Here is a 72,089-nt window from a genome sequence, read left to right as displayed (position 1 = left end):
CCCCTGGCGAGCCTGTGGTGCCCCTGTTAGAACGCAGGTGCCCTTGACAGGTTTGTGGTGCCCCTGACAATCCTAAAGTGCCAACGACAGGCTTGTGGTGCCCTTGACAGGCCCATGGTGCCCTTGCGAGGCCGGTGGTTCCCCTGCGAAGCCGATAGTACCCCTGGCAGGCCTCTGGTGCCCCTGGCAGGTCTGTGGTGCCCCTGGAAGACCTGTAGTGATTTTGCTAAGCCGATGGTGCTCCTGACAGGCCTGTGGTGCCACTGACAGGGCCGTGGTGCCCCTGCTAAGCCTGTGGTACCCCTGGCGGGCCTGTGGTGCCCCTGTCGGCTGTCAGGCCTGTGGTGCTACTGGCAGGCATGATGGTGACCCCAGGCCCAAAGTCATGACACAGTGACCTCCCCCCTGGGATTCGCCACTGATAATTAGTACTGCGATGGCTTCTTGGTAATTTGATACATGCAGGATTAATGGAATTTATCAAACGAGAATAAGGAAGGTAGGAACGTTTTTCGGCTACTAGTCGTTTATTGTTTTATTTTCGAATTTTCGACCTTCGCATCGAGGTCGTTGTCAAGAAACATATAACAATGACAATAACATGCATCGTGAACACGTTTGAAAAATAGTACGTGTTCCGGAGGATCCCGGATAATACTCTGGTGTTACTCTCGAAAGTAAAACAGCAGAAATAGCATGTGCCTCCATGCGCGAGGAACTAAAGAAATTTGTGCTTAAATAGAGTGTTTTTGATGTCTGAAAGAGAGGAAAAATACAAAACCAGAGAAATGTGAAAACAGTTTGTGAATATAGGTTAAGTTTAATTAAGCTATTAAGAAACAAGAACACAACGCGAGAACACTATCATCAACATCTGGAGCCGTATTGACCCGGATTCGCCGGTGATTAAGATATCTTTGAACGCCTTGTGCAAATTTAAAGAGTAAAGTAATGTGAAGTAACGTAGGTAACTGGTGTCTTGAATTGGCTTAGAGTAATGTAAGTATCTGTTAAGCATTAATTAAGTGCACTCTTTGACAAGATGGCAGGGAAGAAGAAAAGGAGAGCTGACAATACAGAAGCTGCCGATCAAGATAACTCGGAAAGTTCAGATAAATCAGATTCAACGATGCCTCTGAAAAGGGACATTAGCAAGACTATGCGTGAATTTCACCGAACACAAAGACGACTCACTTCACTTGTAGAGAGCGGTGAGATCACAACTGGAAACTCAGCCGATGCCATCGAATCACTAGAGGATTTGATCGAGCATATGCATGGACTGACGGAATCACTTTGTGAAGAAGTAAGTGATCAAGGCGAAAAGGAAGAACTTTGGCAGGAACTGGAGCAGGTTGAGAAAGAATCGCGAGAAACCATTCGGTTGACCAATAAAGCCATTCGCGAGAAGATTAACCCGCAGCCTGCAAACGCACCAAGTTCAACTGATGCGAGCACGTCCGGAACCCAAGCAAACAAAGGAGTGAGAAGAACGCAGATGGACTGGACCACCCATGGTCTAAGAAGTCCTCAACTGCCGGTGTTCTCTGGAGAGGACTATGAAAATTGGAAGATAACATTCGACGCATTTGTGGGAGACGAAGACATCCCGGAAAAATTCAAGATGATACAGCTCAAAGCCTGTCTCGGCGGTGACCCGCTGAAGCTCGTCAGCCGATACAATCCCACGGCAGCCGGGTATACAAAGGCCAGAAGCGAGCTGGAGCGCAAATACGGCGGAACGGGAAGACGGATCAGACGTCAACTTGAAGAGATCCGAGCGATGAAGCCGGTACGAGCCGGAAACTGCAAAGACTTGGATGATCTTGCTGACTGCGTCCAGACCCTAGTGACCAATTTGGAAGACAGTGGATGTGTGGCGGATCTGACCGAAATGTCAGCATACTACATTTTGGTCCAGGAGAAGCTGCCGGCATCATATTTGAAAACCTACAAGCGGTGGCAACAGGATGGGAACAGGACGGACAGTTTGATTCTGTTCGCTGACTGGCTGGCAGATGAAGCTGTATGTGAGCGGGAGGCGCAGGAGATCAGCTTGGCCGGTCAGCAGAGACCTGAAGGCAGAGGCAAGGCGGAGATCGTACCGAAGAAGCCGAAAAGAGTTTTCAGCACGGAGACCGTCGGACAGCCTGAACGAAGAGCAACGTGTCTGTACTGCAACGAGCCGCACAGTCTGGATAACTGCCCGCACTTCACCCGGTGGACTGTCAGCAGTCGCTACCACTACTGCAAAACTAACAGGATATGTTTCCGCTGCCTGTCTGGCCATCATCTGGGGCGTAACTGCCGGCAGTTCAATGGCTGCTCGGTGAATTCATGTGAAGGCACGCACCACACACTGCTGCACGCTACAGCCAAGCCCGCGACTACTGGCCGTGAGGGAGCCATGGGAGGCCGGTCGGTACCTCACGAAGCTGAAGTAGCTGGTGCAGAATACGTCCCATCCACCCAGACACAGAGAAGTTCCAAGCAGTCGTTTCGCACAAAGAAGTCATCTGGAGACGCTCAATCGAACCCCGATCGAGTGGCGTTTCAGACGGTGCCAGTGAAGCTCTCTGCGAATGGGAGATCAGTCATTGTAAGTGCACTTCTGGACCCGTGTTCTGATGCCAGCTACCTGACGGAGGCCGCTGCGAATGAGCTACAGCTGCAGGGAGAAGATGAAGATGTGGACCTGGAGACGGTGAACGGAAGCTCACAAGTGAGGATGAAGAAAACTCAGATTCAACTCAGCTCAGTGGATGAAGGCTACAAGGCCAAGCTCAGCGCATTTGTCATCAAAGATCTGTCCAGCGCATCAACAAAAATCGACTGGAACCTGATGAAAGATCGCTGGGATCATATGAAGAAGATCCCGTTCCCGACCGTATCCAGGAAAGGCAGCATTGATATGCTTATCGGCCTGACGGGCGACACCATGTCCCTGTTTCTACCTGAGGAAACCATCCAGGGGCCTCCCGGTGATCCAGTGGCGGTGAAAACCCCACTGGGCTGGACCGCCTTCGGGCCGGTCAGTGGAGCCGAAATGGAAAGCATCAAGACCCTGAGAACCCATATCCGAAGCAAGCTGAAAGTGGAAAATCAGGAAGAGATTAAGGCCATGCGAGAGATGACAGAGCTAGAAGTGATCGGTGTAAGGGAGCAGAAAGAAAAGATTATGTCAGTTGAAGACAAAGAAGCGATGAAGAAAGTTGAGAAGATGAAGCATGAAGGAGGGCGATATGAAGTGAAAGTCCCCTGGCGAAATGATGAGCCCAATCTGTCCGGAAATTTCGGATATGCGCTCAGCAGGCTGAGAAAAACGGAGGAAAATATGAAGAAACGTAAAGATGAAGCCATGGAGAAAAAGTACGGTGAGATCTTCGAAGATTACGTGAAGAAAGGCTACTTTCTGAAGATAGCCGCCGGTGATGAAAACTGGACAGCCGCCACCTGTGAAGGGTGGTTCTTGCCTCACTTTCCAGTGATAAGACAAGACAGGGCAACAACAAAGATCAGACTGGTCTTCGACGCTGCGGCAAAGTACCAGGGAAGAAGCTTGAACGACGAGCTGTACCCAGGTCCTTCAATCTGCAGCGATCTGATCGAGATTCTACTGGGATTCCGGCGTCATCCCATCGCTCTGACGGGTGATGTCGAGGAGATGTTTCTCCAAGTGAAGCTGGCGACCGCAGACAAGAAGTATCACCGCGTCCTATGGCGCGACGGTGAAGCAGAGAGGGCGCCCGATATATACGAAGCCCAGCGATGGATATTTGGAAACGCGGCTGCACCTTTCGCTGCTCAGTATGTCATGAAGGAAAATGCTCAGATACACGCTGCCGAGTTCCCTCTCGCCGCTCAAGCCGTGGAAAGATCATTCTACATGGATGATGCGCTCTGCTCCTTCAAAACTGAAGAGGAAGCCAAAGAAGCAAGAGAACAGCTCACTGATGTGATGAAGCAGGCAGGCATGCACATATGGAAATGGCGAAGCAGCAGCTCGGATGTAACAGCAAGTATCCCGGAAAAGGAGCGCGCTAAGGAGCCGGAATTCAAGATCGAAGATGGCCCAAATCAGACAAGCAAGACGCTGGGTCTTCTGTGGAATGCTGGTGAAGATACTCTTGGAATCTGCGCTACCACTTCCTCAGACGCCACGCCTGAAAACCGGCCAACAAAAAGACTCTGTCTCAAGAAAATAGCTGCGGTTTTCGACCCGCTGTGTCTGATCTGCCCGCTCACCATCACCGCCAAGATCATCTTTCAAGAGACTTGGGCTCGCGGTCTGGATTGGGACGATCCACTGCCGCCCGACATGGAAGCTGAATGGCTGACCTGGCTTGAAGATATTCAGGAGGTGAGCTCATTGACTGTCCCAAGGTGCGTTCATTCATTTTCCAGTGAAAACGCACAACAACTGCATGTATTCTCAGACGCATCGGAGCAGGCGTACGCCGCTGTGATTTACGTCGTCACTGACTGTGAAGAAGGGATCGTGTCAAGAATAGCTCTGGCTCGAGCTAGGGTCACACCAAGGTCAAGAAAGGTCACCATACCTCGACTCGAGCTTATGGCTGCGCTACTTGGCCTGCGGCTCGTGAAGAAGGTCTGCGCTGCGTTTGAGATTCAGCTGACGGACGTGGTGTTCTGGTCGGACTCGCTCAACGTTATCTGCTGGATAAAAAATGACGTCAAGCGCTTCCAACCGTTTGTCGCCCACCGCGTCTCAGAGATCCGGGAGTTCACGAGTCCTGATCAGTGGAGACACATTCCTGGAACGGAAAATCCAGCAGATCTCCCCAGTAGAGGTGTCAAGCTGGAAGACCTGAAGCACATCAGCCTCTGGTGGGAAGGACCTCCATTCCTTCTGGAGTCACCTGAGAACTGGCCAAAACAGAGAGACATCTCTGAACAGGCATGCGACCCCAGTGAGTTCCGCAAAGAAAAAGTAACTACTCACTCAGCGCGGGCGAAGGAGATGGACACAGACTTCCGGCTACAGCCAGCACGCTACTCGAAGTGGATGAAGCTCATCAGAGTGACAGCATGGGTGCTCCGCTTCGTGAAAAGGCTGAAACAAAGAAGAACCGAGGCTGAATCTGAGAACTCGGATAGCTCCTGTGGTTCTCTCTCGAGTGAAGAACTGACTCAAGCCGAGTATTTCTGGTTCCTGAAAGCTCAGGAGTGCTTCGAGGACGAGCGACGTCATCTGCAAGCACAAGAGGAAGACAATGACGTAGTGCACTCAAGGCACGTGTGCAAAGACAGCAAGATCCGTCGCTTGTGTCCAGCGCTGGATAGCAACGGATTAGTGAGAGTTGGCGGCCGTCTACAGCAGAGTGGACTGTCCTTCGACGCCAAACATCCGGTGCTGCTACCGAAGCATCATGAAGTGACGAAATTGTTCGTGCGATACGTTCATGAAGATGGTGATCACGAGCTGGGAATCGAACACACCGTCTCTGAGCTTCGTCAGAGGGTGTGGATAATCGGCGCCAGAGAGCAAGTGAAAAAATGCATTTGGTCATGCCCAGAATGTGTGAAGAGGCGCCGACTACCCAGAAGCCAGCTCATGGCTCCAAAACGCACCAGTGAAGTAAAGGGGCCCTATCGGGCTTTCTTGAGATGTGCAGTGGATTTTGCTGGGCCGTTTGAAACCAAGCAGGGCCGATGCAAGTCAAGAACCAAGCGCTACTTGTGCCTCTTTCTGTGTCAGCAGACCAGAGCGGTGCATCTCGAGGTCGCCTTTGGCCTTGACACAGACAGCTTTCTCAGAGCTTTCATGCGATTTGTAGCTCGCAGAGGTGTACCTGCTGAAATGACCTCAGACAATGGGAAGAACTTCATCGGAGTGAGCCGTGAACTACAGAAGCTGGCGAGCAGCCTGGACCAGGGCGACATCACAACGAGGACCGCGCACTTGCGTGTCAAGTGGAACTTCACGCCTCCAGGCGCTCCTCACTTCAACGGAGGCTGTGAAGCAATGGTGAAGAGCGCAAAACGTGCGCTTCGGAAGACGCTGGAATCGGCTCATCTCAGCGATGAAGAGCTACAGACAGCGTTCTGCCGCGCTGAAGCTCTGCTTAACTCGAGACCTTTGACGAGTGTCTCATCTGATCCGAATGACCAGCCGCCCATCTCTCCGGCGTCGCTCATGTTGGGCCAAACCAGGCTCGACTTCATGCCTGATGATGATGGAGATGCAGAAACGACAAGAAGACGCTGGCGCCGCCTGCTGCAACTGAGCTCGGAGTTCTGGCGACGCTGGATTCGCGAGTACCTCCCAACTCTGCAAGGGAGGCAAAAATGGACTGAGCAATCTGAAAACCTGCGTGAAGGTGAACTGGTGCTGTTGGTGGATCCGAATGCACCCAGAGGACTGTGGCCGCTAGCCAGGGTCACGAAGACGTTCCCAGGATCAGATGGGCTCGTCCGTGTTGTAGAAGTTAAGACTGCAAAAGGTGTATATAAGAGGCCAGTCACGAAGACTGTTCGACTGGAGCTGGATGTCTGAAGAGGATGACTGTAGACGCCATCGGTGGGTGACTGTCATGATCCAGGGATGCAGCTGATGTGGTCTGAAGTGATTCTGAATGACCGGAGGTTCATTCAGAGTGGGGGGTGATGTTCCGGAGGATCCCGGATAATACTCTGGTGTTACTCTCGAAAGTAAAACAGCAGAAATAGCATGTGCCTCCATGCGCGAGGAACTAAAGAAATTTGTGCTTAAATAGAGTGTTTTTGATGTCTGAAAGAGAGGAAAAATACAAAACCAGAGAAATGTGAAAACAGTTTGTGAATATAGGTTAAGTTTAATTAAGCTATTAAGAAACAAGAACACAACGCGAGAACACTATCATCACCAGTACGGTCATCATATCTAAAAACGTGCAAGTAATCCCTCCAGCTATTTCTGGCCTGAAACTATGTACCCAAAATTAATGAGGAAAAAAGTGTATGAATAGATGAACGAATGAATTAATGGCTAACTGACGGACTGACTGACTGACTGAAGTAAAGAATGAATAAATGAATGAATGAATGAATGAATGAATGAATGAATGAATGAATGAATGAATGAATGAATGAATGAATGAATGAATGAATGAATGCAGTACATGAGACACACAAACAGGCTGTGACACATTAAAAATACATGCTTAAAATCTTTGATTGCTTGATCGTCGGATCTCGTTGCCCTACCAGCACTGATCCCATAAAGGACTGAATGCGGTGCCGTCTACTCGGTTGATCGTGTCGTTTTTCTTGACGTGTATTTGTAGCGCTTCTTTCGTGAGTCGTTTCGTTAGATTGTTTTCGTTTTCGAGGACTGTCGTTTTGTTCCAAAGCGGTGCGTGTTCTCCTGGTTCAAAAAGGTGATCTACGAAGGCGCTTCCGTTGTGATTGCAGTTTTTGACGTCTCTTTGATGTTCTTTTATTCTTGTTTGCAGCTTCCGTCGTGTTTGTCCGATGTAGATTTTGCCGCAGTGACAGGGGCTTTTGTATACACAGGGTTTCTCTTCCGGTAGATGTTTGTCTTTGACTGTTGATAATTTGCTCCTAAGTGTTTGGCTTCTTGAAGAAATGGCACATTCGATGTTGTTCTTTTCCAGGAGGCGCTTCAGGTTGTGAGTTAGTCCCTCGCAGTATGGTAGGACTGCTCGACGTTTCCTGCCGTTTCGTGTCGTTCTGTGATCCGTCGTTTGTTCGTTCTCTCCGTTTTCTGTCGTCTGTAGTTTCGGTTCTGGTGTTCTTCGTTTTCGTGCTATGTATTTGTGTATCGTCTTCGCTGGGCCATTTCTTTTTAAGGCTCAAAGTATGTACAGGAGCTCGTCTTCTAGATGTTCTGGTGAACAAATCTTGAAAGCCCGGTCGACTAGTGACCTCACGACTGCCATCTTCGAGGCTTGTGTGTGCAACGTGTTCACGATGCATGTTATTGTCATTGTTATATGTTTCTTGACAACGACCTCGATGCGAAGGTCGAAAATTCGAAACGAAAACAATAAACGACTAGTAGCCGAAAAACGTTCCTACCTTGTATTAAGATGTCTAGTCGTAAAAGCTTGAAATCATATGAGAATAAGGAAGAGACAAACACATAGGTACCTACTTGAGGATCAGCTTAAAGTTAACCACACATACGGGGGTGAACTGCCATTTTCGTTTAGTAAAAAAAAAATCATCGTGTCAGGGCTGTGACGAAAAATAAGTGGCCTAAATCCGATGAGAAAACAAGATTTGGGGGTACCCTAGGTTTGGCTCCTTGAGCTGGTGCCCCCCTTGTCTCAAATCGTTCCGCCGCCTATGTTAAGGAGCCCATAACGTGCTCTCATAAGCCCTGTGGTGCCCTTCCGAGTTGAAGCGCGGCCACTGCGGACGTTCTGCCACCAATTGGCGCCGCAGGGCCCCTCGGGTTCGAAGGAACCCTAACCCCGAGAACGGGCACGTGCCACGTACCCCCTCGCTCCCTGGCTATGCCACTGAATCCAAATGATCAGGGACCCTTCAAGTAATCAGGGGCCTCTTAGAAGACCAGGGTTTTTCAATTGATCAGGGGCCCACTAGGTGACCAGGGGACCCTCTGATGACCGGGGGCCCCTTAAGTAACCAGGGACCCCTTAAATAACCAAGGCCCTCTCAGTAAACGGGGGCCACTCAGGTAACTGTAGGAGTCCCTCAGATAACCAGGGGGCGGCAAGGTCTCTTAAGTCCGTTTTTGACAAGGCTGTGATTGACGTCAGCTCAATCACAGTGGCCCTTTGCCACCAGTAGAGGGCCCTTTCAAGCCTTTTGAGGGCCGTTTAACGTCTCTTGAGCTCCCTTTGAGGCATTCTAAGGGTCCTTTGAGCAGCCGAAGACCTTTGAGGCCTTTAAGGGCCTCTTGACGTCAGCTGAGGACCGTTGGACGTGGGCTGAGGACCGTTTGGGGCCTTCTGATGGCCATCCATATTACTATTTGAAGAGGGTGCGTCTGTCCGTTACCGAGGTCCCGACTTGGTGGTGCTTTGCGTGGACTACAGGCCAGACCGTTGCACCTAGCGCGCTGAAATTTGCACAACTTATAGATCAAGGATGCGCGACGTGCCTTTGAGGGGTCTCAGCTCGATCGGGTCGACAGTGAGCGCGTGGCGCGTGCACAAAAAGTGCAAATTCGCGTCATAGACTTTACGTGTATAAATCGGCGTGCGAAATCAGGCGAAAACGGCTAATTTTGGCCGACACGGGTCCGGTCCCGGCGCAATATCTTGGTGACCAGGGGTCCGGCCGGCACGGGGAAAACAGCATCGTGTAGATAATTGAATCGGCAATTGAATGGTGTGCGATACAGAGTATAGCACGCGCCACGTGCACCGGGGAGGGCACTTTTTTTTAAATTGCGGTTTTTGACGGATTTTGGAATTGATTTTATCTTTAGGTGACCGTTAAATGGAGCGAGTTGAAACAACGCCTGTTGGCAAGAGAAATGTACCGCCTTTCATGGGAAGATTGTGAATAGCTAATTTATCGACGCCAAGGTGGTACAAATCGCTGGAGAAAATGTTGTTTGTCGATGTTTCGCTACTTTATTATTCACACGGATTTTGCTCAATGATCTGATATCTCTGGCAATTAAAAATGGCACCGTTGGAAAGAGCATTCAATTCTGTCCAAGGTTCTGTCTTAACTTTTGCATGATGATCAAAAGTATTCTTAAAAATGTAAATGTTCCAAACCATTACATTGTCATTTTTAGCGAAATTCATCGATGGCCCTCAAAAGACTTCACGCCAGTTTTCGGCTAATTCTAAAGTGAACGCATGCTAATAATGAACGCATGATAAAGTGAACGCCGCCACCCTGTCTCCATCCGTCCTGGCCCCAAATGGTGCCGGCACCGTTTGCGGCCCCGCAGCTACAGCAGCCGGTCCCGCCTCTGCAACAGCAATCAACGCTGACCTCACCTCCGTCGCTGCACCAGCAGGCTACAGGAGGTGAGTCGTCATGGCAAGAGCGAAACGCAGCCCAGGCGGGTATGTTTCGCACCGAGAGCTGGCCGAGCCTGCCAACCCGAACGGAGTGTTGCCCAAGGGCAGTCTCAACTTCTGCACCCGGCACAGCAGCGCCCGCATCAACCACTGGCCTGCAGCATCAAAGGTACTGGTCGGGCTGTTAACTCGCCCGACACAGACACAGCAGGGTGTTGGGATTCCAGTAGCTCCAAGCCACTTCGCATTGGATGCTATAACTGTGAGGGATTTCTCAGTGCTGCTGCCTACGTAGCTGAGCTCATAGGAGGATTGGATGTTTTATTTCTCTCAGAGACTTGGGTTTCCAGCGCCGAAAGCTCCATGTTAACTGATGTTCTGTTAAGCTTTGAGGTAGACGATGTACAGATATTCCAGACGCACGCGATGGAAATGCCGCCTGGTGCGGGGGAAGGGCGCCGTCACGGGGGTACAGCCATGATATGCAGAGGAGGTGGCTGCTTCTCCTTCTCTCACCTGCAGTCGGAATGCAACCGGCTGCTAGCCATACAGATAAACAGTCACAAAACCCCATGTCTCATCATAGTTGGCTGCTATATGCCTTACTTTTCTGGGAATGTAGATCAGTTAGAAAGCTACAGAGACGCCTGCGCGAGTTTAAAATCACTGTTCTGTGCACACAGGGTCACTGCTCCACTAGTGGTAGTCGGTGATTTTAACTGTCCCCTTCCAAAGCTGTCCCCAGCTAGGAGACCCCACTTTTGGCCCCGGCTGCGTGGTTTTAATGCGTTTAGCGGGGAGTTTCAGCAATTACTAGACGACAATGACATGGCCATTGCTGAGTTTTGTTTTCCTCAGTCGGTAGATTTTACCTATGAGCGCGGTGGCCATAGGACACACATCGATCACATTGCTGTACCTCGTTTGTTTGTAGGTCATCAGCTTCAGGCATGTGCCATAGTCCCACCATCCCCAGATAACCTTAGCCCACACCTGCCCATCCAATGCACACTGGAACTGACAGTTAAGCATCAGGGCAGAAAGTGTAAACAAACACTGGTGAATAACCTCGTTGAAAGCAAGCGCACGGTCCTAGTCTGGAAAGACAGCAGTCGGGTTGAAAAATATCACAGGATCCTTGCTGAGCGCCTCCAGCTGGTTCAGTTGCTTGATCTTGATGCTGATCAGCTGGACAGGCATCTCACATCATGCATCCACGAGGCAGCAGCTGAAGCAGGCTGCTCTCGGCCCCGGAGACCACCGAAGCCCTGGTGGACTCCATCTGTGTCGGCTTCTCGAGATCGCGCCCGCCTGTGGCACCGTATGTGGAACGATGCCGGTCAGCCCCGGAATACAGCTCTACACAACTGTTTCCGGGCCTCTCGAAGGGCTTACAGACGAGCTCGCTCCGACGCAGCCAAATCCCAAGTAGATTCCTTACGCCCACTTTTTGCCAATTCTGCGCCGAAATAAAAACGTTCAGTCATTTTGGCGACGCGTTGATCTAGCTCGGCGAGGCTCACGCGCTTCTTGTTCGTTGCTCACCGCGAGTGATTTTGAACTACATTTCCGCCGTATCTACAGGGATGGCGATAAACTATCCACAGAACAAGAGGAAGTGCGTGAGCGAGTAGCAGGCTTACTGGCCCAGGCCCAGGCGAACCCGGGGCCCGCCAGAGTCGTCTCAGCTAATGAAGTTGATGGCCTCGTTTCCAAGTTGAACCGCAACGCTGCCCCTGGTCTTGACGGAATCACTGTCGAGCACCTGCTTCACGGCTCCTCTCGGATACTGCATGAGGCCATTGCCGGCTTACTGACGGCCTGCTTAACCGAGATGCGAGTCCCTGATAGCTTCACGTACAGTGCGGTGGTGCCAATCATGAAGAAAAGGGGACTGGATTCCAATTGCGCCGATAACTACCGACCAATCTCATTAGTAGGTACATTATCGAAGCTGTTAGAGCTTATTTTGCTGGATGATATCAGCAAATCATTTAGACCTTCAGGGCTGCAATTTGGCTTTCTTGGCCACAGGGGCACACGGGAGGCTTCTATCCTTATTCATGAGACAGCGCAGCATTTTCTGTCGCATAGGGTTCCATTGTTTGTGGCCAATTTAGACGCTCGGAAGTGCTTCGACCGGCTCTGGCACTCAGCTGTTCTGCTCCGTGCACACGAACACTTACCTAAGAGAAGCTGGGCCCTCTTGACTAAATGGTACGCTCATTTAACTTCCCGAGTGCGCTTTGCTGGAGCGTGGTCAGATGCTTTCGCAATTCGTCGTGGGGTAAGACAGGGAGCTCTCTTGTCACCATGCTTAACAAACATGTTCTTCATGCCACTGATTCAGGAGCTTGATGACTCTCGCCTCGGCCCCATCCTGTTCGGTCACCATATCCCAGTAGTGGCATACGCTGACGATATTCTTCTGATGTCCGGTAACACGAGTGATTTGCAAGGCATGCTGAATGTTGTTACTAGCTTCGCGAGCAAGTGGAGGATAGATTTTGTGCACAATTCGCCTGACATGACAAAAAGTCACAGCTTCATTTTCGGCGCAGAGCTCATTACGCAAATACCCCGCTGGCATCTGTGTGGGCAAACTCTCCGATACCAACCAAAGACAGAGCACCTGGGAGTCCAACTGAGCTCGCAGTTAAAGGGCGCCAACCAGGTAGCCGAACGAATCCGTAGGGGCAGAGGTGCATTTTTCGGCCTGTCCCCAGCTGGCATGTTCAGTCCGTTTCTACCGGGGGCAGACAAAGCCTTTCTCTGGCGTGCGATTGTGTCCCCAACCATGCTCTATGGCTGCTCTATTTCCCTTTTGAGTTCCGCGGACATCGAACGCTTAGAACGGTGGCAGGCATCTGCGCTTAAGGCAGCGTTAAGGCTACCGCGAAGTGCTCATCACTCAGCGCTGATGAAAGCACTTAACATCCCCAATGTTCAGGCACTGTTGCGCCGCTCGCAATTTGCTGCCCTCAGGGATGCTTTTGATGGGGACCATCGTCTCCGTGACGTTTTGTTCAGTGCATTAGCGCGAATTTTTCTGAACACAAGTTCTACGAGACATACTGGCTCGATTGTAAACCATGTGCTCGCCTTGTGTGATGGAAGCCTTGGTAGCATTGTCAGGATCGCTGGCGGCCACGTATCGACCGAGTGAGTAACATGTCCTACTGTCCCCTGTGGCTTAACCGACTCACTACGATGGCTGATGGCCCAGAACGATACCTGTGCCTGGAGCCTCGTCAGACTGTTGACATGCGATGCTCTCAATCAAGGCCATTCATAGGCCCCGTCGGCTGAAAAACTGATCGTACTCGTAGTGTATGTAGGTATAGGTGTGTGTAGGTGTATGTGTACATGTATATGTGTTTGTCCGTCAAGGATGTTGTAATAAATTGATGATGATGATGAATACGACACGGGCACCTCGATGCGATGTATCTTTTTTGTTTTATTACAAAATGCTTGGCCGTCAAAAAGCAATCGAAGGAAATGGATACCAACCAAATCGACACAGACCAACCCAATACCCACGGGTAAAACATAACCTTCTTCGCGTTGCGGAGCACGCGGGTAACCCTAGTAAGACACCAACTAAGGGCCCTCTGACACCAGCTAAGGGCCCTTTAACCCTATTAGTGGCAGGCTCCTGGCTACCCCTATTAGTGGCAGGGGGGCTGTTTACGACCCCCCTGATATCTCGAGATCTAACGGGCCGATTTTCAAAATTCAAACGGCATTCGATTTCGCTCAACGTGATCTACATTTCTAAAAAATAAAAAATAAAAATGTCAATAGGGGGGGGTAGAGGGGGGTAAAAACGGGCAAATTGCAGATACATTTTAGACTGTTTATCATGGCCAGGTTTCTGAACCAATCTTAGCGCAACTTTTGCCGATCGATAGAGAATGAACCAGGAATTCACATGGATCCTAAAAATATGCATTTTCAAAAATCATAGGCGGATACAGATCATTGAGATTGGGGGTACACAAAAAGTATAGTAAATAAGGTTTTTGTTGGTACTGTTTCTAAAAAGGGTGGTAATGGTCTTGTTATGTTAGAATTTTCTTATGAGAGAATGACTACAATTGTATTGGTCATGCATAGGCGGTGTCAGGGCACCTATGTTGGGAGGTAAAACATAACCCCCCTTTTTGGACGCCTGGATCCGCCTTTTATAGCAAAAACGTGTCAAAAGAGGATGCACATAACTTTGTATATGTTATCACATGATACCTTTCATTCACTGTTCGTAAAACTGGTGCAGCATCGTGATCTTCGCCCAAATGACTCGCTTCACGAATAGGACCCCCCAATTCCCAGTGCTCTGGAGCCGCCCCTGGTAAAGTTATGAACTTGAAATTTTCAGGGAATGCGCCAAATTTAGTTTTAGGAACAGTCAGAAAATTTGAGCATCGTAGCTTCAGCGGTTTCGGAGATATTCCCGAAAAACCTGAGGGGTGGATGAAAACAAACCCCCCCCCCCCCTGCCACTAATAGGGTTAACCCGCGCCCTGCTGGGGGATGTTTGAACACCCCCCCCCCTTTGTGTTTTTTCGCGAATGTCTCAAAAACGGCGGCGTGGAGCGTCGCCGTTTTTGGTACACCTTATTATACATCAATTCTACACATGTTGTGAAAATTTCAGACCAAGGTCATTCAAGGTCAGGTCACCAGGTCACTTGAAGTGACCTCACCTCATAAAAAGTTTCAATGTCTGTCATAACTACACCGAGTGACCGATCGCTTTGAAACTTTCAGCGATTGCTAGGAGCAATAGCATGTATAAAATGTATATCTCAGAATTTTGATATCGATGACCTAAGGTGAGGTCAATTTTGCGACCTCCCATAAAAAGTCATAGGGAGAAAATTGAAATGCGCCTCTTTTGGACGAAAGATATCATAAACACTCCCAAACACTAAATTACAAGTGGCTTAGACACATTGAACATGAAAATGGTGTCCGTGACCCCTGTTTATGCCATGAGGTCATCTTAGGTCACGAATAGTACCTAACAGTTTTCGCAAATAACTTTTGATAGAGGCATGCTAGAGCGATGAAAACGCCTCAGATGTGTTCAGCTCGACAATACGGATCGACTGATATGCAACATGACCCTTTCCGGTCAGGTCATGACCTTGACCTGAGGTCAAATTTTCAAGTTGACCTTTCAAAGTCAAGTTATAGTTCATTCGATGCGTCTTGACGAGAGGAACACGATGCCGGTAAAAGTAAGCTCGTACAAGGCTTGGGTCAAAAGTTATTGCAGAAAAACTGTTTCCGAAAAAAATCTGCTATTTTTGCAGTTTTTGCCCCCTGCAGGTAAAACCGTTGACGTTAGGCCAAATCTGAGAGAATTACTCAGAAAGGGCGTTAGCAGGGCTGTCGAATGCACTTTTCCGCGGCGCTGTAGCTCTATTGGCTCCCGAGTTATGCGTTGGCTTCTTGGAAATTGTCGACATTCGACCTGGAAATCGGCGAAATTTTGTCTTCAATGACGTTGACTTGACCTTTGACCTGACCAAAAAATTGACTGAGGTGATTTCGTCATTATTTTTTACGCTCTTTCGAACGCCGCCTTCCGCTTCTCGCTACGTGGCCCAGTAGCCGAGTTAGAAGGGGGGGTGTTCAAACACCCCCCCCCCCAGCAGGGCGTGGAAATCCAGGACCCCCAGCCGGGCGCGGGTTAAGGTTGACGCCAGCTCAAGCCCCTCTGACATCAGCTGGGGGCCCTCTGACGCTAGTTCAGGGCCCTTTGGCGCCCTTTAAGACCTTCTGATGAGGGACCTTTGAGGCCTTCTAAGGGCCCCTTGATGCTTTTTGAGGGACGCTAGGCGCCAGCTGAGGACCGTTAGACTCCAGCTGAGGACCGTTTGAGGCCTTCTGATGGCCATTTGGCGCCAGCTGGGGGCCCTCTGACACCAGCTCAGGGCCCTTTGACACCCTTTAGGGCCTTCTGAGGTCCGTTTGACGTTAGCTGAAGGTTCTTAGAGGCCATCTGAGGGCCCTTGAACGCTAACTAAGAGCCCTTTGAGGCCGAGGTTCCTTTGAGGCCATCTGAGGGTCCTTTAACCCGGCAGTTGCTGGGGTATTTTGCCACCCACCGTTTGCTGGGGGGGGGGGGCGTTAAACGCCCCCAGCCGATAACTCGAGAACCAATAAGCGCAGCGAAACGCACGAGGCGGCAAACGAAAGAGCGCGACGAGACGCTTCAGATGAGTACTTTAAAGTTGAATTTTGAGGTCACAGGTCGGGTCAAGGTCAGGTTAAACACCTGAAATCGGGCTTTCAGTAGCATGGACTTCAGGACTTGGCAATGGGCGCCTCTCGTCATAAACTCTGACAAAACGGTGCACAATCCATCATGTAAGGCCTACAAGAGTGTCAGCTCCATGTAGGGGTCAGTCAAGCATAGGTCAGGGTCAAGGTCAGGTCAACCGGGTACGCACATATCCCGAAAATCAAAACTGATATTCGCAGCCTGTGACACATGTTTTATAGGTAATTTGGGGCGTAGAACACGATGGTGCCACATTCATTTTATCATATGTGTACGTGTTTGGCTCAAAAAGTTCAATTTAAGAAATGCATGTATCATGGTCGTGAAGTAGTCACGAAAAATTGCCAAGATTCAGTTCAAGATTATGGAAAATGCGGAACGATAATCAATAATCGAAGATAGCTATTTGATTAATCATGGTTTTGGCAGTCTAATGGCGTTTACGGCATGTCTGTATGTCTATTTTGTGATTTTATATGATTTTTTGAACATATGCCGTTTTTGGTCGAAAACTCAGAAATCATGACGTCACTAAAACCTCGATATCTCAAAAAATTTCCAACCGATTTTTTTGAAACTTTGTCAGATAAAAATTCAATCGATTTCCTACAGGTACCCAAAATTTGGCGCGCCTGCGGCGCCGTTATTATGCTATGGCCCGGCGAAAAAGTGGGGGCGTTTAACGCCCACCCCCCAGCAACTCGCGGGTTAAGGCCATCTAAGGGCCCTTTGAGGCCATCTGAGGCCCCCTTAAGGCCATCTGAGGACCCTTTGAGGCCATCTGATGGCCCTTTGAGGCCATCTAAGGGCCCTTTGAGGCCATCTAAGGGCCCTTTAAGGCCATCTGGGGGCCCGTTGAGGCCATCTCAGGGCCCTTCGACACCAGATGAGGGCCATTTGACGCTGAGGGCCCTTGGAGACCATATGAGGATCCGGTGACGCCATCCGAGGGCCTTTTTTGAGGCCTTTTGAGGGCCATTGAAATTTCACCATCACATGTCCGTGAACTTAGCGACGTATGCGTATACGTATTCAGCGACGAATTCCAAATCACTTCAAATTCATAGCATGGGTTAAGTTGACCATGCTGAACACGAATATGACATTTATTTTAACTTTTGAGCTGATCTTCATGGTTAAAATCCGGTTTAAATGACGGGGAACCGCATAACGTCGCGAAAATAAAAACCCACGAATTCCAAAGTATGTGCAAAATGTAGAGCTCATCCAGATCTAACGTCCGTGGAAGAATCCAAGCTCGTGGCTCTTTTTCATGGTTAATATCCGGTTTAAATAACGGGGTACCGCATAACGCCGCGAAAATAAAAACCCACGAATTCTAAAGTATGTGCAAAATGTAGAGCTCATCCAGATCTAACGTCCGTGGAAGAATCCAAGCTCGTGGCTCAACGCCTTCATGGTTAAAATCCGGTTTAAATGACGGGGAACCGCATAACGTCGCGAAAATAAAAACCCACGAATTCCAAAGTATGTGCAAAATGTAGAGCTCATCCAGATCTAACGTCCGTGTAAGAATTCAAGCTCGTGGCTAAAGGCCTTCATGGTTAAAATCCAGTTTGAATGTCGCGGAACCGCATAACGTCACGAAAATAAAAACCCACGAATCCCAAAGTATGTATGTGCAAAATGTAGAAATCATCCAGATCTAACGTCCGTGGAAAAATCAAAGCTCGTGGCTCAACGCCTTCATGGGTAAAATCCGGTTTAAATGACGGGGAACCGCATAACGTCACGAAAATAAAAACCCACGAATTCATAAGTATGTGCAAAATGTAGAGTTCATCCAGATCTAACGTCCGTGGAAGAATCCAAGCTCGTGGCTCTTTAGTTTCATGGTTAATATCCGGTTTAAATGACGGGGAACCGCATAACGTCACGAAAATAAAAACACACGAATTCCAAAGTATGTATATGCAAAATGTAGAGTTCATCCAGATCTAACGTCCGTGGAAAAATCGAAGCTCGTGGCTCAACGCCTTCGTGGTTAAAATCCGGTTTAAATGACGGGGAACCGCATAACGTCGCGAAAATAAAAACCCACGAATTCCAAAGTATGTGCAAAATATAGAGCATATCCAGATCTAACGTCCGTGGAAGAATCCAAGCTCGTGGCTCAACGCCTTCATGGTTAAAATCCGGTTCAAATGACGGGGAACCGCATAACGTCGCGAAAATAAAAACTAACGAATTCCAAAGCATGTGCAAAATGTAGAGCTCATCCAGATCTAACGTCCGTGGCAGAATCCAAGCTCGTGGCTCTTTAACTTCATGGTTAATATCGGGTTTAAATGACGGGGAACCGCATAACGTCGCGAAAACAAAAACCCACGAATTCCAAAGTATGTGCAAAATGTAGAGCTCATCCAGATTACGTCGGTGGAAGAATCCAAGCTCGTGGCTCTTTAACTTCATGGTTAATATCTGGTTTAAATGACGGGGAACCGCATAACGTCGCGAAAATAAAAACCCACGAATTCCAAGGTATGTGCAAAATGTAGAGCTCATCCAGATCTAATGTCCATGGCAGAATCCAAGCTCGTGGCTCTTTAAATTCATGGTTAATATCTGGTTTAAATGACGGGGAACCGCATAACGTCGCGAAAATAAAAACCCACGAATTCCAAAGTATGTGCGAAATGTAGAGCTCATCCAGATCTAACGTCCGTGGAAGAATCCAAGCTCGTGGCTCAACGCCTTCATGGTTGAAATCCGGTTTAAATGTCGGGGAACCGCATAACGTCACGAAAATAAAAACCCACGAATTCCAAAGTACGTGGTGCACTCCAGAAGTTTTGAGACTTTTTCAGTAGAGACAGTTGTCTGTTTCAGAGAAGCATGAAACTTGTATGACTCTCGAAATGGAACTTCCCGAGTCCAATGCACCTGCTTTAGCGCTCCTGTCACTGCCTGAAGGCCTGCTGATAGGCCTTCAAAGTGAAGGTGCCCAGGGCCTCTGTCACAGCCTCACTCATCTCCTCCACATCCTCCGAAAGACGGCCTCTGAGCTTCCCTGTCAGTCTGGGGAACACCCAGAAGCCAGGGGGCCAGATTAGGACTGTGGAAAGGGTTACGGACGGTTTTGACGCACATCTGTGTCAGATAGTTCGTCTCCATGGTGGACTTGTGGGTGTGTGCGCTGTCCTGGTGCAGGAGCCCATGGCCAGAGTTGAAGAGTTCCGACCTTTTGCGGTGAAATCTCTTTCTCAACTCCCTCAGAACCTTCACGAATCATTCCTTGCTGACAATCTGGCCGTGTAGGGGACCCAGGTTATGAAGTTTTTGCCTTTGTGTTCTAAGTAAGGGATTAATTTGAGCTTCCCAGGGGACCTGCGCTGTCTGTCTTTATTGGGTCTGAAGGAGTCAGTGTGTTTTCATTGGACCTTTTGTCTCTTGGTCTCATGATGGTAAAAATGCATCCAGCTTTCGTCTCAAGTCACTTGAGAGCCAATTTGCTATGTTTCTCGGGCATTTTTGCCAAGCTAATCCCAAAATTTTATTACACAGCGACCCGCCAAGTTGTCTTCACATGAACAACCTGACTGTGCTCTACACTGGTCACTGTGACAAGCCGCGTGCGACTTGCCATGTTCAGGGTGACGCCGTTGCCGTCTTTTGCAACGTAGAAAAACAAAATTATGCAAGTACGTTTATAACAACTGTGGTAAGGACTTGTGAGAACAACAAGTATCTAGCACTGTTCATATGGATTTTACGAGGCCAGTCTCAAAACTTCTGGAGTGGACGACGTATGTGCAAAATGTAGAGCTCATCTTGATCTAACGTCCGTGTAAGAATCCAAGCTCTTGGCTCTTTAACTTAACTTCATGGATAATATCTGGTTTAAATGACGGGGAACCGCATAACGTCGCGAAAATAAAAACCAACGAATTCCAAAGTATGTGCAAAATGTAGACCGCATCCAGATCTAACGTCCGTGGAAGAATCCAAGCTCGTGGCTCAACGCCTTCATGGTTAAAATCCGGTTCAAATTACGGGGAACCGCATAACGTCGCGAAAATAAAATTAACGAATTCCGAAGTATGTGTAAAATGTAGAGCTCATCCAGATCTAACGTCCGTGGCAGAATCCAAGCTCGTGGCTCTTTAAAGGGACTGTCCCACCTTTGCATTAGTTCTGAGTTTATATAGCCAAGTTGGCGGCCAGGTTCAGAAACCACTATATATCCTGGTCGCAATATCCTCAGTTTCGTGGTGTTAAAGAAATTTGTTCTCTTTATTTGAAAAGTGGGCCTTAGCTAAGGCCCTATCTCTTAAAGGGACCCTCCCACCTTCAAAAAAGTTAATGAATTGGCATGAAAGTGATGTCGCTCGGTTCAGAAAGAGCAAAAACAAATATCTACCAAATTTCATCGAAAAATATTCACCGGTTTTCAAGATATTATACTTTTACTTTTGTTTACTTTTGGGGATCTCCGCTGTTCCTAGCGACTTTATTTGAAAGTGCGGCATTTGTTGCGCGCAAAGCAGCGTATACCAATCGTTAGATATCTGCACTGACGTCACACATTCAGAGGGGTATTCCTTTGCATTAGCCCCTCTGAATCAAAATGCTGCAATTTTGAAATTCAATATTTCCGATTTAAGGCATTTCTCGATGTTGTGAGTGCCGAAACCGGTAATTGTGAGCCAGGGACCCCATTTTGGCTATCTCAACTCAAATCTAATGTTAAGGTGGGAGGGTCCCTTTAACTATTAACGGCCATTTGTTGACGTCATTTGCATTTTGAACGCCTGTCATGCATGTGAAGTTTCACTTGATTTACGAATAAGCTAATCAGAGACACTTGTTAGTTGTTATTGTATGAACCGCGTCATATTTGAGAGCAAATACCTATATCTTCTGCCAAATTTCCCCCACATTGACATGAAGTAAATCTTTCATTACGTCACAGATCCGATCTAAATGACGTCACGATGAAACATAAAAGTCGCAATATCTCAAAAGTATACAATGAAAACGCGTAAAAACTTGCAGAATTCGTCACAATATCATGAGTAGCATTTCCGAATCCTAAATGGTACTTTTCTAAAGGTGGGATAGTCCCTTTAACTTCATGGTTAATATCTGGTTCAAATGACGGGGAACCGCATGACGTCGCGAAAATAAAAACCCACGAATTCCAAAGTATGTGCAAAATGTAGAGTTCATCCAGATCTTACGTCCGTGGAAGAATCAAAGCTCGTGGCTCTTTAACTTCATGGTTAATATCTGGTTTAAATGACGGGGAACCGCATAACGTCGCGAAAATAAAAACCAACCAATTCCAAAGTATGCGCAAAATGTAGAGCTCATCCAGATCTAACATCCGTGGCAAAATCCAAGCTCGTGGCTCATCAACTTCATGGTAAATATCTGGTTTAAATGACGGGGAACCGCATAACGTCGCGAAAATAAAAATCCACGAATGCCAAAGTATGTGCGAAATGTAGAGCTCATCCGGATCTAACGTCCGTGGCAGAATCCAAGCTCGTGGCTCTTTAACTTTATGGTTAATAATATAGTTAATAATATAATAATATGGTTTATAATATAACTTAATGGTTAATAGATCTGGATGAACTCTACATTTTTTACATAGGGGAGAGTGGGGCAAAGCGGCCACCCGGGGCAAAGCGGCCATCCATCGTTTTAGCCCTCCACAGCTGGCGTCAGTTCCAATTTATGATTTCCAATTATACTTCTCTTTGCGGTCGTTCGAATGAGCCAGACCGGGGTTTCAGGCCCATCGCCATTGTTCTGTGAAACACGGAAAAGCATTTCTTGCCAGGCTACCAATTATGTTTACAATTTTTAAATGTTATTTTATTCCATAACCATTTGGAATTTTTATAAGCGTTTTTGTCCATGCATTGCGTGGTTATCGTACATGCCTTCTACCAATTTTAATGCTTTTTACCCCACTAATAGCTGAGCTGGAATATTTTTGTCTCGGACGGTATGCGCGGGGCAAAGCGGCCGGGGCAAAGTGGCCAGCCCCCAATTGGCCATAAGTTGTTTCCATCTGGATAAAAACATTATTTATATTCAAATGTGTCGTCATGCATTCATCTTGGCCACTTTTCGGTTACATGAGTTACCAAATTATGCAATTAAATGTTTTTCCAAGAAAATTCTTTCTTTGTTTAGCAATAGGTGGGAAGATAACAAAGTAAACATCCATCTTCCCTTAAACCTTGTCACCATCAAATACCCTAGTCGTGCATGAGGCAACTATTCTGTTTCTCATATCGGGACTTGAGAAGTCGCCAGTGGCCGCTTTGCCTCAGGGATGGGGCAAAGTGGCCAATATGCTATAGGTTTAAAGTTTTGTCAATATGTCCCATAAGCGAACGCCTTTGGAAATGAAACGCAGTTGGAATAAAAGACAATTTAATAGGGATCACATTGGTATAGAAAGAATCTTTCCAAGTTTAAAAATCAAGCGTCGGCATCGTTAGAAACGTTAGGGTGGCCGCTTTGCCCCACTCTCCCCTACTTTGGAATTCGTTGTTTTTTTATTTTCGCGACGTTATGCGGTTCCCCGTCATTTGAACCGGATTTTAACCATGAAGGCGTTGAGCCACGAGCTTGGATATTTCCACGGACGTTAGATCCGGATGAGCTCTACATTTTGCACATACTTTGGAATTCGTGGGTTTTTATTTTCGCGATGTTATGCGGTTCCCCGTCATTTAAACCAGATATTAACCATAAAGTTAAAGAGCCACGAGCTTCGATTCTGCGACGGACGTTAGATCTGGATGACCTCTACATTTTGCACATACTCTGGAATTCGTGGGTTTTTATTTTCGCGACATTAAGCGGTTCCCGTCATTTAAACCAGATATTAACCATGAAGGCGTTGAGCCACGAGCTTGGATTCTTCCACGGACGTTAGATCTGTATGAGCTCTACATTTTGCACATACTTTGGAACTCGTTGGTTTTTATTTTCGCGACGTAATGCGGTTCCCCGTCATTTAAACCGGATTTTAACCATGAAGGCGTTGAGCCACGAGCTTGGATTCTTCCACGGACGTGAGATCTGGATGAGCTCCACATTTTGCACATACTTTGGAATTCGTGGGTTTTTATTTTCGCGACGTTATGCGGTTCCCCGTCATTTAAACCAGATATTAACCATGAAGTTAAAGAGCCACGAGCTTGGATTCTTCCGCGGACGTTAGATCTGGATGAGCTCTACATTTTGCACATACTTTGGAATTCGTTGGTTTTTATTTTCGCGACGTTATGCGGTTCCCTGTCATTTAAACCAGATTTTAACCATGAAGGCGTTGAGCCACGAGCTTAGATTCTCCCACGGACGTTAGATCTGGATGTGTTCTACATTTTGCACATACTTTGGAATTCGTGGGTTTTTATTTTCGCGACGGTATGCGGTTCCCCGTCATTTAAACCGAATTTTAACCATGAAGGCGTTGAGCCACGAGCTTGGATTCTCCACGGACGTTAGATCTGGATGAGCTCTACATTTTGCACATACTTTGGAATTCGTGGGATTTTATTTTCGCGGCGTTATGCGGTTCCCCGTCATTTAAACCGGATTTTAACCCTCGCCCGTAAACGGTGTTTTGCCACCTTCGCCCATGCAGGGGGGTTGGTGCGACCCCCCCTGGCGTTTGAAAACGGAGCGTCGTAGAGCTTAGCGGAAAAGACCAACGGATTGCTCTCAACGAGATCTCGCGATTGGTGGTATATTTTTTGGTCCTATGTCAACATTTGACCTACTTATGACCGGTCAAAGGTCAAATTTTCGGAAAAGTCTAACTTTTTCAGATTTCCGCACCGATTGCGGCAAAACGTTAAGAGATATCGACTTGAAACCTTCACTATCGTGATCCTTGATCAATTCTCTATCGTTTGGTGTGTATTTCGATGTCATAACTAAAAAATGATGCGTTGGGAGCATCGGAAGTCTGCAAGGTCATTTGTTCATTGGGTCACGTCAGGCGTGTGACGTCACTGACCTGACCCTGACCCAAAATGAACTACAAGAAACAACTGACGATGCCTGAAATGGATAGCAAATTCGAATTCAGGCCATCAAAATACCCCGAAAAGGCATACAAGTGCAAGAAGTCATTACAGGTCATCCGAGGTCACTGACCTGACCTTGACCTTTAGTAACCTTGAAAAGGTCAACGGACATTGTGCCAATGTCAAATCAGCCAGTTATGATTCTAAAACAATCCATCAGTGTGTCAGGTCAGTCGGCATTTATACCATTGTGAAGCAATCTCCAATTTAGCGTAAATCTGGCCGGAGGTTGTTCCCTTTATGACGTCATAACTCCGTGACCTGACATGACCTTGACAAAAAAAATTACCAAAAGTTGCGCAAAGGATGCCCCAAAGGGTACTGAAAATTTGAGCAGGCTATCTGAAACGGTTCGGCGTGTAGCTAAGAAAATCCTCAGGGGGGGGGGTTGCACCAACCCCCCCCCCCTACATGGGCGAGGGTTAACCATGAAGGCGTTGAGCCACGAGCTTGGATTCTTCCACGGACGTGAGATCTGGATGAGCTCCACATTTTGCACATACTTTTGAATTCGTCGGTTTTTATTTTCGCGACGTTATGCGGTTCCCCGTCATTTAAACCAGCTTTTAACCATGAATTTAAAGAGCCACGAGCTTGGATTCTTCCGCGGACGTTAGATCTGGATGAGCTCTACATTTTGCACGTACTTTGGAATTCGTTGGTTTTTATTTTCGCGACGTTTTGCGGTTCCCCGTCATTTAAACCAGATTTTAACCATGAAGGCGTTGAGCCATGAGCTTGAATTCTCCCACGGACGTTAGATCTGGATGAGTTCTACATTTTGCACATACTTTGGAATTCGTGGGTTTTTATTTTCGCGACGTTATGCGGTTCCCCGTCATTTAAACTGAATTTTAACCATGAAGGCGTTGAGCCACGAGCTTGGATTCTTCCACGGACGTTAGATCTGGATGAGCTTTACATTTTGCACATAATTTGGAATTCGTGAGTTTTTATTTTCGCGACGTTGTGCGGTTCCCCGTCATTTAAACTGGATTTTAACCATGAAGGCGTTGAGCCACGAGCTTGGATTCTTCCGCGGACGTTAGATCTGGATGAGCTCTACATTTTGCACATACTTTAGAATTCGTGGGTTTTTATTTTCGCGACGTTATGCGGTTCCCCGTCATTTAAACCGGATATTAACCATGAAGTTAAAGAGCCACGAGCTTGGATTCTTCCGCGGACGTTAGATCTGGATGAGCTCTACATTTGGCACATCCTTTGGAATTCGTTGGTTTTTATTTTCGCGACGTTATGCGGTTCCCCGTCATTTAAACCAGATTTTAACCATGAAGGCGTTGAGCCACGAGCTTGGATTCTTCCACGGACGTGAGATCTGGATGAGCTCTACATTTTGCACATACTTTGGAATTCGTGGGTTTTTATTTTTGCGTCGTTATGCGGTTCCCCGTCATTTAAACCAGATATTAACCATGAAGTTAAAGAGCCACGAGCTTGGATTCTTCCGCGGATGTTAGATCTGGATGAGCTCTACATTTTGCACATACTTTGGAATTCGTTGGTTTTTATTTTCGCGACGTTATGCGGTTCCCCGTCTTTTAAACCAGATTTTTACCATGAAGGCGTTGAGCCACGAGCTTGGATTCTCCCACGGACGTTAGATCTGGATGAGTTCTACATTTTGCACATACTTTGAAATTCGTGGGTTTTTATTTTCGCGACGGTATGCGGTTCCCCGTCATTTAAACCGGATTTTAACCATGAAGATCAGCTCAAAAGTTAAAATAAATGTCATATTCGTGTTCAGCATGGTCAATTTAACCCATGCCATGAATTTGAAGTGGTTTGGAATTCGTCGCTGAATACGTATACGTATACGTCGTTAAGTTCACGGACATATCAGGAATAGGGGCCCATTTGAGAGCGGCCGCTATGACTGTGACCCCAAAATGATTTCAGATTTCATGACCCCAAAATAATTAATCATAGATATATTTAGCGCCAAAATCAGTTTAATGTGTTTTACCTGTATTCGCTTACAGGAGCTCCTTCACGGCCTCAAATCCTCCGAAAAATTAGCGCACGTCGCTACGTCGTTCAGAAGCCCCTCTCAGTTCTCACGGTATAAAGAAAGCTGTCCCGTACAGGGCAGGTATATAGAACCTAGAACAACGGGTAGGTACACCAACAACGCGGAAAGCACCCATTTTACCCGGATGAGTTACATGGTAGGTGATATATTTTTTTGAATATGGAAAAATAGAGTGTTCTTTTCCGACGAGTAAAGCCAAATTCATAAAGCAGCTATTTTTAAATTAAATTTACAAGAAATAACATACTAACCATAGTTTAAAACTTAGTGTAAAGATAGTTGAAAAGCGTAAAGTTGATACTAAAATGGCAGGAATCAATGGAAGGCAGAAATGGCGCAGCTGTTTCATTCTTGAAATGTATTCGCAAGCAGGATTTACGTGATGCTAGCGACATCTTTTAATGTAATTGGGGATGCTGATTGTCTGATAGAGTCCGTGAGCAGTATCACTAATTTACGCCAGTACAGGGTTGAGGCAATGTGCGCATGGGCAGGAACTTGTGCTCTCATGGAGGGGCTTTTGGTACCTCGGGCAGCGCCCAATGCTTTTCGGACCTGTTATGGCCTCCGCATTGAAAAACGCTACATAAAAAGGTTGTAGAGGAAGCTTGAGGCTACCTTTCCCCACAATAATATTGGCACTTTATCTTTTAGCTTCCGTATGAGGCTCGCTTGAAAAAGGTCGATTTAACATGGAAACCCTATGGGGTAGTAGTTTTTGAGCGCCCATTTGGCCTAATGCTACCAACTGTTACTGGCTACCCCTGGTCCCGTATCCCTCGCAGCAAGTTCTCTTCACTCCTATCAGCTGTCTCATCCTTATCTCCGTGATGTGTTGTGTGAGACCAGTGACGTCACAGGATTGCGACGTCCTGATTGGGCGACAGCTCCGAATTGCCCGACTGGTGGTCCGCGACTCGACAAGTAAACGTGCGCTGACTGGGGATTTGTAATGGCGTCAACGGCAAAAGTGTGCTGCTACCGCTGCTACAGTACTCTAATCAATAATAGTATTATAATAATAGTAATAATAATAATAATAATAATAGTAATAGTAATAATAGTATAATAGTATTATATGACCGTGACTCTAATTGTGTTTGAATAGTATCTAAGCAGTTAGAATTACGTCAAACATCATTGTCCAGTGAGTGTTCTTGTTTGTGTCATGTGAATTTGAGCTCAAGCCTCACATCAAATCATGTGATAATTTTTTCCTCAGTGTCATGTATGGTAGCAGAAAGGGCCCTATGTTGGGCTATTTTCAATAGGATCGCATTACAGCCGTCCGACCACTCGCACCAGTGACGTCAAGGAAATTGCTGCTTCGGCCTAATGAACATACCTTCTATATACCTACGGCCTTGCACTCCCTTGGCCTTACTCAACTATCCACAAGCGGTAGGTATCCGGACAAATCTTCGTATTACATTTCTGCGTCGCGCAAGTCCACATACATCCGCATTTCTTCGTGCACAAAACTTCGTCCGCACTCTTCGTCTAGTCGCATTTCTTCGTCTGCAAAACTTCGTCCGCACTCTTCGTCTAGTCGCATTTCTTCGTCTGCAAAACTTCGTCCGCGCATTTCGTCGTGTTGCATTTCTTCGTCTCGCAAATCATCGTAAGTAGGTAAACAATTTCGTAGCGCATTTCTTCGTATTTGCATTTCTCCATCTCGACAAATCTTCGTCCTTTGATCTTCGTCTACGCAAACCTAAGGTGGTTAGGTAAGCACTTAGAGGAAAAGGGCCACCTTTAACATGGGGATTGAAACTGAGATAGCCATCTTGTAGCCCGTGTCCGAAAACCTTGCTGTCTACCTCCTTACGGCCGATTTCGGCCTCCATTCGTAGTTATCGGCAATTTTAAAAGAAAATACGCCAGGAATGCGTCCTTATCCCAGGAATGCGTTCTTATCCGACAATACAGCCACCCGCGGCGAGGCTTTGGTTTTTTACCAATCAGCTCCAACCAGCTCAGCTTTAACCAATCAGCTTATCTGACACAATCCGACGAGTCTGTCTTCTGAACGCTGATTGGCTTGAGTGTGACGTCATCGCTATGCCATCATACAGTAGGTGCCGTAGAGAGTATCAACATAGTACCAATATGTTAAATAGTTTTAAATTCTTTTTCGCGAATTGTGCACTTCTGGCACCAGTTTTAAAAAGAAAATGAAAAATAATAATGTCAAAATGAAAAACAACGATATCTTCATATTTCACGAAGGTGGCCCTTTTCCTTTAAGCCTACGCCGGCACAGGGGGCCGGGGGGAGGTTGATACAACCTACAACCCCCTTGGGCTTTTCGCGAATAACTCACGTAAAAAGTGACCGATCGCGACGAAACTTTCAGTACCCTCGCATTGATAAATTTTACACCTACCCTGAAAATTTCATGACCTTGACCCAAATGACCTTTGACCTGTGACCATGGGCGTAGCCAGGATTTCCTCCAGGAGGGGGCCAAACTTACAGGGGCCCAAGGTACACCCCCTAAAAATCCAAAAAGTCATCGGATTTCATCCACTATCTTTTGGAGGGGGCCCAAATAAATTTAAAAAAAAAAATCAAAAAATGAAAACAATGTTAGAACTGAGGGGCAAGCAGTCCATGGGTCCCTGCTAGATAGGCCCACGAATAGCTTCATAGAGTCGCTCAGCCGGTTCTGAAGGCGGTCTTGAGGGCCCCGTGGGTTGGATGAGTGTCCTTCAGACCGTCAAAGGCCCCTACAGCCCATGAGAGCCTCGTAAGCCGTCTGAGGGTCATGTAAGCCGTCTAAGGGCAGGGGCGTAGCCAGGATTTTCTTCAGGGGGGAGGGTGGTAATCAAACCGAAAGGGGCCCATGTGAGCGAAGGGGCCCAACATTTTCTTTATTTCATTAAGTAGTTATTTGCTTAACTACCTTAAAATTACGAAGGGCCCCTGCGAACCCAATGGACAGGGCCCCGAGGGGCCCAGTGGCAAAGCCTCAGGCCGGCCGAAGGGCCCTTTTATAACCAATGAAGAGAGCCCAGAGGGCCCTAGCGGCAAGGTCTCAGGACCGAAGGGCCCCCGCGAACCCAGTGGAGTGCCCCGAGGGGCCCTTACGCTACGTTTATTGTGCCCCTTACCGTACTTATGACACCGCGATGGGGGCCCTTTTGGGCTCCAGGGGGGCCATGGCCCCTATGGCCCCCCTTTGCTACGCCCCTGCCTGTGACCTACTTTCCGAATAGGGTCCAGTTACGTCAGGTTTGGTTGTTTTGTTTTATGTTTGATTATTTGACAGTTCTACTGATCACTAATTTTTGCAGTGCTTTTGTCGTTACAATTATGTTGCTCGAAATACATAATTGGCGCAAGCATAAACGCCACAGCCCAAGGCTATATAAACCAGGTAGAACGCTCCGGGAAAAAAGTTGGAAACAATAAATTAGTTGCGGCATTCCCTGATGACGCGAATGTGGGTCAGCGGCCGGCGGCCGGCGGCCGCTAACACTGTATGAGGATGAATGCACGGAACTTTTGCTTGTTGGAGATTGCGCTAGGCAGTTAAATGTTAATGTTAGGATATGTTTCGAAAGTAAATTGAACGACGCTTCGAACGCCGTCAATGAATTTGCGATACGACGACTATTTGTTTAGTTAAAGCCGGCGAACTTTTACCTTCCGACCGCGCGGGGAGGCGATATGGTGCCACACTGACGGTTTTTACGACAGCTAAAAATTCTTTTGAGCTAAAGAGCTGAAATTTGACATGTCCAATCTTTTGATCAAGCTGGATCTTCTGGTACAAGTTGCATATTTAAGGTACGTAAGGTTGTTGAGCTAAGTTGTCGCTCGTGAGCCTCTACATAGTCCAAAAACAACGCAATTTCTAAGCACTCAGTGCCAAGAAATCCTTCACAGAAAGATGATACTTGGTGGAAAGAATGGCTGTCGGTTTCTTACCGTTCGTATGTATCGTGTTTTCACAAGAGTTTAGTAAGGTCAGGTCCCTCACGTCACCTCCCCTCATAACTCAATAGGACTAGGTGTACTATCATAGAAGCGTTTATCAATCGCCGGAAATCTTAGCCAATCCCACTGGACACCGGATCCATACCCGCATGGGGCCCTCCTGACTGGCCACTCCCTCTGAAATCCACAATAACATTGGGCTGCGGCCATGGTTATGTATTAATGCTTTTCACTAACAGAAATACAACAACTTCAACCAGCACAATGCACGCCGCCACAACAGTCCGACCAACGTCCCTGATATCGACTAGCACTCTGCCGGATGCACATATGCGGAGCCTGTCCTGTCCGAATGTGACCTGCAGCTTACAATTGCTGTGTCGCATGGCGCGTGGCACAGGACGATTCCTAGCAGCTGTCGGCTGGAGTGGAGAAACAGCACGTTGCGATACACCGCGCCGGCGACAGAGCTCAGCAGGGCTGGTTGGAGGCTGGAGACGGAGGTAAGGGCGGACACAGGCACAAACATTGCAGGACAAATAACAGGATGTCAGTTAGGGATATAATTCAAGACGAATGATTCAAGACGGACTGAAATAATGCACATTTTGCTCACTTGGATACCAACTTCAAACTTGACGTTTATAGCACCGCGGAAACAATGGCCACACAGGAAAGAATCAAAAGATGATGTGTTTTTAACTCAAAGTAAATAGAGGTTGCATATGATGGAACAGCCCGAAGTGCAGACAAGCACATATTTTTGGTAATAGCTATCAGCTGTCCTACTCCTCTTCTCCCTTCATCAACTACTGGACACATCTGAGGAAGCACCAATGTCCATAACAAAAGCTTGCAAAGTAGTTTTATGAAGCCAAGGGCCACCTATGCCTACATCATGCATGTAAACTCAAAATTACACATGCATGACAAAGAAAGCTTATGTAAAGAGAAGAGTTGGCAAAAGCATTTCATAGTTAAAATTATTCAAAACTGCACACAGGGCAAACATAAAAAGCAGCAAGTGTGCTGTTCTGTTATGCTAAGAAATAGTCCAAAACAAAATACATCTTTTCATGTTTGAACTGGTTATTCTTCTATGCCACTTCATCCATATCTTGATTACAGATGGGCTGTTGCTGCAGGCTGATGAAGTGACACTTGATTGCCTTTGTGCGAGTTTCAGTTGCAGCCTCCTGGGTACTGCACTGGAAAGCAGACTGAATTGAATGCCTCTGAAAGATAGGAATACAGGCAAAGTTAGCTGTAGTAGTGTCAATGATAATAGACATGACATTTTTGTCCTTTGACATACATTTTGACATACATGAAGTACAAAAAGGTACGAAATAAATTGGTTGGTTTGTTTCAAGACACGCGCACTGCACAAAGCCGCACAGACATTACACAGGGATATGAAATTGGTACACATAAAACTTGCTGATTAAAAAGGTCAAAACTTGCAATAATAATTGAAGTAAAAGTTACAATCACAATCATTTGATTTAAAATGACTTGACAAGTCACAAGACGCAACGCTCCTATTCACTTAAGAAAGGTTTTTATGCTTTCATTATCCTCCACATATCAACCAGCTTGATACCAGGCTGTGCAATAGTGTGTACATAACCCCATGTTGCCATTTTATTAGAGCAAGTGGGGTACAACAACAATGCTGATGTCAAACCCACATCTGCAACCCGTACTGCAGTTTCAATCACCTTACAAGCACACCTTCTGGCAGTTTGATAGGCAGAATGGTCATTACTACTTTCTCCTCATATTCAACACATATTCCCTTTATACAGATATAGTTTAGACCTGGTTATGGCAAGCATTTTCGAGAAAAGATATGATCAAAGTCCAAGACAAAGGTCGAGAGAAACAACACCAACACAAAACACCGACTATGTAGCACTAATACTGTCAAATTCATAAAAATATATACATGAGTCGATCAAAAATTCACTGTAGATTTCGAAAATGGTGTCAAATGCCACTCAAATACCTCCATTCGCATGTACGAAGCAATAAAACACTGACCTTCAATTCCGCGTGCCATTCTCCATAGGCCACTGTGTATTAAATAACGCGTTCACTGATAGCAAAAAATGAGACCCACATATGACGCGTTTGCTACCAGCCAATCAGCGCTCGAGATGCCGAACGCTGATTGGTGGAGAGGGCCGTCGTTAGCAGTCCATTACACGTTGTTTTCCCTGAACATGTGCGTGAGCGCTTATGCTGCTCACGGGCTGTTGCCATTTTTCGTAATGCTGAAGGCACGGGAGCGAACCCCCATGCCAAGGCCCTAAATACGCTAAATACAAGGTTGCACGGACTTATTTCTACTAAACCTACCAGAATTTTTTTTGCCAGAATTTTTTTACCAGAATTACTAAACCTACAGTCATTTTTTCATATATTTTCTCTCTCTAATATCTACCAGAATATAGTTTCACGGTTGATTATTTAAATAATTATTCAATCAAAATTTCTTTATTATTATCTCGTAATCATTATAAGCAATTTATAAATCAACTTTCAATTTGCTTGCCTTTTACTAGCAAAATAACTTTTCTAGTATTGGGTCAACATAGTGGTGTAGCAGTAGGAACCACATCTGGCAAAACCCCAATACCTACATACAGCAGAAAAGCAGCCACCAGGTGTCGCCACAGTCGCCACTTGGTCGCCACACAGATGTCGCGCGCGTCGCCAATCGCCACACTACCGATTTCCATAAGGACGCATATGTACGGATATGTATAGGAAAGTCGCCCTTAAGGATTACGCTTACATCCTTTGCTTATGAGGTCGGTGGTTGGAAATTGGGACTGGCTCAGCTATTTTCGACCACGGATATGCCTTTATCACATGATGAGGAACATGCTGATAAGCGTTTTATGCGTCATAACAGCACAAAAGTATTTTTAATCATTTTTCAAAAATAGCCGTTCTGCCGTATCTTTCAGTGCAAGGTGCCGTCGGTCATCCCCGACGTGACGTCACGCAAGGAATTTGCCAGATTTTCCTACTAGACTTCGACACCCCCTGCCCCCTGCCACAGCCACAGCCATCCCATCAAGGCCATATAACCAGGTATGGTCATCAGGCTTTTTTTTACCGTCCCCCTACCGGGCCCGAATGACGTCACTGGGATGGTAACTCGCCGGCCGCCGTCCGTAGCCATTATGGAGGACGGACGTTTAAATACGTTTTCAGCGGATTTTAGTGCAGTTTTGATGTCCGATGCAAGGCAGAACGGTGTGATGTTTCCTCAGTGAAGCAAATCAGGACCAGCTGTTACTCGAACCAAAGATTTGGCGACATTATTGGGATCGGACCGAGCCAACGTGCGCCCCGCCGGTGATCCGGCCAGCACATCGGCGGCTCTCTCGTAGATGAAAATCGCCATAGTTTTGCGCCAGGCTTCGGAGTCAATGGATTTCTGGTGACTCTGACTCCAACCGCGACTTCCAAAAACCAACTCCGACTCCGACTCCGGGCTGGGTAATCAACTCCGACCGACTCTAACTCCGACTCCGCAGCCCTGCCAGATCTGCGGAGCGGCCAGGGCTGCGGAGTCGGAGTCGGAGTCGGTCGGAGTCGACAGTTGTGACCGGAGTCGGAGTCGGAGTCGACTTTAGAAACCCGAGCCGGAGTCGGAGTCGGAGTCACCGAAAATATGTCGACTCCGCAGCCCTGCTAGATCTGCGGAGTCGGAGTCGGGAGTTGGAGTCGGTCGGAGTCGACAATTCTGCCCGGAGTCGGAGTCGGAGCTGGTTTTTTAAAGCCGGAGTCGGAGTCGGAGTCGGAGTCGCCGAAAATCCATCGACTCCGCAGCCCTGGCGGAGCCGATGGATTTTCGGTGACCCCGACTCCGACTCGGTTTCCAAAATCGACTCCGAGTCCGGTCAGAACTGTCGACCCTGACTCCGACTCCGCAGCCCTGGTTTTGCGTCTATTTCGCCCCATAATTAAGAGAGGTGTGAACTGCACAAACCGAAATTGTACCGTAACACAAGTATATGTACACATTCCAAACTTCTGACTGGAACGAACCAAATGCGTACACAATATACCGGTTTATGTCATACCATAAATCGTAGTTATAAAAAAAACATATTGGACAGATTGGTAGAGGACAAATAAGGCACAAGTCTAATCTCTTGCGACTTGAGTAGGTACAATAAAATGCTCCGAACTGTCGGAAAGTTGTACAAGATGTCGCCTCTCCAAACACAATGTGCCGATTGACTCCGCGACAGCCAGGAACCGGGCAACATAACACGTGAAACAGAGCGGTGGCACCTCAGCACAGGCTCCCCAAGCTCGTCAAGGCGGCGAGAAAGGTCCGGCAAGTCGGTAACAGGTTCACCACGGCAGCGACAGGTCAGGCAGGTCGGCAGCAGATTCACCAGGGCGGTGGCAGGTGCGACAGGTCGGCAGCAGGTTTACCAGGGCGGCGACAGATCCGGCAGGGCGACGGCAGTTTCACCAGGGCGGAAGCGTAGACGCGGCGGCAGGTCCGCCGGGGTGGCAGCAGGTCCAGGGCGGCCGCAGGCTCACCAGGGCGGCGACAGGTTCGGCAGGGCGACGGCAGTTTCACCAGGGCGGCAGCGTAGACACGGCGGCAGGTCCGCCGGGGTGGCAGCAGGTCCAGGGCTGCCGCAGGCTCACCAGGGCGGCGACAGGTCCGGCAGGGCGACGGCAGTTTCACCAGGGCGGCAGCGTAGACACGGCGGCAAGTCCCAGGGCGGCTCAGGCTCACCAGGGCGGCGACAGGTCCGGCAGGTCGTCGGCAGGTCGGCCTCAGCAGCAGGCAGTCAGCACTAGCAGATTCTCGGGGCAGCCCTGGCTGAGGTGGGATGTCATCAGAAACTGCACGTCTGGGTGCCGGTGTCGGATGTCGTACAGACCACGCAGCGAGGCTTTACTGCGCAGCACGCCCTGCTGGCAGCGCAGGAGTGTCGGCAGCCCAGCGGGTGCTTTCGGGTCGCCTTCCTCAACTTCCTTTCGGAAACTGGCGCTCGCCACTCAGGGAGTCGGGCGACGTCTCCAAAGCTGGGAGACAGATGCTGAAGTCGATATGATGTGATTTTATGCCCTCAGCTCGGTGCCAGTCATTGTGTTATGTGCAGGTAGCCACTCCTCGCCGTCCTGCACGCCAGAGGACCAGCCCCGGACCTGCAAAACACATTACCAAGTTTATTAACACAATGCAACATGAAAAAATTCACTAAGCGATGGCAAGCAAAAATAATCAATGCCCAAAGATGCCTTTTCTTCGATTGCCTTTTCTATGTGCTGATATGAAGCCTCAAAACATGTACCATTTTATATTATGTATTGATTGCAGGCCTGACTCAGAATTCAGTTGAAACAAGCAAATAACACAATTTTTCATTATTATTTTGAATTTGGGTCTGGCATTACTGTTCCATGCACAGGTGCATCTGCGTATAAAATCATATGAAGCAAATGCATTAGGTAAATAGTCTCAACAAATAGAAATTAGTAGTAGCACAGGTGGTATAAATAGAAACCAATATATAGACATTAGACAAGGATGAGCTTGTTTAGTTAGCAAATGTCAATGACATAACATTTACATAAACAAGAATGGGATTTTCAGTAATAAGCATGTCAGAAATCCTTTTAAATTCAATTTTGAAAGTTTAGATACAGATTATAAAATCTGGCAACAACTAATATTGAAAAGAAGTAACAATGAGCTTCAACTTTGCACAAAAGATGTGCCAAAATTTTGGTGAGAAATCACTTGCGCTGAATTTTGAGACCCGAAAGCCCCTGGGCCCTGGCGCATCTGACAGTGAGTGAATTTTTTTCCAGTCTGGGAGGTAAGCATAGATTGATTTGTTATTTGATACTATTTAATTTGACAAATAAGTTGTTATTTTCACAAAGCATTAAGATTTATAGAAGCTAACCACTTCCGATCCGAAACAATTTACAACTATTCCATCTCCATTCTCCTTCTCATTATGTTTTAAACAATGCTAAGGTATTTTACAACTTAATATGAGATTATCATGCTCCCTTTGAAAGCCAAAAATGACAAAAAAAGGTTAAACCGGGTTGAACTGAAACGTGGCTGACCTGCCTATGATACTCATGCTTATACAGTTGAATTAATTGAATACCTGAGCTGAACTGCTGAAGCTGGTCATTCTTCATGATCTCTGAGACGACAAGTGTGTGAATGCCACTTATGTATATGCTTTTCCGATCTTCAAACACATAAAAAGTGATATTATTATCAAATAAACAATATTCAAACTCCGTATCTGCGTTCAATAAACATTGATTTTGATAATACATTTCACAAATCAAACTGCTAATAACAATCATACTAAAATCGCACGACAGATAACTAACAATCGTATGAAGAACTTCTTGACTCGCCTCAAATTCGCCTTGACATTTGTCGTCCGAACGAATGTTGTGTGAAGTTACACATTTGTCTTTTCTGCGCAGCATTTGTGTTTGCCATTTACCGCACCAATGTTCGCCAGCGGTGGTGACTTTTCCTTACCTGCTCACGAAACGTCACACACGACATGACGTCACCCGAAGACGTCATCAAAAAGTCCAGCTCTTAGGCGTGTCCCAAATGTCAAGGCGAATTTGAGGCGAGTCAAGAAGTTCTTCATACGATTGTTAGTTATCTGTCGTGCGATTTTAGTATGATTGTTATTAGCAGTTTGATTTGTGAAATGTATTATCAAAATCAATGTTTATTGAACGCAGATTCAGTTTATTTTCAGATGTACCTAGGTACCCTTACACTTCACTCATCTCAAGCTGTTCAAACACCCTTGACAAAGTCGATTAAGATGAAACGTTGGGTATAATTTGTACTGTGTTTTCTCTGCATTATTAACATTCATCATATATACAATATAATGGCCATATGCTTTTTACAGGGAGACATGTCAGACAGCCCAGTAGGATGAGGCTTCGTCAAGCGTCATTTTTAGCAAAGCTTTTCTTGCTTAAAATCCAGTCTGCAAAACATGGCAGGGCTTACACTTTGGCTTACACTTGACTCCCAGCTGTTGTGTCTTTGCTATGCGATGTTAAACATATAAAACATCTTACTATTCATGTATGCGCCATGACTCATGTAATCTTTTCACAGCCAAGACGCTCCTAAGGTACTGGGAATGTGGGGAGTGCAGCAGTATCAGTGCAGCACCGATGGTCGAATGCGACGGCTGCGATAAATGGTACCACTTCCGTGGTGTGGGACTGACTAAGGAGCCAGGTAAGCGCAAATGTTTTCTGTCTCAGTATTTTTGTTGCAGCTATAGTGATCAATGAAATATTTTCCGCACTGTTCAGCCAAACATGTATTTCAAACAATCTGCTTCCCAGCCAAGGGCGTCGCCACGGGGGGGGGGGGGGGACGGAGGGGATCTCGTCCCCTCCACTTTTTAAAATTTTAACATTACGCCTATGGCGTTGCATGGAAAGAATCGACTTGAAATGGTCCCCGTCCCCTCCAAAATGGTCAATGTCCCCTCCAGTCGTCGCACCGTGGCGTCGCCCCTGTTCCCAACTACACAAATTTAGTCAAACAATGTGCCAATGTGGAATTTTCAGGTTCAGTTGAATGAAATAGGAACAATGATAATTGTAGATTACGTATACCTGCAAGAGAGGAAAACAGAATACATTGTATTGCTTGTCCTTCACCGATACTGTTATTTTTCCATTTCTAGAAACACCGACATGGCGATGCAGGTGGTACTGCCTGGTGAGGCCGCGGTCTCTGGAATCGCCTGCAGACGAAGTCACCTGGCGTCCATCTGCACATCACTTGCAGCAGTGAGGCCTGCTGACAGCGTCTGGCAGTGTCGGCAACGTGCCAGACAGCTATCTGGAGTCCTGCTCACCGCAGGTCGCCGACAGGAGGGGCGACGCATCGTCTCCGAGGTCGCCTCAGCAGCAGTGAGACCCCACTGGCCGTCTTCTTAGGCTTCAACTAGATTGCGAACAACCTATGCTGAGACAACGCCCATGACGTGTGATCCGGTACCGCTACCGCACTGCGTGCCTGTGCCCGCCGTGAGCCGCTAGTGCATGGGTTCGACCATGAGAATATGTGTTTATGTTGCTTTTCCTATTGTTTATACGTTGAAGTGACGAATTATTTATTTTTCGCAAGCCTCCGCTGTCCGGTTGCCTGCAGCTCCATGCAACGCCAGCTGTACTGTTGTTTTAATGTTGTCTCTCCGCTCAGCTGTACTGTTGCCTCTCCGCTCATAACAACCTATGCTGAGACAACGCCCATGACGTGTGATCCGGTACCGCTACCGCACTGCGTGCCTGTGCCCGCCGTGAGCCGCTAGTGCATGGGTTCGACCATGAGAATATGTGTTTATGTTGCTTTTACTATTGTTTATACGTTGAAGTGACGAATTGTTTATTTTTCGCAAGCCTCCGCTGTCCGGTTGCCTGCAGCTCCATGCAACGCCAGCTGTACTGTTGTTTTGATGTTGTCTCTCCGCTCAACTGTACTGTTGCCTCTCCGCTCATAACAACCTATGCTGAGACAACGCCCATGACGTGTGATCCGGTACCGCTACCGCACTGCGTGCCTGTGCCCGCCGTGAGCCGCTAGTGCATGGGTTCGACCATTAGAATATGTGTTTATGTTGCTTTTTATACTATTGTTTATACGCTGAAGTGACGAATTGTTTATTTTTCGCAAGCCTCCGCTGTCCGGTTGCCTGCAGCTCCATGCAACGCCAGCCGTACTGTTGTTTTAATGTTGTCTCTCCGCTCAGCTGTACTGTTGCCTCTCCGCTCATATATGACACGCTCTATATGAATGGCACTACTGATTGTCACACCCACTGTCCGTATTGTCCGTAGTGGTGTCTACGCCCATGTTAATACAGCGTGCAGAATCCAGATTCTATTGAGGAGAGTTGAGCCAAGTCACCATAGGCTCGGGAAGAGAGCAACGTGGAGGCCCACTGCCCCTTCCCCGGCCCCCACTGGGGGCGCCAGCCACTCCAACTTTTGACTGGATGTCAAGAGCGTCGCCACGAGGGGAACGAGTCGCCGGCCAGCCAAGGTAGCCAACGGCGTATGAAGGTTGCCTGACCTCGAGGAAACTGAGATGGCACCAACGGAGGTTTTGTTAAGTAGGCGACCAAAATTCGAGCGGCAGCAACCTGGGCACCTTCACAGATAGCAGTGCCGCGTATCAGGGCGCCTTCGACGTTGAGCTGGGCGCCGATCATCGGGACGCCGGGGGAATATGACACAATATCCCCCGTAAATATGTGCCTCGGAAGGGAGACCCAACCATAAAACTGAAAGCTCGCCGTATTTTATCCACTATTTTTCGAGCAGGTCCATAGATTTCCGTCCTCAAAAGTGCGAGGATATTCCCCAGTGTTTGAGTTGGATGGGACTATAGTGGCGTTTACACAGACAGATTCCCATTGCCGGCTGTGGGAAACTACTGTCGGTGTAAACGCCATTCATATTTCCTGCGTCACCCCTGTGGGGACGCCCTTACTCCATGGTGCCGAGCTTATCAATTTGGATATCAATGGAATCAAAATCTCTTATCGATCGATGAAGAACTAAATTACCCCGACCCGGAGAACGTCTTTGGAATCAAAGCAGTAGCACATGACGCAAGACTTCAGGCAAATAAATCCTTCTTGTCTGAAATAAAACATTTGTGTATTGATAAGCACGTTTTATAGGCAATGGTAGCAAGATTCTCCATGTATTTGGTAAAAGTGATAATTTAGTAGCAGATACTTACCGTCGCATTTCGTTTTTTTTAATTAATAATTTATATTGTCAGAACTAGCAACATGTCTCTTCACTCAACAATAATTACAAAAGTGAAAAAGAAATGATAAATTTCTTATATTTTGGTGAAACTAAAAATTAATTCAGCACACATTTTTTTACAGCGTTGAAGTCCAGCTCCAAAGGACAGCTGACGATCAGAGCCGAGCAGGCTGTTTGGTACTTCTTCACTACTTCTTAGAAGTACCCGTTGGTACCGATCATGTCTCACATAATAAGCTATTGGAACAAAAACATCCATGTTTTTCTAATTACTCTCCTTTCACACTTTAAATAAATACTTTTGAAATGCATTTACTAATTAATTTTACAAAAACGGCTTATAATTTTACAACGTCAAAATACTTATTCCAATTTCCACCATCAAACCACCACTATATTACTTGCTTACAGAACCGTGCGCACAGTGCGCGCAGTTTTATGGTGACGTCAGAGGGTGCTTCCTCAGTGGCGCCCCCTGGCGGGGAACGCGTGCAAAAAGTCCAGCTCTTAGGCATGTCCGACATTTGTCGTCCGAACGAATGTTGTGTGAAGTTACACATTTGTCTTTTCTGCGCAGCATTTGTGTTTGCCATTTACCGCACCAATGTTCGCCAGCGGTGGTGACTTTTCCTTACCTGCTCACGAAACGTCACACACGACATGACGTCACCCGAAGACGTCATCAAAAAGTCCAGCTCTTAGGCGTGTCCTATAACAATACACGCAACGGCTGGAAAACACTGCGCCGGTGCGCCAGAATTGACAGCATCGCCTGAATCTCAGCGACCAATCAGCTTTCGACCATCCCAGTGACGTCACATTGGCAGCATTTGGTAGCAATTTTCCTCCTATGGCCCGGTAAAGGGACAGACCCCCCCTGCATCCCATTGCCTTGCCACAGCCCTATACCACAGCCCGAACATCAATTTGAATTTAATGAATTTAACGGTAAGTTTCACTGTCATTTATGTGTAACGAAACTATTTCATACATATTTTTCGAAATTTAAAACAATTTGACGTAAATTCATGGACCTATTCATCCATGCCATTACAATTATAGAGTTCAGTGCAAGTGGCCGTTACACAGCGGTGGACGTTCGGGGAAGGTAAAAATAGAGAGCACGCATCTTGAGACCGTAGCACAAATTGTAGCATATTATATTATTTCAGATTATTGTGGGAGTCAATTCTTGTAGGTTCGGTGCCTTAGCCAGCACTGTGCAGCCATGTAGCTTTTCTCAAGGCCCTATATATACTGATGCCGCCTTGCTGCAGCCCAAAGCCCCAGCAGGCTGCATTTGTCCTATTATTATTCATCTATGTAAATACTCTTCGTGCCAGTAATAAGGTCAATAATGTCAATGCTGTTGGGTATAGCAAGGCGGCTATGGCATATAGTCCTAAGGTCAGTCGGGCAAACTGCAGGGAGGTTATCTAAAGAAAGACTAATCTAATAAAAGATTATGATGTCATGAAAATGGGCTGAGCGATAACCATAAAAGGAGTGATAATATATGTTGTCATTTTTCCAGAGTGTAAGAATATTTATGCACGAGACTTTGGATTTAAGACCACATGGGGAGTTCATTTATAAACAAGTGCTTAAATAATCATTTAAGCACGAGTGGTCTTAAATTGCAAAGTTGAGTGCGTAAATATTCTTGCACGACGGAAAAGTGATGTTAAGTGTATTTAAAACAATTTTATGTCGTGACTTATTATCACGAATGTGCAATACTGCCCATTTCTGTATAGTATTGTGTGTAAAGAGGGTTATTTGTGAGGTAAAGAAAAAAGTTGGGACTTGATTATTGGGGAAGAGGAAAGAGCACATGATCATAAATAATAACCCAACTGCAGCCAGAAATATATATTTATAAACATGAGTCGTTTGTTCGGCTCCTTGCATTAATTCACACTTGCTCTCTTCGTTCAGCTGCAAGTCCTGATGTCTTCTTGATCGGGTTGAAATTCCAATTTCAGAAACTTTAGATAATACACTACGGTTTTAAAGATTATTAGGATTTTTCACCACATGTTTTCATCTATAACCAAGTGAATGCTGCTGCCAAGGCTGCTGCAAGGGCCTGCAAGGGCTGCTACGGCTTGGCTGTGGCGACGACGGCGACGTTTTGCAAAAATGTCAGTTTGTTTTGTCTGCGAGCAGTTTGCACGTGATTTATGCACAGCAACCTCATATTTAAAACACAAAATTAACATGGCGTTTTCCGGGAAATTGTTAATGTTTTAAATCAATATTTACATTATATTTCCGACATATACACATTCAAACCCTCCATATCGGTCGAAGAAATGCTCATATCGGTGATATTTTTTGCCATTTACTTTTGGTGCAATCCCAAGTAAGAAGCAAATTACATGATATCCTTTGGTCTCCTGATTTCATAGCTGATAGTTATTCAATGCACATTAAACAAGTTAAAAAGCACTAATACACTATGGAAAGTAATATCAAATTGTTGTGGCGAAGCAGTGCAGTGCCGAAGGCAATACCTTGGGAGAGATTACAGGCAATGGTAACTGGTAAGTCAAATATCATTGGTCGAATGCACATGAGTGATGAGCCTGAAGAAATATGACCCAAAAATATCAAACAATTATCATTTTACAGCGATTTTGCCAAACATCCCCACTTTAGTTATGTATGCAACGTCGTGGGAGACATAACAGAATACAGGCAATGGTAAATCAAATAGTTGAGTTTAAATGGTGGTGTAGGGCCGAAAGGCTGGCTTATTTATGTATTACGAGCGAGCAAGCGCAGCGAGCGAAGCGAAGTCTTCAATATAACGGAAAAATCTCAGTATGAGCGGCCCGGCCCGGCCTGTAACGCTTTTGAGAGGCTTATATCTCAGCAACCGCTGGACCGAATGGCCTGCGGTCTTTTTTGCTGGGTAGCCCCATCCCTTCTACCCCGTAATTGACTTCTTTTAACACATCTCAGTGACCGTCGTGGCACGTGCCACGTGAAAAGTCAAGGGTGTTCAAGCTGTTTTGCAAATATAGTGATTTTTAGAGGCGCATATCTCAGCAGCCGCTTGGGCGATTGTCTTTTACGGTAATTTTTGTAGGGTAGATGCATCCCTTCCACCAAAGGTCGGATACTCTTGATCTACGTGAGTGACCCCCACTGCACGTGCAATACAAAAAGAGGTGCCATTTTTTTCCCATTTCAATAACTCGGTAATTACTGTGGCGATTTCGCTGAAACTTGGCATACAGGTAGGCACCCACCAGGCAATGCATTCCCATGTGTTGCGGTTAGGGTGCTACTGCACGTGCGCACGTGCAGGGCTCGCTTGCAGATCACGAGAACGGCTGGGCCGATTGCGCTCAAATTTGGTACACGGTAGGGGACTGGTTAGTAGGGTGCCGTGCAAAAGTCAGTTTGGACCCCGTTTGCACGTGTGCACGTGGAGAATGCCGCTTCCAGATCTAAGAAACGGCTAGGCCGATTGCGTTCAAATTTGGCACACCGCTAGCGACCGGTTAGAAGGGTGCTTTGCACAAGCCCGTTGAAAGTACCCTCTTGCCCTTCCGCACGTGCAGGACTCACTATCTCGCTCGCTCGTTCTTCGTCCAAAAGGCGTTTTACTGGTTTATTTATTTATTTATTTGGGCTCAAGGATAACAGGCTGAGGCATACATGGGCCCTTTCAAGTGTCCAAGCACTGAAAATGTGTCAAATGTGACACACAAACACATTGACAGGAGCAATGCAACTACGATACAATTTTAATATGCTTTTATATATGTTGACACATTGGCCCTAAGTGCCCTTAACCCGCGCCCCGTAGGGCTAACGGCGGACCCTACCACCCGTAGGGGGGGGGCGTTTCGGCCCCCCCTAAGATCTCGGAAATTTACCGGCCGATTTTCAAAATTCAAAAGGCGTTCGATAGCCCCACCCGGGAATTACCTTGTGACTAAATTTCATTGACCGAGGTCAAACAGGTGACGTCACAGGTCAGGTCAAAGGTCGGATTTTCACCGTTCACAGGCATTCCAAGAAATGTGTTGTGAAATCGAGTAAATTGGTAAGTTATTGAAAACCATCGATGGTACATTGTTCGTCAAACACATACTTCGCTATCTGAGGTCACTGATACCAGGTCAGGTCACAGAGGTCAGGTCCCTGGCCCCTAGGGGTCACAATATGAAAGTGTCGTGTGATGCGTGTTTTATGGTCCATTTTACATGACAAATGCGATTATGTGGGTCAGGCAGCCTTAACGGCCAGCTTTTGTCACGTTTTGGTGAAGGTCAGGTCAAGGTCAGGTCATATTAGGTCAAATTTCAAAGTTGATATTTTTGCATAAAATGGGTAACGATTCGATGCAGCTCGTCACGGGGAGTCTAATGTTGGTCTTTGTTTTGCTCTACGATGTCTAGAACTGTCAAAAATTGAGTTTGAAAATTTGACGTCATCATTTTGAACAGTTTTTTCGCTATAACTTGGCCAAAAAACGAGATATCGATCTGAAATTTGGTATGTAGATAGAAGACTGTAGGAACTATTACATATATTCCGTTTTTTCGAAACTCAAAAACTTTTTGGATTTTTTTGGCTAATATATCCAAAAATTTTGGCATTTTTGATTTTTGGGGGTCAAAACTCAAAAATTTCACAAATCTGAGATAGCGGTTTTGTAGCCCTGTCCATTCTATGTACACCTTTTTTGTCTTGATCATTTTTCTGTATCTTCAAAGCTGTAGGCCTGACAGCTCTTCTCGCGAAGGTCTTTTTTCGGTCGAAAATGGCAGAATTTGACGTCATTCTGACGTCATTTGTGGCCAACCTATCATAGTCTCTGGCAAAATTTTTGGTCACAATTTGTAAAATTGATGCCCGGAGGGGTCCTGAAAGTTTGGTGGCGATATCTCCAGCCGTTCAGAAGATATCGACGGAAAAGGACAGGGGGGGGCCGTCTCGCCCCCCCCCCCCCTACGGGGCGCGGGTTTAAGAATCATGGAATACGTCAGCATCAGTACACTGAAACAAAAACTTATTAACAAACGATGGTGCTCTAACAAAAAGTTTCGTTTGTACTGCGTCTACTCTCGCAAATGGAACATTAAAGGGACTATCCCACCTTTAACATGGGGTTTGAGTTGAGATAGCCAAGTTTGCGGCGAGGTTCAGAAACCACTATCTATCTAGGTTGCAACCCCCGCGGCCTCTTGGTGTTGAAGAAATTCGTTCCCTTCATTTGAAAATGGGCCTTGCACATTTAGCACAAGGCCCTATCTTCAACATGGAGCGACCGTTAGTGTGACGTCACCTCGTTTAGTCATTCTGATTTAAATGGGTTTGTTCGTTGAAAAATCGCTTTAAACTTGGTCTGAACTTTGTTGTGGTGCCTAAACAGTAAAAAGAATCAGCTTTATGACAGTAATGTGGCCTGGGGAAGGAGGTACTTTTGGGCTGTGACGTCACATATTTGAAAGTTTGTGTTTGGAATATGGGAAGCCTAAGATGTTTAATGAAAAATAAATGCCAGAACCGTGTTCCTGGTCATCCAATCTATAAAGTCGGGCACAATTTAACTGGTTTTAACAACATTTTAGAAGGTGGGATAGTCCCTTTAAGACACCACGTGTTTCTCGTTGCCCTTGGTGCGATAAATACCTAGAGGGAAATGGGCTAAAGGGCTGCACAATCGGTATGATTTCTATACAATTTTGCAACAAACATAATGTCATATCGTCTACGCCTATTCTCTAGACATGCAACGCCAAATAATCGCAGTAAGTCACTGTAATTGATAGCTGTTGATGAGTCTTGACATCGAGTATAACAATATAGCCAAATAATGTTTGGTAAAGGGTAATGGGAATGGTCGATTAGGTTCAACTGTTCAACTATTAAAATTTAACATTAAGTGGCAAATTCAGGTTTTGGTGATATCACACTATAGGGGAGAATGGGGCAGATTCCGTCATGAGACACATCCTGTCAGCTGGGTTTTCTCGAGAACTATCGAGCGCAGGTATGCTTTTGTATTTTGAGATGTTTGTTTTTGCTTGCCAAGGTTCAATACTATCAATACAACACCGTACCTACCTGTATTCATATTTGACAAAATGTGAAAAGTTGATTTTGCAACGCAAATCTGAACTTTTTGACTAGAAGAAGACGCTAGTTCATGACTATTCGGATAGCGTGATGGTGACTGAATACTGTTTCGGGCAGTCATGAGTGTCAGTATTATGCCAAAGATAATTTTGTCCATAAAGTCAAAAAAAGCAAAACATTTTGATTTTCATCGAGTGGGGCCCATTATGTCACTCGATCCGGGGCAGATTCTGTCCCTGGCAGAATCTGCATGCCGCCGTATCGCCCGCTCCGCAGCAGAGCTGGATCACGGATGGCCACCCCTCGCCGCCCCGCCAGGGCTAGCCTGTCTCCCAGGGGCCACGAACTCAGTGAGTGCGCGCTGCTCGTCACGCGGTGTGGGACGTGCAGGTGCGCGCTGCTCGTCACGCGGTGTGGGACGTGCAGGTGCGCGCTGCTCGTCACGCGGTGTGGGACGTGCAGGTGCGCGATGCCGGTTGAGGTTGCACTGGCATTGCAGTGCTGATTTTATATGCCAATTGGATACGACAGGACCCCCTCCCCCCAGCCCCACTCACACCCAAACAGTATGTCATCAGAATTACCATTTTAGACAGAGCATTGCTTTAGTGGACTTGTGCACTCGCAATAACACCTAAAAATACGTATCAACATAGGAAATTTGCAATAGTGGCAGATGAGCATTGAAAAGCACAAGTGCATTCATGAATTGGTTCGAAAATTCGCAAGAGGGTTCACACTTCACCCAACCCTCTCCCCCTGGAGGTGTCTAGAAATAGGCATTCCTGGCGAGTGATAGAAGACGTGAGAAAATTCGGTGTCAGGATCAATTGATATGGCTGTCGGTTTCTAGACATTGTAATTTGTAATGGACGAGGATGAGTGGAACACACTGAAATGAAGCATTCCAGAGACAGTGGATGGTGCGAGATGATAAAACGATGTGCCTCATTGCTGACAGACTGTGCCCCGTATATGGGGTACTTTCTGTCAGATGACGCATCGACAGATAACCGACTCTAGCGTCGAAACCACTTGAGGTATAACCGGAACACCAGCGGCGCATTTGAAGCTCTTGCTGTAGGGAATATGCCAGGGAAGCATCAAACTGCACCTGTTGAAAGTGTGCGCTCGATAGCCATTTTGTAAAAAGTGACAGATGTGCCCCAGTCTCTCCTACGTAAAGGGGGTAATTTAATGTCCCCCCACCCCTCCCCTAGCGGCTCGTGGGTTATAGCTTACCTATAGCAGCCGGGGTGGTTCAGTTTAGGACTGACTCATTGTTGATGCTATCAGGCCGATCCGATGACAGCTTGGACTATATATGAACAATTTTAACATGTTTGGGGTAGCAAGTACTGTGTCATAGCTTTTGAACTATTTTTGTTTTTGGCGAAACAATGATGGCTACGACGCAGTGAGAAAAGTCTTGTACACCACTGTTTCCAGAGTCGGTGAGAGGGTCAGCAGCGAGCGTTTTCGAGTGGCGGCGCTGCAGTGAGCAGTCGTCCTCTCCTGGCAGCACCGGCCAGCCTGACACTGGTCACTGCCATGACTGCTGACCGCCGGCCGCACTCCCCCAGCCGCAGTCTCTCATGGAGTGCCGAAACTGAAATTCATCTGTTTGATGCTATGACTGGCTATAAACCGGTTGGTAAGTGACGAATCTTACGCTAGCATTTCTGGTAGGTACAACTATTGTTACATTGACCAGCTGTTTTTTCATGTAATCGATTAAAAGTTCCTTTGTGCAGTCCACTGTACCTTCAGCTTAACAACCCGCGCCCCGCGGGGGGTCCTGGATTTCCACGCCCTGCTGGGGGGGGGGGTGTTTGAACACCCCCCTTCTAACTTGGCTCCTGGGCCAAGTAGCGATACGCGGAAGGCGGTGTTCGAAAGAGCGCCAAAACTAATGACGAAATCACTTCGGTCACTTTTTTGGTCAGGTCAAAGGTCAGGTCACTAAAGGTCATTGAAGGCAAAATTTCGTCCATTTTCAGGTCAAATGTCGACAAATTCCAAGAAGCCAACGCATAACTCGGGAACCAATAGAGCTACAGCGCCGCGGAAAAGCGCATTCGATAGCCTTATTAACGCCATTTCTGACTAATCCTCACAGATTTGACCTAGCGCCAACGGTTTTGCCTGCAGGGGGCAAAACCTGCCAAAATAGACGTTTTTTTAAAACAGTTTTTCTGCAATAACTGTTGACTCAAGCATTGCACGAGCTTACTTGTACCGGCGTCGTTTTCCTCTCGTCAAGGCGCATCGAATGAACTATTACTTGACCTTGAACGGTCAACTTGAAAATTTGACCTCGGGTCAAGGTCATGACCTGACCGGAAAAGGGTCATGTTGCGTATCAGTCGGTCCGTATCGTCGAGCTGAACACATCAAAGGCATTTTCATCGCTTTAGCATGCCCCTATCAAAAGTTATTCGTGAAAAACTGTTAGATACCATTCGTGACCTGAGATGACCTCAGGGGCATAAACAGGGGTCACGGATACCATTTTCATGTTCAGTGTGCCTTACTGTGGACGTCAAACCGCGTGGGACGCGACTTTTTCGCAATAACTTTTGAATACGTTGCCTCTCAAGAACGAAACTTCGGCAATGGACATTTCAGACCCCGGCCTAATTTTTTATTATTAAGGTTTTTAATGTCAAATAAATATTTAGGGTACTTCCCGTTCACTCGTAATGCTAAGTGAAATATCAGCCCGGATGGCGGCTATCGTCAGGCTGCTCGCGAAGCCCCGCCTACTAACTACGAATTCCCTGCCATCTACCGTTCAGACACGACTGCCATCTGTCGATCGATCCTCACTCAGAACCGGTTCTGCATGCTGTGTGCGTCGGGTCTCAGATGGGCGGACATCTCGAAACCGAGATTGTTCAGTATGGCCTTTTACCAGGTTTTTTAATCCGAGAAAAAAACCGAGATTGTTCAACATGGCCCTTTACCAAATTAACTATACGAATTATTGACTTAGCAGCAGGGATGCAGAGCCTTGAACATTTGAGTTAGCTCCAGCTCCGGCTCCGGCTCCGAGTAAAATGGCAATACGGCTCCGGCTCCGGCTCCCACTCAGGGCAAAATATGACGGCTCCGGCGGATCCGGCTCCCCTCCGGCTATGCGTACCGGTGCATTACGGAAACATTTAAGTTGGGGCATATTGGGGCTTGGCAGGATAACACGAAGTGTACTAACCTTCCTGGCGGTTTGATATCTACAAGATCCTAAAATTAGAATTTTAATTAAGAAAATTAACTTGACTGTGTAAATATATTATATTATTATGTATCTCATTTACGTAATTACGTTGACAAACTTATTAAATAATCATTTAATTATTTTCTGTTATTCTTAAATCATCGTAATATTTGGCGTACGCGTATAGTCTTCCTATCTGGGTGACATTCTTAGCGAGTCGAAGAAAATATTTCATTGATGGAAGTGCGAACAGTCAACACTCGGTCCATTCTAAAGAGAATACTCTATGTAGGTAGATATTTGAGCCATCATTCGCCATGCACGTTATGTCCACAAACACCATCTGAGCATTCATACCCTGTACCAAAACAAGTAGCATGTTTCAAAGAGTATATTTAGTCTACGTCATCATCAGACTCCTGATCAAACGAAAAGTCGTCGTCGTCGTCGTCGTCAGCGGTGATGATGATGCGGTCGATGCTCTCCTGAATGTTGTCCGTGGTCCAGTAGCCGTCTTCGAAGCTCCTGGACCGACGGACTGCTCCGGCCCACACCTCACTACATAGTGACGAGAAGACGAGCCTCTTCTAGCCTGTCCTGGAGGTCGGCTCGGGTGAATCTCCGTAGAGACGACCGTACGTGGCGCTTCATGCACCCCCAGACCTGCTCTATCGCGTTCAGCTCGGGGTGTCCCGGAGGAAGACGGACCACCTCGTGCCCCCACTCGCGGATGATGTTGTCGACGACGAACTGAGGCTCTGGCTTGTTTTGTTGGCATAGCAGCAGCAGCTCAGGTCTGGTGGCGCCGGGCGGTACCGGGATGTCGCGCTGGGTCAGCCAGTTGATGAGGTCGGCCTTCCTGGTGGCGCTCGTCGGACAGCGGCTCTCCTCGGTCAGCACGCTGTGGTAGGGAGCGTTATCCAGCACCAGCGCTGACGGCCGACTCAGCGACGGCAGCAGGTGTGACGTCAGCCATCGAATGAACAGCTCACTGTTCATCTCCCCATGGTAGTCACCACTCCTGTTCTTGGAGACGAAGCTGAGGAACGAGCCGTCGATCGTCCCCTCCTCGGATCCGGCCGCCACCACGATGAAGCGCTCACCGTCTCCCGGTGGGACCTGGCGGCTGTACGTCGCACTGGTGGCAGCCTGGGTGTTGTCCACCCACTCCCGACTGTGGCACATCCTTGTGGTAAACCACGTTTCATCAACGTACACGATTTGATGCCCGTTTTCTCTATGTTGCTTCAGTTTGCGCAGAGCTTGAATGCGGCGGCAGACGATGTCCAACGTCTCCTTTCTGACATACATCTTTCGTTGCGTTGATCGGTAGCGGAACCCCATCCGATGCAGGATTCTACGCAGCGTGCTCTCTGAGGTACCTGGTCGCAGGATCCCATCGGCAGTCAGCCCATCCAGTAGACGCTCGACTGTCAGGAACTCCTTGTTGGCGAAACGTGCGTACACGTGACGTCGGATCGCGCCGATGGTGAAGTTGTCGATGGTGGTCGCTGGTGTCGGCTGCTGTGCTGCTGCGCCAGATGTTCGCTGACGCTTGACGAGCGTCCTCACACCGCTCTCCGTCATGCCCAGAATCTCCGCCGCTCGCGCATAAGGCCTGCAAAAAATCGTCACGAATCAATTGCAGGTAATAAAATGATGCAGCACCGGGAACGGGAAATGGCAAAAACAGTCACACAAAATACATTATGTTTAGGGCTTGTCCCGAAAAACAACAACAATACATTAAGGGCATAACAAGCAAGGTTCCAAAATATGTATATCATAATTAATGACAAATGTTAGCATATGATACGTTTACATATAGCGTATGTATAATGCTATAATTAATTGTGATGTAACGTTTCAAAAAAAAAATAATGCAACTATAGGATTCATTCCGTTATAGAACCCTTCACGAGCAAAATTTTGGAATTGGCTATATTGGCTTCTTGGCATTTTATATTATACTATATTATAATATGTATATTGTTATTATTATATTATATTATATTAAAGGAAAAGGGCCACCTTCGTGAAATATGAAGATATCGTTGTTTTTCATTTTGACATTATTATTTTTCATTTTCTTTTTAAAACTGGTGCCAGAAGTGCACAATTCGCGAAAAAGTATTTAAAACTATTTAACATATTGGTACTATGTTGATACTCTCTACGGCACCTACTGTATGATGGCATAGCGATGACGTCACACTCAAGCCAATCAGCGTTCAGAAGACAGACTCGTCGGATTGTGTCAGATAAGCTGATTGGTTAAAGCTGAGCTGGTTGGAGCTGATTGGTAAAAAGCCAAAGCCTCGCCGCGGGTGGCTGTATTGTCGGATAAGAACGCATTCCTGGGATAAGGACGCATTCCTGGCGTATTTTCTTTTAAAATTGCCGATAACTGCGAATGGAGGCCGAAATCGGCCGTAAGGAGGTAGACAGATAGGTTTTCGGACACGGGCTACAAGATGGCTATCTCAGTTTCAATCCCCATGTTAAAGGTGGCCCTTTTCCTTTAATATATTATATTGACATGGCATATTATATATAAATTGGCTATATTGGCTTTCTGAATGACAATAGGGGAGAGCGGGGCCAGTTGAAACACGGGGTCAGATGAAACATGGTTTTATTTTCAACAGTATGCAACATAGGGCGTTGCCGACACCATTGCGCATCCGCGCTCGACCACTTCCTTTGTCAACGGCGTTTGGGCGGCAAACGGACGGAAGAGTTACGAACGGAAGAGTTACGAACTGAGGAGACTGATCACTTTCTTACCGTTTTAGGCTGATGAGCAGTTTATCGCGGCTTCCTTCACGGTCAAATACCGACAAGAGGCGCATTGCAAATACATTCTTGCAGCCCTTAGGGCAAGCATGAATAACGTACGCCATGCGGCTGGGTGTGTTGGCAGGAAGCACCGCGTACCAACCCCTACGGTACGCGACTGACCGGTCTCGGGTCAGGTAGCGCCTCAGGCAACGGCCAGCCGAGGCGGAGCTTAGCTCCAACGTCACACTATGGCTCCGCCCCTTGTGGAGTAGCCTCTGCTCACCGAGAGTTTCAGGAGCAAAATTTAACATTACGAGTGAACGGGAAGTGCCCTAAATATTGATCGGACATTGAAAAACCTTAGTAATAAAAATTAGGCCGGGGTCTGAAACGTCCATTGCCGAAGTTTCGTTCTTGAGAGGCAACGCATTCAAAAGTTATTGCGAAAAAGTCGCGTCCCACGCGGTTTGACGTTCACAGTAGTTGCTTGTAATTCAGTGTTTGGGAGTGTTTATAATGGCTTTCGTCCAAAAGAGGCGCCTTTCAATTTTCTCCCACTGACTCAACGGGGAGGTCGCAAAATTGAGCCAGGGGCCCGGGAGCGATTTTCAAGTTGGGGGGGGGGGCAAGCCTAAAATACCTAACATGATGCATATGAAGCAGTGACGTAGCTAGGGGTCTAAGGGGACACGTAACCCCCCCCCCCCCCCCACCATCGGTTTCAAAGGGACCCTCGGGTCCGAGAGGGCTTGCGGCGCCATTTGACTGCTGAGGGCTAACAATGGCTATATTTCGACTCAGAAGGGCCCCATGGGCTCGTTAGAGCACCTCATGGGCCCTAAATAACCACACTAAGATAACCATAAGGGCCCCATGCCGACTTCTGAGGGCCTGTTGCAGATTTTAAGGGCCCCTCGGTGGTCTCCAAAGGCCCGTTACTGGCCTCTGAGAGTTCTTACCGGCCTATGAGGGGCCAGTTCTAGGGGCATTTCCCGCCTGTGATGGTCACACATTTATTTTTCTGAGGGCCCCGTAACGACAACTGTGGGGGCCCTAATCGGCGCCTATGAGGGCCCACACCGGTGTCTCAGCGTTTCACACCCCAAACTCTGAGTGTCTACACCAGTGCCTATTAAAGCTCTATGTCGGCGGCTCTGAGGACCCAACAGTCAACACCTGCGAATCTAAAGGCCACCCACTGGTGACTTTTGAGGGCCCCACACCGGTGACTGAGCTCTAAAGGCCCCACACCGGTGACTCTTGAGCCCTGAGGGTCCCACCGGCGTCTGACAGTACCATGCCGGTCTCTAAGGACCCCACAAGACTTCTTCTGCCGGCCTAAGGGCCCCTTGCCGGTCACTGAGAACCCCCTGCCGGCTTGTAGAGGGTTCGCGTCAGCAGCTCTGCCTCTAAAGACCCCACAGGCTACACCCGTCTGTAACGGCTCCACACCAGCCTCTATGAGGGCCCAAAGCACGCCTGTAAGGACCCTCACCGGCGCCTCTGAGAGAATCACACTAGCACCTCTGAGCGCCCACACCGGCAACTGCATGGCGACCCCACGGCCCACCCTCTACAAAAAGGGGCCTTTACTCTGTAAAGGCCCCTTACCGCCGGCTCTGAGGGCCCTACGCCGGTGATTCTGAGGGTGCTACCGATAACCGAAGGCACCACACAAGCCCTTAGTGTCGCTGAGCTTTAATCCCATACCGGCCTTCCGAGGGCGCCACGTCAGTGTACTCATTGCCCCACATCCCTCCCTCACACCCGGAGCGGGTAAACTGTGTTATACCTATAGCAACGAGTTTACCATCGTTTTACGTTATGTATTTCTCAAAGTTGACTCAAAATGGTCCAGTATAAAATCTGGCCTGCCAAACGTATGGCCAAAGCCAGGCCAAACCAAAGCGGGATGACAAAAGCAGATGTTGTCAAATCGATACTGTATCAGCAGAAACCGTTCAGATGGCTAGGAAAATGCCGTGTGTTGATGTTTATAGATGTACAAAGGAAACAAGAAGGAAAGAAGTCCGGAAAAGGGAGGAAAGATCCTTTCACGCTGCCTCAATCAAGGCTATATAACCGCCTCAATGTTGAGGGGGCGCCGCCCCCTCGGCTCTCAAGTTGGGAGGGGGGGGGGGGGCAAGCGCCCCCGCTGCCCCCCTGTTCCCGGGTCTATGAATTGAGCTTACCTTAGGTCATCGATATCAGAATTCTGAGATTTACATTTTGTACACACCATTGCTCTTAGTAATCGCTGAAAGTTTCAAAGCGACCGGTCACTCGGTGTAGCTATGGCAGGCATTGAAACTTTTTATGAGGTGAGGTCACTTAAAGTGACATGGTGACCTGACCTTGAATGACCTTGGTCTGAAATTTTTACTACATGTGTAGAATTGATGTATAATAAGGTGTGCCAGCGCCGCCGTTTTTTTAAGATATTCGCAACAAAAAAAAAAAACACACACACACACTAAGGGGGTATTCCTAACACCTCCCCCCAGCAGGGCGCGGGATAACATGCGCAGTGGAAGGGGGGGGGGCGGATGCTGCTCACCCATCCTGTTTTTCGCCAATAACTCGCGCCGAAAACATGATATTAACGTGGAATTCTGGCTACCTGTGAAGGATTGAATTGCGGATCTTCTCGTGCAAGAAATAAGAAAATCGGCTCACACCTTTTCTAGTAATGCGGTGTAAGCATCCTGCCGCCGCGGCGGCGCGGCTGCCGGCGACGGCCGTTACGCGCCGCCTGAACTGTAGACTGTGCCGGGGCGGGACGGTTCCGTCTTAACATCGCGCTCCTTTATTCGACCCGCGTCAGATTTTGTGATACTTAGTGCTCCCATACTTTGGGGAACAGTCCATTAAAATGCAAAAAGAAGTTCTAGAAGTTCTCAGCAAGTTTTACCCATATTTGAAGTTTGAACCCAGTGGCGTAGACAGGGGGGGCCATGGGGGCCATGGCCCCCTTTCCGCCCAGCCGCCCAGATGGCGCCCCAATTAGCGCCGACTAGGCTGATGCCGTTTTACAGAAGGAACATGAATTAAAAAGCGATGTGCAGGCAGGGATCGAACTCAATATCTCTTTAGGGGTGCCTGGACACCCCAATGTTCTCCAGGGCACCCCCAAATAGGACCTGAGCCCCCCAATGTTTAAGGGCGCCCCTCCGGAAACCAGAATAGGTATTCCGAACCCCCAGGGTCGATGGCGCCCCTGAAAGCCGCTGGCACCCACCTGAACGGAACAGTCGCCCCATTTAAGGTTGATTGCACCCCTCTGAAGTTCACAGCTGCCCCATTCGGCCCCATCCAAGGTCGATGGCGCCCCCTGAAACCACTGGCGCCCCTCTAAAGCACTAGCATTCTTCTCAAGATCACAGTCGCCCTATCTGAGATCAATAGCGCCCTCAAGAGAGCCACTAGCGCCCCCTTGAGACTGAAGTCGTCCCGCTTGAGACTTAAGTCGCCCCATTAAAACCCAATGACGCCCCTCCAGAGCGTCCGGTGCGCTTCTGAAGATCACAGTCGTCCTCAGCCGAGGTCGCTGGCGCCCCTCAAAAGTCACTGGCGCCCATCTAAACGGAGATCACAGCTGTCCCATCTTGAAATCGATGGCAACCCTCTGAAACCAATGGCGCCCTTCTAGAGTACCCGGCGCCCCTCTGAAAATCATATTCGCCCCATCCGAGACAACGCCCCTTAAGACTACAGTCCCCCCCCCCCCCAAGTTCAAGGCGCCCCTCTACATAGAGCGTCCGGCGTCCTGCTGAAGGCAACAGCGGCCCCATCCATGCCCAATGGCGCTCCTCAACGCCCCTCTAAAGATCACATTCGCCCCATCAATCCAAGGTCGCTAGCGCCCCTCAAGAGCCACTGGCGCCCACCTAAACCGGGACTTCAGTCGCCCCATCCTAAATCAATGGCGCCCCTCTGAAACCACTGGTTGGTGCCCCTCTGAAAATAACAGTCGAATCATCCGAGATCAATGGTGCCCCTTCAGAGCGTCCGACGCCCTACTGAAGGCAGCAGTGACCCCATCTAAGCATTATACCCCTCTAGATCACCCGGTGCCCTTCTGAAGATCACATTCGCCCTATCCAAGTTCGTTGCCGCCCTCCAATAGTCACTGACGCCCATCTGATTGGAGACTTCAGTCGCCCCACCCCATTCAAGATCGATAGCGCCCCCCCCCCCCCCGAAACCACTGACGCTAGGTAGGTAATTATTTGACAATGGGGCTGTCTCATCGACACCAAGGACCCTTTTCAAGATGCAGCAGCCAGGCGGCGCCGAGCTGGGCTAGGATGTGCCAAGCGTTTCTTATAAGGCAGCCTCGTTAGTGCCACCCCTCGTTGCGATACCGCCCCTCAATGCGACGCCGCCCATTCACCGTACAATGCCACCCCTCAATGCAAGTGCTGCTCCCCCCCGCGCATTGCCGCCCATTATTGTGATGTCGCCCCCGCCTAGCAGTGCGGTGCCGCCCCAGCGTACGCCACACCGACGGAACGATCACTTTTGAAACTTTCAGAGATTGATAAGACTAACAATATGTATAAAATGTTTATCTCGGACTTTTGATATCTATGACCTAAGGTCAGGTCAATTTTGCGACTTCTCCATTAGGTATAAGTCAATTGGAGAAAATTGAAATGAGCCTCTTTTGGACGAATGTGGTTCAAAACCCTCTCAAACATCGGTTCATAGGTAAACATAACACACTGAATCGATAAAATGCACCTGTGACCCTTCTGTGTGCCCCTGAGGTCATCTCAGGTCATGAACGGTCACCAGCATTTTTTTGGCTATACCTTTTGATAGAGACGTGCTAAAGCGGTGAAAACACGTCAGATGTGTTCAGCTCGACGATACGGATCGGGTGATATGCAGCATGACCCTGTCCGTCAAGGTCATGACCTTGACCTGAGGTCAAATTTTCAAAATGACCTTTCAAGGTCAACGTATAGTTCATTCGACGCGTTTTGAACTTTTGACGAGAGGAATACGATGCTGGCAAAATAAATGTCATCACTGTCTTGAGTCAAAAGTTATTGCAGAAAACGATTTTAATAAAAACTGTTATTTTTGGAGCTGTTTCCCTCTGGAGGCTAGTGGCAGTCAGTTATTGGAGGCAGTCATGCATGTCCACAAGTAGGGGCTGCACGCACTAGACATCGAATTGTTAAGGTGATGTGTGGAGAAAAAATCCAGAACGTATGTCAGCGTTCGGTCGCCTCTGACTGCAGTCACTGCTGGTATGACAATGAGTTGGGATCTCATGGTGGATCTCATGGTCTTAAATGTTCAAGTATTTCCTTGATTCCAATTTAGGCAATAAGTCGCAGCGTGTATCCTACATACGTGCGCTCTGAGATTCTAAACACGGCAACCCCGATCGACTACAGGCTGCAGCCCACAGGTCATTTCGGATCAGAGAGTGAGCCCGTATATTTTTCCTTTTTTTTGCAAAGAATAAAGATTTTGCCTATCGATCAACGTATAGTTATTTTACCGTTTCGAATTCGCATGGATGCGTATTTTGAGAAAAAAAAAATGTCCGTAGCCTGAGCTCGTTTCCTATAGCATGCTAAAAATTCATCTAGATCAAGGCTTTTTGATAAAAAAACACTAGGCTGCAAATTGCATTAATTGGATTTTATGAAAATCAGCGAAAGCTGGTTCTTATGTACTTTGCAACACCTAGTAAATCATGCATGAACATGACGGTACATTTCAGACTGACTGTGACACCCCTGTCACTAGCTGACAATGGCGCCCCTCTCAAGGGAAAAAGTCGCCCCCTCGAGCACCATGGCCCCCCCTTTCGCTGATCTCTGGCTACGCCACTGTTTGAACCAAAAAATAGTATTACGTAACAGATTAACCATAGGATGTATGTTTCGCTACAAGGATAGACTGCCCAAGTCGAGCATCTCTGGTGTGGTTTACAAATATAGTTGCGCCTCATGCCAGGCGTCATACGTTGGCTCCACTTACCAACGCTTGTAGGTACACCAGAGTAGCTCAGCACTTAGGCAAGTCACATCGTACAGGTCAACTACTGTCATCTCCCTCAGCATCATCCATCAGAGACCATGCCTTGTCATGTCAATCATCACTAGGGATAGACGACTTTCAAATTTTGAGTAGAAGCAGTACCTACATTCCCTGATTTAAGAATTCTGGAATCGTTGTATATTCATCGTCTGAGGCCGCAAATCAACGACATGTCCTCGGCGTATCCACTACATATCACTGCTTAGCTGGGTACTTTTATGTAGCTGTTTCGTTGTGTACGTCATTGTACTTTTAATTGCATTAGGCAGTTTTCTAATGCGAAGCTGAACTCGAACTATTGCATGTGCGTGTGCGATATATTTTATGATCAAGGTGTGTTTGAATCATTGACCTATAATAAGTACCTACTTATTATAGGTCAATGGTTTGAATATGTATGTGTCCTGTATCAATTTGAAAAGAGTGTTGTCACTGAAGATGAATCTTGTCACTTGTGATTCGAAACCGGTCTGAATTTAATACATGAATGTCGTGTCATGCCTAACATAAAACTTTATATTACTTTTGATTCCATCAAAAGAAAGACTTTATGAACTCAAAACTAATGTTAGGGTGGGACGGTCACTTTAACGGAAATTTCTGGGTATGAGCGGCCGGCCAGCCATGCGGACGCTTTTGCGAGGCTTATATCTCAGCAACCACTCGACCGATTTCATTGCGGTAATTTTTATAGGGTAACTTCATTCCTTCTACCAAGTATTGGACTATTCTCGATGCATGTGGGTGACCCCTTATGCACGTGCCACGTGCAAAACGAAGAGGTGTCCGTTTTGTAACAATTGCAATATCTCCGTAACTACTGGGCCGATTGCGCTGAGAGTTGGCAGGTAGGTAGGCACCCACGAGGCAATGCATATCCATATGCCACAGTTGGGGTGCTGCTGCACGTGCGCACGTGCAGGGGTCGATTCCAGATCTCGAGAACGGCTGAACCGATTGCGCTGAAATTTGGTACATGGTTAGGGACCGGTTAGTAGGGTGCAGTGCAAAAGTCAGTTATGACTCATTTTGCACGTGCACACGTGCAGGGTGTCGCTTCCAGATCTCGAGAACGGCTGGGCCGATTGCGCTCAAAGTTGGCACATGACTAGGGACCGGTTAATAGGGTGCAGTGCACAAGCTAGTTGGAGGTACCCCTCGCAATTTCGCACGTGCAAGGCTCACCCTCTCGCTCGCTCCGTTGGTCGCCCTAAAAGGCGTTTTACTGGTGTTATATTAACTGTGAAAAGACTGTTGTAACGCTTTTGAGACGTGTCACTTCGTGGGATATTTGATTTGCACCCTTTTGTAATTGCTTGCTCCCAGGGCTATGCGAACCAGGTAGAACGTTCGCGACGTCCTTGCTCCCGACGAAAAAGTGGCGACAAAAATGAAATTATTAGCCGCGACTCTGGTGGCCAAACAACCTCAGGCTGCCTTGGTAACGGGGCAACATTGGTATGAGTATTGAGTACTCATCTAATAGTTCATTTTTTCAACGAATAACTTCAGGAAAAACAAAGAAATTCATTGGATTAGTAGAGGAATGAATGGCAGTTTTCATAAATGAGCCAATTTTTTATCAGACTAGCCTTAATAATAGGGGAGAGTGGGGAAAGATGCCCAGGGTTTGACTATGTCATATATTATTCGAAAATGACGATCGGATAGCCAAAACTTGGAGTTTCAACGGAAGCCGACATCATTTTTCTCCAAAAATATCACACTTTCGTGCCTGAAATATGATAACTTTTTTTGCTATCAAGCATTTTCCTGAAGAAGTGAAAGGGGGCATCTTACCCCACAGGGTGGAAAAGACGCCCCCTGGCGCTGGGTAAGATGCCCCCTGCACTAAAAGTGACATAAATAGGCACGTGAATCGCCTGAACGAATCAGTAGTCCCTTCGAGCCTGCAGTAGACACCAAACGTCATCGTAAGGGCCCTCAAAAGTAGTCGTAGGGGGCTTCAGAGGTCATCGTTAGGGCCATCATAGTCCAGCGTGGCCAAGCAAGCCTCCGTGGTGGCGTTCGGAGACCACTGTGGGGCCCTTATAGGTCTTCATGATGCTTGAGGGCCCTCGAGCCCATCGTGGGGACCTCAGATGCCAGCGCGGCCCGTGGAGCCAACGTGGGAGCCCTCAAAGGATGTCGTGAGGGGCCATAGAACCAATAATGGGGCCCACAGAGGCCGTCGTGAGGGCTCTCAGAGTCAGAAGCCGCCCAAAAAGTCGCTGTGTGGGCCGAGAGACCGGCATGGGGAGCACCCGACCGTACCGGACTCTCAATAGTCCCAGATCGGCTTTTGTCTCTCATCACAAGTATGTAATACATGATTTGACGGGCTGCTTGAAGGACAGCCTACGGATTTAGGGGGGCGTCTTTCCCCATCAGGACAGGGGGCATCTTACCCCAAGGTACCGAAGTAACATTAAATCAGCACAATTTGTTAGCCTTAAAACTTAACCCTGAAACAAACTGTTTGGGACACAGTACACGCATGTTAATGTATCACGACTATAGCAAGGGACGCAAAAATTATCTACCTTTTTTGATATTTACAATGTTTTGACGCCAAAATATTTTTTGAAAGCAGCAAATAAAAAACATGCAATCACCAGCCAGCCGTTGCCACACTGAGCTTCGCAAATTTTTGTGCAGTTAACAAGGCAGGCTTCTGCTTTACGCTAAGAACATTAATTTCCAGGTTCGATTCTTTGTTTCCCCGCTAGAGGGGGTGGGGCGTCTTTCCCACCCTGGGCATCTTACCCCACTCTCCCCTACCAAAATTAAGACCTAAACTTAACCACTCGTGCTTCTATAGGTTACCCCTAACGCTCTGGCCCCTCAAATCGTCACTTTCTTATCAGCCGATGAGCGTCGAGTATGGACTTACGCTGATTGGTCAGATTACTGCGTTTGTCGTTTATAATGCTCACGGTGCTGACAGTGCTGGCGCAAATGTCGCCAAATTTCGTAACGTTGAAAGGCCTGAGCGCACCCCTGCTTTCTCCTAACAGCACAGCTCGTTAGCCCATGCCGCTGTCAGCAGAGAGGGGATGCCATGTTGCATGTGCAACATGACAACATCAGTTTTTCATCCAATAGGGTAAACGAGTCTTTGCTGACAGCAGCACTGCAGCTGAATGTGTACAGGCATGCAGACTGTTGTCTAGCCTTAACATCACTTTCCGTACATTTCAGGGGTGAACAAGCATTTTCAGATGCTGATGATTCTGGAGCGGTTTTGTTCGCGGGTGCAGCAGGATGTACCAGCCGCGGCCATTTGGGAGCGTCTCAACCAGCTCTACGACATGTCGGCGCTGGTACGGCCACCAGGGCGCGGACGGAGTACGGACGGACGGGGCGCGGACGGAGTACGGACGGACGGGCGGACGGACAGACGGACGGGGCGCGGGCGGACGGACGGACAGACGGACGGGCGGACGGACGGACGGACGGGCGGACGGACAGACGGACGGGGCGCGGACGGACGGACGGGCGGACGGGGCGCGGACGGACGGACGGACGGACGGGGCGCGGACCGAGTACGGACGGACGGACGGACGGACGGACGGGCGGACGGACGGACAGACGGACGGGCGGACGGACGGGCGGACGGACAGACGGACGGACGGACGGGGCGCGGACGGAAGGACAGACAGACGGACGGACGGACGGACGGACGGATGAGGCACGAATGGACGGGCGGCCGCCGGGGCGCGTTCCTTCTACTGAAATCGCACTGCACTTCCATCGCTGACGGGTGATGTGATAAGGTTTGGTCTTGATCTGGGCGAAAAGGAAAGAAGTAAAACTCCCGGGCTGTAAAAAGATGTTTTTGCGTTGCTGTCGTAACTAACGGTCAGTGAAAGGTCGCCGTTCATTGGTTGGAGTTGCAGAGTTTGTCTGGAATGTTTGTACTTTGGAACTGGTGTAGCGCCGGCCGCTGCGGTGGTGAATGCGTTGTGGTGGTGGCTGGCTGCTGTGTGTCGGCGCCGGCAGCTGACCGGGGTGTCGGTGGGCGCGCAGGACGACCTGGAGGCGCTGCCGTTCCCCAACAGCCAGACCGAGTTCGACCTGCCCGCCGACGAGTTCGAGACGCTCATGGCGGCGCGACTGAGGCGCGCTGACCAGACGGCCGAGCAGCACCGCGACGAGCCGCGCCGCCGCCGCGCGCGCGACGACACGGGTGAGTGGCGGCCGCCCAGCCCGGGCTGACCGCGGTACTACCCAGCTCGGGCTGACCGCGGTACTACCCAGCTCGGGCTGACAGCGATACTACCCAGCCCGGGCTGACAGCGATACTACCCAGCCCGGGCTGACAGCGAAACTACCCAGCTCGGGCTGACCGCGATACCACTCACTCAGAGTTGAACGTCCAAACGACAGAGCCCGGACCGGGCCCAGGGAGCACAGCACCAGTCACCCGACTTAGCACTCCACCTCGCCCCCCCCCCCCCCAAACGCCCGCAGGTAGCAGCTCCACGCGCGAGAAGCGGAGAAGTGACGCCGGCGACTCTGTGCGGAGAGCGCCCAAGAGGGCAGCGCGCGACAGCGCTGGAAAGGCCGCCAGCCCAGCCAGCACTCCGACCGCAAAACGAACGAGGCGCATTTGAGGCGGACGCGGCGCGGCGGCGCCCTGATCGAGGACGCCTCTCCATCTGTGTGTGTATGTGTGTGTGCGGTGCCGGCTGTGTCCGCCCGTCGGAGACCGTCTGCTCGGTGTGCTGTCGGACAGTGTGTGCTGCCGGACAGTGTGTGCTGTCGGACAGTGTGTGCTGTCGGACAGTGTGCTGCCGGTCAGTGTGTGCTGTCGGACAGTGTGTGCTGTCGGTCAGTGTGTGCTGTCGGACAGTGTGCTGCCGGTCAGTGTGTGCTGTCGGACAGTGTGTGCTGTCGGTCAGTGTGCTGTCGGTCAGTGTGTGCTGCCGGTCAGTGTGTGCTGGCGGTCAGTGTGTGCTGCCGGTCAGTGTGCTGTTGGTCAGTGTGTGCTGCCGGTCAGTGCTGCCGGTCAGTGTGCTGTTGGTCAGTGTGTGCTGCCGGACAGTGCTGCCGGACAGTGTGTGCTGTCGGACAGTGTGTGCTGCCGGACAGTGCTGTCGGACAGTGTCTGCTGTCGGTAAGTGTGTGCTGCCGGACAGTGCTGTCGGACAGTGTGTGCTGCCGGATAGTGTGTGCTGCCGGACAGTGTGTGCTGCCGGACAGTGTGTGCTGTCGGACAGTGTCTGCTGTCGGTAAGTGTGTGCTGTCTGACAGTGTGTGCTGCCGGATAGTGTGTGCTGCCGGACAGTGTGTGCTGCCGGACAGTGTCTGCTGTCGGTCAGTGTGTGCTGCCGGTAAGTGTGCTGTTGGTCAGTGTGTGCTGCCGGACAGTGCTGCCGGACAGTGTGTGCTGTCGGACAGTGCTGTCAGGCAGTGTGTGCTGCCGGACAGTGCTGTCGGACAGTGTCTGCTGTCGGTAAGTGTGTGCTGCCGGACAGTGCTGTCGGACAGTGTGTGCTGCCGGATAGTGTGTGCTGCCGGACAGTGTGTGCTGCCGGACAGTGTGTGCTGTCGGACAGTGTCTGCTGTCGGTAAGTGTGTGCTGCCGGACAGTGCTGTCGGACAGTGTGTGCTGCCGGATAGTGTGTGCTGCCGGACAGTGTGTGCTGCCGGACAGTGTCTGCTGTCGGTCAGTGTGTGCTGTCGGTCAGTGTGTGTTGTGGGTCAGTGTGTGCTGCCGGACAGTGTGCTGTCGAACAGTGTGTGCTGTTGGTCAGTGTGTGCTGCCGGTCAGTGTGTGCTGGCGGTCAGTGTGTGCTGTCGGTCAGTGTGTGCTGCCGGACAGTGTGCTGCCGGACAGTGTGTGCTGTCGGACAGTGTGTGCTGTCGGACAGTGTGTGCTGTCGGACAGTGTCTGCTGTCGGTCAGTGTGTGCTGTGGGTCAGTGTGTGCTGCCGTACAGTGTGCTGTCGAACAGTGTGTGCTGTTGGTCAGTGTGTGCTGCCGGATAGTGTGTGCTGCCGGACAGTGTGTGCTGCCGGACAGTGTCTGCTGTCGGTCAGTGTCTGCTGTCGGTCAGTGTGTGCTGCCGGACAGTGTGCTGCCGGACAGTGTGTGCTGTCGGACAGTGTGCTGTCGAACAGTGTGTGCTGTTGGTCAGTGTGTGCTGCCGGTCAGTGTGTGCTGTCGGTCAGTGTGTGCTGTCGGTCAGTGTGTGCTGCCGGTCAGTGTGTGCTGTCGGACAGTGTGCTGCCGGTCAGTGTGCTGTTGGTCAGTGTGTGCTGCCGGTCAGTGCTGCCGGTCAGTGTGCTGTTGGTCAGTGTGTGCTGCCGGACAGTGCTGCCGAACAGTGTGTGCTGTCGGACAGTGTGTGCTGTCGGACAGTGTGTGCTGCCGGACAGTGCTGTCGGACAGTGTGTGCTACCGGATAGTGTGTGCTGCCGGACAGTGTGTGCTGCCGGACAGTGTGTGCTGCCGGACAGTGTGTGCTGCCGGACAGTGTGTGCTGCCGGACAGTGTGTGCTGCCGGACAGTGTGTGCTGTCGGACAGTGTCCGCTGTCGGTCAGTGTGTGCTGTGGGTCAGTGTGTGCTGCCGGACAGTGTGCTGCCGGACAGTGTGTGCTGTCGGTCAGTGCTGCTGTCGGTCAGTGTGTGCTGCCGGTCAGTGCTGCCGGTAATTGTGTGCTGCCGGTCAGTGTGTGCTGTCGGTCAGTGTGTGCTGCCGGACAGTGTGTGCTGTCGGACAGTGTGTGCTGCCGGACAGTGTGTGCTGCCGGACAGTGTGTGCTGTCGGACAGTGTGTGCTGCCGGTAAGTGTGTGCTGCCGGTAAGTGTGTGCTGCCGGTCAGTGTGTGCTGCCGGTCAGTGTGTGCTGCCGGTCAGTGTGTGCTGCCGGTCAGTATGTGCTGCCGGTAAGTGTGTGCTGTCGGACTCGGACAGTGTGTGCTGCCGGTCAGTGCTGCCGGTCAGTGTGTGCTGTCGGTCAGTGTGTGCTGTCGGTCAGTGTGCTACTGCTGGCGGTCAGTGTGCTGCCGGTCAGTGTGTGCTGCCGGACAGTGTGTGCTGCCGGACAGTGTACTGCCGGACAGTGTGTGCTGCCGGACAGTGTGCTGCCGGTCAGTGTGCTGTTGGTCAGTGTGTGCTGTCGGACAGTGTGTGCTGGTGGTCCGCCCGGTCCGGTGGTTGCCAGGTCCGGTGGTTGCCCGGTCCGTGGCCAATGTATTGTTTGCGCGGCTGGCTGCTACGCTCCCGCCGCGCTGGTCGGTGGACGCCACTGGAGCGGCCAACGGGTGTGCTGGCGGTGCGCGCACGCCGCGTGCCGCGTGCCGCATGCAGCAGCGGCTGCGGTCGGGGCGCGTGTGGCGCCTGCCCTGTTAGCGGCGGCCCGTGCGCCTCCGAACCGCTCTCCATTGGTGTCTGTATTAGAGGATAGAGCAGTGTCCTGAGAAATAACGAGGACGTGTCATCATGAACACAGTTGAATGGAAAATAGACGGGATCAATGTCAGTATTTCAGGAAATTATTCATTAAGTTATGTATCAGTATCAATGCAAGCTACAATGTCTATTATCGTAAAACCAGGCGATGATGAACAACTTTGGACGTCGACCGTCCCAAAAGCAGTGTTTCACACTAAAAAAAAAAAACTAGCATTGCTTCTTGAAACTTTATCAGCATTCGGCGACGACGTCATCTGCGGGGAATGCCGACATTGATGTTTTGCCATTTTATCTAAAACTTTATCCAGAATTCATCAAAGCTGACACGCGTTTTCAGAGCTTGAGGACGCTTGGTGCACACTGTAAGTTATAATTGTGTGTCTCAACACTGCCACTCCATACAAACGACGCTCACGGGGTGGTCCGGTCGACAAAGCACAGGACCGGTCCAGCCACGCCACTGAACTCTATACTGAGCCACGCACTCAGGCGACCGCGCACAGCAGGCCGACACGCGTCCGACCCCGGTCACTGCCGAGCGCCAACTCGAGGTGAAATTTGGTACAACTATTCTCTTATCAATTTTACACATGGTGTGCAAGTTTGAACCTCCTAACTTTTAGGGTCAGATCACCAGGTTACGTTGAATGACCCAACCTCAAGTCACTTTTTTGCAACTTTGTCACCGTGCCAGAGCTACAGTAGATTTCGGAGGCCTTTGAAAGTCGCAGGATGTTATAAGGTCATTAATAGCTACAATTTGTATCTCTCGGAATTTTGGTATCGATGACCTAAGGTCAGGTCAATTTCTCGACCTCCCCATTATAAGTCAATGGGGGAAAAATCAACTCCCTGTTTTTACCACTAAAACGGGTCGGAATGGCCCCATAAACCATACATGACATCATATACGATCAACCTTCACTACCTTGAGGTCTGTTTTTCTGTTGGGCAGCTGTAGGGTCATGTGACGTCATCAAAGGTCATCAAAGGTTTTTTTGCCAATAACTCCGTACAGGAACAAGATACAGCCGCGCGAATGGTCTCATTGTGTTCAGCTCGTCAAGGCGCATCGAATGATATACATGATGACCTCGAGGTCACGTGATCTGAGGTCAACTTTGACCTTGACCTTTCGAGGTCAATATATATATATATATATATATATATATATATATATATATATATATATATATATATATATATTATAGACATCTTGATGATGTCGAGTACAGGCGGTCAAGAGAGAAGCGGTGGATGAATCTGCTGGGAACGCAAGGCGGAAAGGAGGGAATGAACAAGCGCTACGGATGAACGGGTGTCGGCTGGCGACGAGTTAGACTGACCCGCAGGGCACAGCCGTCAGGCGGCACAGCCTACCACAAAATCTTAAATTAAAATGTCTTCACAGAATTTGGAACAGCAACGCGGCCGGAGGGATCTGGTGATTATGGAATAGGCGTGTATGTCATCGTGTGTAAATTTGAGTCGTTTTCGTTTGGTAGGAGACCGCGTAGTACGTATATTGTCTGAATTTCCTGTTATGTTTTAATGCGTACATTTTATTGGACGTGCACGAATATGTTTATCACGCTCATGTTGATATGTGCGCCACGTATGTGTTGTGTTGTGCGGCGAAACGATGAGGCCATTTATTCTGACGAAGATAATAATACTTATCGAAACGTCTGAAGCTTTTTCTTTTATAATTTTAATGGCCACCTGCTGATTCTCATATATATATATATATATATATATATATATATATATATATATATATATATATATATATATATATATATATATATATATATATATATATACATATATTCGTATAATTAGGCAAAATATCTTCAATTCAAACAATGACCATTAAAAATCACGGCATGTTGTGCTTTACATCTTCGTTTTCGACAGTTTTGCGGTAGGGTACTAAAAATTAACCATACCTATAGCGATAACCAGGCACTTGGTCAGACCTAAATAATACATATGAAACACACACGCACGCATACAACACGAACATACACTATACCTTCAGCCCACTCCTCTTTGAGTGCGCTGACTCCATGTAGTGACAAGTTGCATGTTTGTTGTACTTGTTTGTTGAGTATGGGTGCTTGTTCATGTATGAGTATGGCTTCCAGCACGCCCAGTTTCCTGGTGTCATGTGTCGAGGCGATGATTGTGGTGTTCTGTGTGAGTGTTCTTCGGGTGATCTGTGTGTTGTGTTCCCGCTGCATGTGGTCCTTTGGAGCCCCCTCAGACAGATGCATTGTGAGACGGCGAGATAGAGATGTTGTAGTAACACCAATGTAGTCTACCGAACGAAGCCTGCAATCTTCGTCAGGACAAGAGAATTTGTAAACTACATTGGTACGTTTCAACATTTCTGTCTTCGCCAGGTTGTTTTTCATGAACCGATTCTTCGTTTTTTTGACTTATGTAATAAATCTGTAACACCACTTTGTTATCCCCAGTGCCCTTCACATGTTTCGAAATGATTTTTTTTAGAACCTTTTCATCCGTTTTTTAAGCCGTGTTCATGAAATTGCGGTAGTATAAAGTGCAAACAGAATGGGTTTTGGATCTGTTATCGGCTTGGAGGTGTTTTTTCAAGTAAGTGATTGATTTCAACATCAATTTCACTGTTCGTGTACCCATCGTTCACGAGGAGCTGTTTTACACGGGTGAGTTCTACATGGAGCAGCTCATAACTGGAACAAATGCGTAATGCTCTGCGTACAAAAGCCCTGACGACGCTCCTTTTGTATCTTTGCGGGCACTCACTCCTAGCGTTCATAGTCACCCCAGCATTTGTCGGTTTTCTGTACACACTTGTAACAAATGCACCGTTGCGAGCCTCAACCAGGACATCAAGGAAAGGAAGCACACCATGATTGTTTAGCTCGTACGTGTAACGAAGAACCGAGTTTTTCTCCAGTTCAGCGATGATTTCGAGCAAATCATCGCATACTGTTTTTCTGAGGTGTTTTTCACTGAGGTGTTTTTCACTTACTTGAAAAACACCTCCAAGCCGATAACAGATCCAAAACCCATTCTGTTTGCACTTTATACTACCGCAATTTCATGAACACGGCTTACAAAACGGATGAAAAGGTTCTCAAAAAAATTATTTCGAAACATGTGAAGGGCACTGGGGATAACAAAGTGGTGTTACAGATTTATTACAAAAGTCAAAAAACGAAGAATCGGTTCATGAAAAACAACCTGGCGAAGACAGAAATGTTGAAACGTACCAATGTAGTTTACAAATTCTCTTGTCCTGACGAAGATTGCAGGCTTCGTTCGGTAGACTACATTGGTGTTACTACAACATCTCTATCTCGCCGTCTCACAATGCATCTGTCTGAGGGGGCTCCAAAGGACCACATGCAGCGGGAACACAACACACAGATCACCCGAAGAACACTCGCACAGAACACCACAATCATCGCCTCGACACATGACACCAGGAAACTGGGCGTGCTGGAAGCCATCCTCATACATGAACAAGCACCCATACTCAACAAACAAGTACAACAAACATGCAACTTGTCACTGTGGAGTCAGCGCACTCAAAGAGGAGTGGGCTGAAGGTATAGTGTATGTTCGTGCTGTATGCGTGCGTGTGTGTTTCATATGTACCTATTATTTAGGTCTGACCAAGTGCCTGGTTATCGCTATAGGTATGGTTAATTTTTAGTACCCTACCGCAAAACTGTCGCAAACGAAGATGTCAATTTATGTATGCTCGTGTTTACTCTTTTAAATTTCGAAACATGTTTAAAAACTGATAGCATGTGAATGAGCTTGTGCAGCGTTCTGGTTCTTCAGCGTGTCTGTTAAGTGTTTAGTATAAACAAAATGGATTATGGTTAGTTAGAACTAGCGTTGTATCATTTTGAAAATGGATATAGTCGATTATCCGAAACGTCAATGACTTGTCAATATAAACGATGACACATGCCTCTCGGTGAACTATTGTTCAACTTGAATTCAGACTTAAAAACATTGGTAAGAAGAATCGAAAAACCCAACAGAAAGCTTTCCAAAGCACAACATGCCGTGATTTTTAATGGTCATTGTTTGATTGAATATATATATATATATATATATATATATATATATATATATATATATATATATATATATATATATATATATATATATATATATATATATATATATATATAATCATTCAATGCGGATTGACGAGAGGATCACGATGCTGCCCTTAGTTTGTTCCTATCTTGACTAGTTCGAAAGTTATTCGAGAAAAACTCCATATCTAGCGCCGCCATTTTGACTTTTTTGACCCCTGTGACGTCATCTTTGACCTGACCTGAAAATGACCTTAGTAAAAATTGTAGACCTTGTCCGTGCGTATCCCATGCCGTTTACCGTTTGTCGCTACCTTGCTTCGTTCTCGAGATCTAAGGGGGGCGGTCATTCGCCCCCCCCCCCCCCCCGTCGGTTCTAAGTTGGCGCAGACCCCCGTCGGTGCGCGGGATATCAAAATGGGCCTAGTGTCTGCCGGACCTTTAGTTACTTTCCCTTTACGGATGGGTGTGACATAGGTATGCATGTTTCCAGGATGCCGGTACGGTAGCAGTGATCATACTAGAGTTGACTACATCAAGTAAAGGCAGGCCAATGCCAAAAAGTACCTTTGCATATGGTCTATACGGGATCAGCCCGGGTGACCTACGCCCGAATCGCCTATTCCATCGAATGTCTACGCCCGGGTGACCTACGCCCGGCTGACCTACGCCCGAATCGCCTACTCCATCGAATGTCTACGCCCGGCTGACCTACGCCCGGCTGACCTACGCCCGAATAGCCTACTCCATCGAATGTCTACGCCCGGCTGACCTACGCCCGGCTAACCTACGCCCGAATCGCCTACTCCATCCAATGTCTACGCCCGGCTGACCTACGCCCGAATCGCCTACTCCATCGAATGTCTACGCCCGGGTGACCTACGCCCGGCTGACCTACGCCCGAATCGCCTACTCCATCGAATGTCTACGCCCGGCTGACCTACGCCCGGCTGACCTACGCTCGAATCGCCTACTCCATCGAATGTCTACGCCCGGGTGACCTACGCCCGGCTGACCTACGCCCGAATCGCCTATTCCATCGAATGTCTACTGCCGTACGGCCTGCCCGTGTTCGTGGAGCAGTCCCTGCTGTATTATCGAGTAAGGATTTACCCATTCACTACGCCGGCTGACTGGCGGCCCCATCCTTTGTTTGCTCTATTGTCGTCCGTCGCCCGCCGCGGCGGTGCCCAGGCCCGGGGGTCGCCTGGCGCAGCGGGGGTAGCGTCCCGCCCCGCGGCCCCTGGCGCGGCGAGAGGTAACATGCCGCGGCGCACGGCACGGCGGGCCGCCGCCGCCGCCGCCGAGGGAGTGGACGCTGACAAGGATGAGGGCCGTGGGCCCGTGGCATCACCTGGGTTTGTATGGATTTTTGTTCATTTGGCCGGCTGGCTTAAGTCACCGATTACATTAAAAGGACAAGTGAAAATGAGCCCCTGCACGAATTAGTGTCTTTGCCAACGGCTAACTTCAATTGCAGGAGGGTGAGGAGGGGTCGAAAGAACCACCCAGTGATTCATCCCTTGATTGAGCTATAGGAAAAGCGGGTTTGGCGAGTGGAAGCCAATGAAATAAATTTTTATTGTCCTAAGAGCAACTTGACAAGAGTCATTGCCATAGAGTGCACCAAGTTTCAAGTTGAACATTTTTTTTTTTGAAAAATGTGAAGTAAAGCCTTGCTTCTCCGTCAAGTGACGGTGTATTCAAATAACCCGACCGTTGGGTAACTTGAACAGTCTTTCTTTGCACGCCATGAAATAGTTATCTGGCTATCACCGATGTTGTTTGGTGTATAAACAAATAGGCACAACAGCTCTAACATAGGTACCTTATTGAAGAAAGATTAAAACAACAACAAAAATAACCGTTGCAGAATATCAATATCTGCTGACTGCTTGCTGCACAGCAGCCAGTTGACAGAGGTTGGCTTCTCTCGTCAGTTGACAGATCGTCTATATCTCCGTTCGGTAAAACCTATCACAACCTTACCACATCTGTTAGAGTGGTGCCAATCGGATTTTGTACCTTCAGAATTCCGATTTTGTCCTATGCCCAAATCGGAATTTGGTTGGACAAAGGCAGCATGCTTTGGACAATATTTGTCAATCACTTGCAACACTTCAGCATTTTTATAAAGTAATCGTGCACACCAGTAAAACGCCTTTTGGGGCGACCAACGGAGTGAGCGGGAGGGTGGGCCTTGCACGTGCGAAATTGC

At 48.1% G+C, this 72,089-nt stretch overlaps 1 protein-coding gene and 1 long non-coding RNA gene across 5 annotated transcripts; one reads left to right on the top strand and one right to left on the bottom strand.

Annotated features, from left to right (window-relative positions):
* Positions 1 to 34,353: 34,353 nt before the first annotated feature.
* Positions 34,354 to 36,653, bottom strand: LOC122366461. The gene is made up of 2 exons (XR_006253890.1): positions 36,510 to 36,653; positions 34,354 to 35,532 (listed from the first exon to the last, which is right to left on the bottom strand). It is a non-coding gene; the product is annotated as an uncharacterized LOC122366461 (long non-coding RNA).
* Positions 36,654 to 41,057: 4,404 nt separating this feature from the next.
* LOC122366460 (MRG/MORF4L-binding protein-like) lies at positions 41,058 to 65,838 on the top strand. 4 transcript variants are annotated; one of them, XM_043338751.1, is made up of 5 exons: positions 41,058 to 41,136; positions 47,737 to 47,941; positions 61,547 to 61,668; positions 62,375 to 62,534; positions 62,819 to 65,838. In XM_043338751.1, the coding sequence occupies exons 2-5, from the start codon at positions 47,839 to 47,841 to the stop codon at positions 62,959 to 62,961; spliced, it is 528 nt and encodes a 175-aa protein (XP_043194686.1). In that variant the 5' UTR covers positions 41,058 to 41,136; positions 47,737 to 47,838; the 3' UTR covers positions 62,962 to 65,838. The 4 variants fall into 4 exon arrangements, with proteins under 4 accessions (XP_043194686.1, XP_043194687.1, XP_043194690.1 ...); XM_043338752.1 differs by lacking the exon at positions 41,058 to 41,136 and adding an exon at positions 41,143 to 41,296; XM_043338755.1 differs by lacking the exon at positions 41,058 to 41,136 and adding an exon at positions 41,311 to 41,595.
* The last annotated feature ends 6,251 nt before the right edge of the window (positions 65,839 to 72,089 follow it).

This window comes from Amphibalanus amphitrite, unplaced genomic scaffold, assembly GCF_019059575.1.
Source record: "Amphibalanus amphitrite isolate SeventyFive unplaced genomic scaffold, NRLGWU_Aamphi_draft 000808F_arrow, whole genome shotgun sequence".
Taxonomy (NCBI): Eukaryota; Metazoa; Arthropoda; class Thecostraca; order Balanomorpha; family Balanidae; genus Amphibalanus; species Amphibalanus amphitrite.
This window is presented reverse-complemented; position numbering and strand designations above follow the sequence as displayed.

What these genes read in the sequence shown, in the direction of transcription:
- LOC122366460 (XM_043338751.1), top strand. Translation starts at nt 47,839, where the DNA reads ATGACTGCTGACCGCCGGCCGCACTCCCCCAGCCGCAGTCTCTCATGG. An exon ending in GACTGGCTATAAACCGGTTG is followed by an intron (nt 47,942 to 61,546) that starts GTAAGTGACGAA and finishes CGTACATTTCAG; the next exon opens with GGGTGAACAAGCATTTTCAG. An exon ending in TCTACGACATGTCGGCGCTG is followed by an intron (nt 61,669 to 62,374) that starts GTACGGCCACCA and finishes GTGGGCGCGCAG; the next exon opens with GACGACCTGGAGGCGCTGCC.